This window comes from Benincasa hispida, chromosome 9 (assembly GCF_027475165.1).
Source record: "Benincasa hispida cultivar pf3 chromosome 9, pf3_genome.v1.1, whole genome shotgun sequence".
NCBI classification, from domain to species: domain Eukaryota; kingdom Viridiplantae; phylum Streptophyta; class Magnoliopsida; order Cucurbitales; family Cucurbitaceae; genus Benincasa; species Benincasa hispida.
Genome location: NC_143486.1, coordinates 80,773,574 through 80,845,662, shown reverse-complemented (window position 1 = coordinate 80,845,662; position 72,089 = coordinate 80,773,574). Strand labels below are relative to the sequence as shown.

Genomic DNA, 72,089 nt, shown 5'->3' with positions numbered 1-72,089 from the left:
ATCTGGCCACCTTTCTATCCTGCTGGTTATATCTTTTTGTATTTCCCCAGAAGGGATGTTACCTTTGCCCCGGAGTCTTTATAATGGCTAGTTTGATGGCTCACGGGACTGTTTATAGTCTCGTTGTTCTGGTTTTGGTCAACATCTATCATGGCCTAGGACTGATAGCAGAGGCTTCAAACCCGATCGGGCGTATGAAATTTCACTTCCCCATGCATTATGTCCATAGTTGGTTAGCCCATTACTTCAACACGCATTACCCCATTTCTGTAACTGTCCGAGGTCCCAAGATGGCCTGCTTTTCTAGCGAAGGTGGCTCGATTTACTTCGATGAGTACAAGGCAGGGAATTGATCTATAGCGGCGCTAGTATTCAGTGGCACGCAAGCATTCAGAACAAGAGCAGGCATGAACGCCTAACTGACGGTAGAGACCTGTCTTTTCTGAAGTCCAGTTATTTCTCTAGCATGTGATCAGGCTACTTATCCTCCCAGTGTGGGAATGTCTAAACTATAGAGTTGTATAGTCCTTTTCGCTTCGGCCGACAGTTCGGTTTCCATCAGGACATTCCGAATGATATAGTGGGAATACCTCCCGCTCCTACGCCGAAGAACGTTTTACATTATTGTAGAGTATGCACGAAATGCAAGCCCTCATCTCAGGTATTCCTGCCAGCCTGTACATTGGATCCGCACACTCATGTTACCCCACGATTCAAGGATTAGTGGTTAACAAAGCACGGGAACTACTTCAAAGAGAACCGTCATTTGTTAGTGACCAGTGTTATTCCTCCCTCAGCACCACTAAGACTACCCAAAGCTAGAGGGATCGACCATGGGGGGAAGCAACTTTGCCTGACTGAGGAGGTGGCAACGATCGCACAAAAAGACCCTTCCAAACCGGTTGAGAAGGATAGTCATAGTAGTACCTGTGATCGTTATTGGAAGCGACCCTCCAAAAAGCACAGGGCATCGGATGTCGATTTTCTTGAGAGGGTTCAGAATGATCTGGTGGCTCCAACGCTCTTAACCTATTAGTATGTCGTCCCTTTATATATATATATATATATATATATATAAGTCCTCTCATCTCGTCTCTCTTTTTTTTTTTTAACAGTATGGTTTACATTTAGTCTCCCATTTTGCAGTCACCCCTGAACCTCTCTCTTCAAGGACTTGAAGCCTTACGAAGCGAAGAATCTTTGGTGGGCCCTTTTGCCGTTGACTCAACCGTTAAGGGAATTGGTACCTCCGAAGCACTGTTGGTGGATCCCGTGCCAAGGTCTTGTCTAGTGCGTGCTATCCTCGGTGACATCCCTCGTGTCAAGGAGGTGGTGGTCATCGAGAACATCGAGGCTTCAGATTTCGTAGCCAAGGAAACTAGTTGCCTCTTAGTGTCTACGGCAGGAAGGGTTCTCCAACCCAGAGAAACGCCGAGGGTCTTGGCAAGTCCAAGTAATAGTGAGCTCCCAAGGCAAGTAGATAGGGCACCACCCCCGGTCGTTCCCGAGGTTTCCGAATTCTATGCTGCCACTATGGTTTTTGACGTTCGACGCCATGCAGCCTTGGCCATGTGGGAGACTATGCATAAGAAGATCATGCGTACTCCTTTCGAGAAGGTTCTTAGTCTGGAAAAAGAAACACGTGAGATATTATGAGCCATTTCTGACATTTGTGGTGCCAACTTCCCTCTTCTCAGAAAAATTTTCGATGAGTAATTCTGAAATGTGGAGAAGTATAATCAATTTCAGTTATCCTATTCCTCTCAGTTAACTCAAACAAGTAAGGAGCAACGTCTGGAGGAGGCTAAGTCTGATCTAGAGAGGATATTGTACGATGAGAATAGTGCTTTTGCTAAACGAAAGGCGCTACTTGAATGTGACTCTCGGGCCTTACAAGAATAAGAGATACTGCTAGCCAGGTTGGAGGCCATTAGGGCCGTACAGGCCAAAATATCGTGGCTGATTTCTGAGAATGAAGGCCTTTTGACTCGACATAAGCTTGAGGTCGTGAAGATGCGGGGGGTGATAAACGAGATTGAGACCACCCCAATCTTTTCTGACAAGGACGTCAAGGCTTTGGATGTCCTATGCCATGTGTTGGAAGCCATGCAACATGAGCTGGGGAACTACCACTGGGTACCTTGACTTGATGTTGCTTGTCTTATTGGATTAGGCGTACCTCAGTAGGCAGTGGCCTAGGAGTTTTTTTTAAATTTTTTTTTAGCTACTGGATTCGACTATTGTCATGCTGAAACATCATATATGGAAGTTTTTTTTTTTTTTTTGTCATTTTCTCAATGATGTTCTCTGGCACCTTGTAGCCTCCTTTAAGTTTCTGCTTCTCTTTTTTGTTTATTTATCTATTTTTTTTTACTCATGTACATGCACATATATTTTTTTATCACGTGACTGAACTTACATTTCTTTAAGCTGCCTACGTACCCTTTATAATGACAGGGATCAAGTCGTAACGTAGTTCGTGCAAAGGTTTTTTTTTATGCACGACTGAACTTAAATTTCTTTAAGTTGCCTATGCTGCCTTTATAATGACAGGGATCAAGTCATAACGAAGTTTGTACAAAGGTTTTTTTCTCTCTTTTTTTTATTTTTTTTTTTTTTTGTTAAGCATAAAACTTCTTGAGAAACTTGCCATTGATTGGGCCAATTCTTAGCCCATCTTGATCAACTATTTTGTACGCTCCGTTTGTGTAGACTTCTTTGACGATATAGGGCCTATCCCATTAAGGTGTAAACTTATTCCCCGTATGTCTTGTCAGGATAATTGGTTTCCTTACGGCGAGCACTAGATCACCTACTTGAAAGGACTGAGGCTTTACATGCTTATCGAAGGCTTTAGACATTCGTGCCTAGTAACATTCTAGTGCTTGTTGAGCTTCTAATTGTTTTTCATCTAGTGCTTCAAACTCTTGGAGCCGCAGTTTGGCGTTGTCCTCTGTAGTCAGCCCTTCTTGCACTACCATTCTTAGCAATGGGATTTCTCTTTCCAAAGGAAGGGCAACTTCTATCCCATAAACGAGAGAGTACGGGGTGACTTCTGTAGGGGTACGGTGAGTGGTGCGATAAGCTCACAAAGCCTCACTGATCTTCTCCTGGCAATCTCTCTTCGACTTGGAAACAATTTTCTTTAGCAGGTTGCACAATGTCTTGCTAAATGCCTCAGCCAACCCATTTGTGGCGGCGTTATATATGGATGACTTGTATTGCTTGAATTTGAAATTTTCACATAACCTGTCCATCAAACTGTTGTATAATTGTCTCCGTTATCCATCACGATCCGATGAGGAATACCGTACCGATAAATGATATGAGTGCGGATAAAATCCACCATGTTTTCTTTCTTAGCTTCCCTTAGCGCGATAGCCTCATCCCATCTTGAGAAGTAGTCAGTGGCTGCAAGGATGTAGGAGTGCCTTACTGACGACTTAGGTGTTATAAGGCCGAACAGATCAAGCCCCCATGTTTCGAAAGGCCATGAGGCTATGGTCGGATGTAGAGGCTCGAGCGGTTGATGAATGAAATTCGCGTGATATTGACAGGCTTCACATTCCTTTGCATAATTCATTGAGTCTTGGATCATTCTCGGCCAATAGTAACCCATTCTTTTCAGCTGGAATTGTAGCTTTGGTTCAGCTTGATGCACACTGCATAAGCCTGAGTGTGCTTCCTCTAAAGCCTTCGCTGACTTTTCTTTACTAAGGCATCGAAGGAAAAGTCCTTCAAGGGATCGACGGTATAGGACCCCTTTGTAGTAAATGAAATGCACGACCCTCCTACGAACCTCAATTTTACGGTGGGGGTCATCCGGGAGCCTTCCATGCTCAAGGTAATCTATGATGGGCTATCGTCAATCTTCCTTGTCGGTTAGGTAGACTGATATCGCATTCGTTTCCCCATATACAGTCCCAACTGGAGGTACAACCCATCTCCGCCGAAGCGATATGTTAAAGGGCACATTATCCGGGTCCGTTAAGGCAGTGGCTAGGTTTGCCAAGGCATCCTCTTTCTTGTTCTCTGTCCTCGGGACATGTTCCAATGCCACGCTTTCAAACTTCTCCATCAACTGGCAAGCGTAAGTGAAGTAGGGTTTCAAGCCATCATGCTACACCTTGTACTAGCATAAGAGTTGATTGTTTATCAACTTTGAGTCACCGAAAATTCTATATAAGCTACTCCAATCTCTAAGGCCATTTGAAGACCAATTCTCAAGGCTTGGTATTCAACGATGTTGTTTGAGCATAACTCGGCAAGTGCAAAGTTATAGGGCAAAATGTGCTTTTCTGGCGAAATGAGGATGATACCTACCCTTGCACCACTTTTTCGTGCCGCACCGTCAAAGAACATGACCCACAGCCCTGAGATTTCTGTTAAGAGAACTTAGTCATCGGCAAGTCTTCACTTAACTCCCAACTGATGGAACTGAGTGATCTGCCAGGAAATCGGCCAATGCCTGCCCTTTGTGGTACATAAACAATGTCGTACTATTGAACGTGATTGCCCATTTGGCTAAACGTCCCGAGATGATCGGCTTGGACAAGACGTACTTGATGGAGTCAGCTTTCGCAATTTAGTGACTGTGAAGGCCTGCATGTAGTGCCTCAACTTATCTATGGTGAAGAAGAGCGCAAGCCACGTCTTCTCTAAAGATGAATAATTAATCTCGACTCCATTTAGGGTTCTACTCAAGTAATAAAGAGTGCGTTCTTTTCCCTTTTCTCTTTCTTGTGCCAATAATGCCCCCAGTGATATCTCTTGCGTTGTAATGTATATTATCAACAGCTTGCCCGCTACTGGGGCTCCTAAGATAGGAGGGTTGATCAGGTACCTCTTTATGTTATCGAAAGCATTCTGACAGGCCTCATCCCATTCGAATTTCTCGCCCTTTCTCATCAGTCTTTGAAAGGGTTGACACCGTCCTACCAGGTTAGAAATAAACCTCCAGATGTAGGCTAGACATCCCTGCAAATTTCTTAACTCGTGTAGATTTCTTGCTCTTGATTGGTCTATCTCTATCCCTCGAAACTTTCCTGAAACTTCTTAACTCGTGTAGATGTCTATCCCCCGAAACTTTCCTGAAACTTCTTAACTCGTGTAGATCTCTATCCCTCGAAACTTCTTAACTCGTGTAGATGTCTCACAACGAAGCCAAGAAACTTTCCTGAAGTTACGTCGAATGCGCATTTGAGGGGGTTCATCTTTAATTGGTACTTTCGCAGGCGATCGAACACGGTCCTTAGATCTTTCAAATGGTCCTATCGTCGCTTGGTCTTGACCACAAGGTCATCCATATAACACTCCACGTGTTTGTGTAACATATCGTCAAACACCTTTTGCATGGCACATTGATAAGTAGTGTCAACGTTCTTCAACCCGAAGGGCATTACCTTGTAACAATATATCCCTTTTGGGGTTCAAAATGTCATCATTTCCTCGACTGCGAGGGCCATTCGTATATGGTTATACCCGGAAGATCCGTCCATGAAGGATAGGGCCTCATGTCCCATTTTCGCATTGACCATGATCTCTGTGATGGGCAATGGAAAATCATCTTTCGAGCATGTGCTATTTAGGTCGCGAAAGTCTACGCAAACACGAAGCTGTCCATTCTTTTTTCTAACTGGGACAATGTTGGCTATTCATGTTGGATATTTAACTTCGCGAATGAACCCAGCCTCAATCAGCTTATTGACCTCAACCTCAATCTGGAGGATAAGTTCTGGCCGAAAGCGTCGTTGAGCTTGCTTAACGGGTCGACGCTCTTGTTTGATCGCGAGATGGTGACTGCTACTTTTGGATCTAGTCCTGGCGTCTCTTTGTATGACAAGGCAAAAACTTCCCTGTATTCAGTGAAAAAACTCATGTATTCATCCTCTTCCCCTTCCGAGAGGGATACACTGATGAAAGTCGGATGCGGCTCTTCTACGATGCCCAGATTCACCTCTTTTAGCTCGTCCACCATGGATTGACCACCGTCCTCTAGACCTTGTGGAGCATCCTTCACTTCCTCTTCGGTCATACCCCCTTCGGATTCTTCAGTGATGGTGATGTGTTGGCATAAACTTTCGCCTTCCTCCTGCTCTAAATTTCCAATTCTGAGGATTGGTGAAAACGACGTTGTGCCTCTTTACTTTGAGTGAGCCCTCGCTTGTGTTTAGAGTAACGAAGGTCTTTCTTTTCATGCGTGAGGGGATAGTACTATGGATTTCTCCATCACTTATTACCTCTTTTGATGGTTTCTAGTCTGATGACCCTTTGGTGTTTTTAAGGTTGATTCGTCGCTAGATGGATGCTTGGGGTATCAGCCCCCTCTTTCCTGTAGTCATTTCGAGGGCGTCAGTTGATGACATGCAAAAATGCATGTCATCTTAGGCTTTTTACTTAGAATTATGAAGGTTGTTAAGTAGAATATACGACAATTGTGCTAGGAATTCATGATAAAGTGAGCTTGCGTCGATCAGCATGATAAATCTCGGCTTACCCGTTATTATGCGTTCAATGTTCTATTTTTGTAGCTAATACAGGAAGTGGACGCAAATGCAGAAACCGGACCACCGCATAGACGACCGCATGCGGAGAAACACTCCATCGCAAAGGCAAACGAGTCGATCAACGCATGGATGTTGCGGTAATCAGTCGTATGCGTCCATCGCATAGGAGTTGCACTCGTCAAGCGATTGCGGTCATCGTGTAGAGTTGTGGTATTAAGCGAATGCGGTCATTGAATGATTGCAGCTACACAATAACGCATACTAATGGGATCAATGCAAGGTTGGTGGAATGAACGCATCAACACATCTACCTTGAGAAAATCAAAAGATGATGTTGACATTTCACCTACCATGCCGTTAGTGGCAGAGGTTCAGAAAAGGACTAACGCGTCGAATGTCAGACTCAGAGCAGTCCATTAATGTTGTCGGCGATCCAAGCTCTATAAATAGAAGCCGATGAGCAGAAATTCAAGTTATCCAAGGTTTTCGCCTGAGGTTCGCCTAGGGTGGATCCTTGTGATCCAGAAAAAATGCGTGATAAGACACTTGAGAGTTCTTCACCTCCTTCATCCATTCCAAGTGACGATCGGAGCTAGATCTCGAGAGAGTCAGCTCCACCGCCCATCCATGGTATCACTGGCAGCCTTGACGAACATCCGCTGGAAGCAAATCTTTGCTTCCAGTTAGTCATTTCATTTTCCTTTCTTTTCTTATATTGTATTGTATGACATTTTGTGATTAAAGAATTAATACAATTTGTTTTCAATGTATGTCTCTGTTTCCTTCGACTCCATCTCCATCTTCTTTGCTTAGCACCTTTACTTTCATTGTAACGCTTAGTGAGATTGCTTGGGTATTGCATATTTAGTCATGTGGATTAGGGATATGAAGCATGTAGCAACCTACCGAGAGGTGTGCGTTGCGTGAGTGTGTGAGTAACCTTATTTGCTTAGTGTGAAGCTGCAGCAATGCCTGTCCATGGTCTAACGCATTGCTTGTCTATGAGTAAAGTCAGCAACAACCAACTGCCCGAGAGGGTAAGTGGTTTGTCCCATTAAGCAATGTATGCATTGTTCACTAGAGATAGGAATAACCTTAGGTCAGCCAAGTTCATGCGTTTACCTTGTCCTATGAGCGCATCATTCATCATTTAGGCATACTTGAGAGAGTAGTCTAAAACCCAAATCTAAGAATCGAGAGAGCGGATTGGAACGCATAGGTAAGAATGGGGAACTTAGAGATAAGCTTCATTTGTTATCACACGGCGTATGCGCCCTTCAGATAGGATATTACATGCGTCCAGGAAGTAGGATAAGGTGTTATGCAGCAACCATGTTCATGCGGCGAGAACTAGTGAGCGGGTTATGGAGGTCTAGGTAGGCATAGGCTTCTCAACAATATCGCAGATATACCACATATGTCCTAGAGTTAGGTTCACGTGTGTGTAGCAAGATTGCATGGCTTGCATTGACTAAGGTTGCACTTGGAGTCACTCTTAAGGGTTGCAATGAAAACATCTCCGCATTTTATCTATTTTCCCATTCATTTGTTTCATGTCAAGAGTTGTCGTGTCTCTACCTCCCATGCATATTCTCATTGTGTTGTTTGTTAGATAAGAGTAAGAGTGGGATTAACTTAGCAACCTCTCCAACATTCTTTTATTTAAACCGCTGCATGCACATCACCGCATTCATTTTGTTATAAGTCCCTGAGTTCGACCTCGGATCACCCGAGAAACTTGCGTTCGCGTTATAATTGGCGTGAGTGCAAGAAAACTTATGATAGGATGCATGGTTATCGCATACATTCGTTAACGCTTATCAGTCCAATGCATGACCATTGACGCATGACTATCAATGCATATCTTAGGAACATGCATCGCATATTGCGTCCACAGGATTTTAGTTTTTGAATAATTTGACTTCTAATTTCCCATCACCATCAGCGCAGGCTTTTCCCTTCCCCTTTGTCTTATTAGGGACATATTGGTCGAGGGGATCTTCAACCCTCTCGTGCTTCAAGCGATCAAAAATGGGAGTGCGGTCTTTTCCTTCGCTCTTTTTTGGAACTGCACCTAGTCTTTTGAAGGCCGACAGTCGCACCACCACTGGCGATTGAATGATGATTTTCTCATTTCCTTCATTCAGCGGAGTTAACCTTTGAAAGACCGAGTGTCGAGTAGCTCTGGGAATAGTATATGGGCTTCCTCTTTCTGCTTCTGTCATGCTTAATCTTTCGAAGACTAAGGCACGTGCGGCAGGCGGTCTAATACGATCAAAGGCTAAGGCTCTTTTATCTTTTCCCTCCTTTTCTCCTGTATCATCGACTTCTTCTACAGAGATATGATTGTTGTTGGCCACTTTCCCCTTCGCCTATATGATTATGCGGACTGGCTCTGACGTTTCATATTCGAGTCCTGCCCTCGACGTGGGTATAGCGTGTCCTTCTTGCAAAAGCTTCTTTTGGGTCGGCGAGAGTCGAGGTTGCTCATAAATCTTCAAACTCTTGAACCCAGTGTGAGTTGTGAAATCATAGCCCACCTTTGCCAACAGCTTGTAAGCCTTGAGATCGAATCCGTCTTCAGTTTGCCTCTCGGGCAGCTTTAACCCCGTCACTTCCGCCTCCGACTTGTGGATTTCCTACTTCGTTATCGGCATGAGGGGTGTGACGAAACTCTCCTTTAGAATTTTTATGTCACTGACCTGCAAACCTTTTGAGCATTCCGTAAAAGGTGACTCACCCTTTTTTCGTCTCGACAAAGGGACATAGCGCAAAATCGGTGGTTTTGAGGCTTTTTCGCCCCTCACCAAGGGTATTTCTCCAATGTCGAGGGATGTTTTACTCTCTTTTGAGCTGGAGGCTTGTACCTCGCTACCCGCCCCTTTCTCTGTGTCTATTGGCGACCTCGACAAGGATACACCTGCTTTCTTTGCCAGCAAGTTCTCTGCTGGCATAGTCTCACCAGAATTCTCACTCTTTAGGTAAAACTTTGCATCTGCGAGGTGAAACTCGGCTTCAAAACACGGATTAGAATCTACTTCCACCTTCTTAACCTGTCTTGGTAAAACTTGAAACACTGATGTAGTGTTGATGTGATCACACCATTCCCATAAATCCAAGGGTGTCCCAACAACAGCTTGTAAGTGGTCTTTGAGTCTATCACATGAAACAATGCGTTAGCCCTCAGATCGCCAATGAGGAGCTCCAAACGTATCATGCCTATCGCCCTTTAGTTGCCTTAATTGAAACCCCGAATTACTAATTTGCTGTTTAATAGCTCTTCCATGAGTATGCCTAACTGTTTCATAGTCGTCTTAGGCATTATATTGACAGCAGATCCGTTGTCGATGAGGATTCGACCCACAATCTGTTCTCGAATGTATCCAGAGATGTACAAAGGCCTATTATGCAATTTGGATCCCAGTAGCAGATCTTCGTCTGAGAAGCCTATAGATGTGCAATATAAGACATAAGCACATGTTGTGAAGGTCGATGCAATAGATGTGTTGGATTCTAACAGTGCCTCAATGAGGGTCATCTTAGCTTCTCGCGGGAGTGAGAGCAAGTCGTCTATGTTGAATGGTGACGAACCCTTTGGTTCTTCTTTCGCCTTTAATGGGCCTGGACTGGTATCTTCTTCTTCCATGGTACTGACAGCATGACATGCAGCAGCCTCTGGCATCTTCTTTGGACCACAATTGCAGAAGTTCTTCGGGAGGAAATTTGCAAACGTCATCTGTCGTCTGAGACGAGGAACATCCTCGTCTCTCTCGTCAATAGCTTTGGGCCTCCAAGCCTTCTTTCTACCCTTCCTTTTTTGTGTCTTGTTCTCTCTCTTTAGTTTCTATGAGAGCGTAGTTCTTTTTGGGTAGAGTTTAGTCTTTCCTTCTTACGGCGCACCACAAGGATCCAGCCTTTGTTATCGTCATCGTCGGTGCGCTCTCCTCCGTTTTGAGGATCTGTAGCTTAGACCTCCTGCTGAAACCACACTACCACAGTTTCGAAGGTCCCAAACTGGACTGAGCTCTCCCTTTCTTAATAATATATGATTGGTGTCGCCACGCTTGGAGTTACCCTCACCGCAACATGATTCGTTTGGACCACCTCATCTAGATCCAGCACTATTTTCCTCTCTCGGACTAATTTGAGGATCAATTCCTTCAGTACAAAACATTTTTCAACTAGATGGCTAACGACCCTATGATACTTGCAATAGTTGGGATCATCCATTTTATCGACCTGTTCTGGTCGTTTACATTCTGGTAGCTGGATAAGGTGGTTCTCTAGTAGTTGTTCAAGCATATCCTTAACGTCAGACTCAGGGAACGGGTAGACTTTTTCCTGTCGCTCCTTCAGGGTTAGGCGACGTCTTTCGCCTCCTTTGTCTTTCTTTTCTATCTTGTTCTTTTTCCCTTTTGAGGAGAACTTCAATGGGGTTGTATTAATGACCATTGATTTCTTTGTGGTGCCTTTCACAATTTTCTCGATGCCCTTCACCTTCTTCTTATCTTTCCTCGGTTCGTGGCTTAGGAAGTCCCTCGTTTCTCTGTTGGCGATACTTAGCTCCATGTCATGAGTGCGGGGTCGCCAATTCTCCAAAGGTACGGGGCTTTATTCCCTCCAAGATATAGAGGAGTTCCCAGTGCATACTGCGTGCACATTTCTATAACCAATAATTCGGTGAGTCGATCTTTGCAATCCAGACTCAGAGTTTTCCATCGGTTGATATAGTCAATGGTCAGTCCCTCTTTCCATTATTTGACGTTTGTTAGCTCCATCATGCAGACGGTGCACCTAGTGCTGTAGAAGCGATTCAAGAATTCTCTTTCAAGTTGCTCCTAGCTGTCAATCACCTCAGGCTCCAAGTCTGTGTACCAATCAAAAGCGTTCCATTTGAGGGTTCTGACGAACTGTTTGACTAGTAGGTCTCCCTTTGATCCCGCATTCTCGCATGTTTCTACGAAGTGGGTGATGTGTTGCTTTGGGTTGCCCTTTTCATCAAATTGTTGGAACTTTGGGGATTGATACCGTACAGGCATTCTCAGATTGTCGATCCTTTGGGTGTATGGCTTGGAATACATGAAGGAAGTTTGAGCCAGCTCTCCATATTGAGCTCTTAAGGAAGTCATGATCATGTCTTGCAATTGTTGAACCGACAGAGAGGCCACCGAGGCTGACTGTTGTAGTTGGTTTTCTTGTAGCACAGTCTTCCCCTTGTCAGTTGCTTTGACCATGGGTGCTTAGCTTGATTCAGCAGCCTCTCGAGACTGCATTTGTTCTTTCAGGGCAGCGATCTTATAGTCTCGCTCCTTGACGGCTTTCATCAGAAAGTTAATCTTTCTTTCCATTTCTGCCATGGCCGCTTCCGCCTCACATCCGCCATCATGACAGAAATCACATCTGGCAGTGAATCTCATTTCAGCTTGCTGGAGGCGAAGGTAGAGTTGTCAAACAAGGGGCTTTCCTTGATGCCAACCCCACTTTGTGAGGATTCCATCATTTGCCTCAAGATGTTGTGGGCGATGAGGCAGCTCTGCTCTTGCTCCTATGTGACTTCTCTTGAGCGGCCGCGGGTGACAGGTCCCATGTACGAGCCGTTTGTGGAGGAAGCTTTGGATGTCATCTTCTTAGGTGCCATTTGGCTTGTTTGGATATTGAGAGAGAGATGAGAGGCAGAGAAGTCCCACTAGGCATGCCAATTTGTTCACATGAGGTTTCCGGAGAAACGTGTTTCGTGGAGTTGAACTTGAGTTGGTGTTGGTGTTGAAGTTGATTTGATGCGATGTGGTTCGATCTCTAATACTTGATCCTATGATTCTCTAACAGTTGGGTGAATATGCTTGACTTGAAGAAGAAAAGCACCGAACATTCTTGAAGTAGAAGTCTTGGAAACTTGAAGTAGAAGTCTTGGACGAGTCTTCATGTCTTCAAGGGTCTTCTATCCTATAGGAGTGCAGCTTCAGGAGTCTTAAGAGTCTTCTGCTTTTGATGAATTCTCTCTGGGCTCTCTAAATTTAGAAAATGTTGCCCTTACAAATGAAGAGAAGTTCTCTATTTATACAGTTCTCAGGTGGGCTTCATGGGCTTGGGCTTGGTTGGTCCATGGGCCTGGCCCTTGGGCCCAATTAGTTGGTTTTGGGTTTGATTTTAAATTTGGGTCCAATTTACCCTTTTTTTTTAGCTTGGACTTTAAACCCAAATAATAATATCAAATTGGGCCAATTTAATCTCATTTGATTCAACCGTGTGGCATCATCGAAATTTGTCTTCAATTCAATTCGGGACATACATCAACTTCTAATCAGACCCCAAATTTAATGATTTAGGAATTCGTCATTAATTTAGTAAACGACGTGGCAACTTGTGATTGGTCCAAAATTCCTCATTCAACAATCTCTATTTAGATTTCCTTCATTTCTTGCATGAATTAACCTCCTCCTTGGTGGAATTAGGTGGGTTTTGATGACTAAGATGCTTAGGAACTCTTAGTGGAAATATCCAACATTGTGGGTTTTCCAAATTCCAATGTTCTTTATTTTTGAAACTTTGAAACAAATTTCAAAATTATAATTCAATTTCAGTTTTTATTTTAACAATTAAAAGTGAAATTATATTAATTTTACAAAAATTAATTCAAAATTAATTTTTCTAATAAAATTAATAACTAATAATTAATTAAACATTTTAATTTATTCAATTAATTTACTATCAAATATTAAATTAATTTAACACCAATTCCACCTTCATGAATCCTTATTCATGACTTTAATATTTAAATCATATTTAAATATTAATCAATGCTTCAATTCCGTTTAATCTCAAAATTAAATGTGTAATCATATCACATATAATTACTAATTCCCTTAATTCTAATTTGAACGATTCAAATCAACTTATCACGCTACTCTAAGGCTAATCCGTTTGTGAGCTAATAGAGGGACCTAGTGGACCTACAGATCATGTGCTCCAACGATCTGAGATTAATTGGCTAAACTCTTTACACCGAATTAACCTCTATTCGTTAACTACTGGGTCACTCCACTAAAGCCTAAAGTTGGACTCCCCTCACTGTAGATATATTATGTCCACTCGATATAACCATGATTAGTAAGTTAACCATTCACAGGTTGTTCATAACAACGGTTGGGTCAAACGGTTGTTTTACCCCCAAGATTACCTCTTGTTTCTTAAATCCCACTGATCCTCTAATGAACAATTGGTTTGTGATCTGATCATCAAACTGAGTCCCTCTCGGGCCAATGAGAGGGGTGGGCTCCTTGTTCAAGACTCGGAGTCAACAGTTAAGGGAACAACATTTCTATTATTCCTAAAACGGGTAGGAGTGAATTCCATCTTGCACCTTATGTCCCTAGCTATCTACCCAGTCTTACCCCTGAAATGAGAGGCTTATTGAGTCGGCGTTATTGAGCCAAGCTTCACCCATGTAAATCTAAGGATAATCCCGAATAAACAGGAGTTCATAGTTAGCTCAGGATTCAGGTTAAGTTACCTAGGTCATCACTATGAAATAGTCAGTCTTAAACAGTAAATAGCATTATAAAATAAGATGGATTATTTCATGGTCCGATCTTGTGAAAACTCATTTCACAAGACACCCCAACTCTTCATGTCATCACTTCGTCTGCAACACTTTACAACTCCTTGTAATAACTGCAGAGTGGGCCGCATCCGATAGAAGGCACCCAACCTTATTCATATATTATAGATCATTTAAACTATTTACTCGAACCCGATCCACTATTATGTTTCAAGTTCAAGTACTCATGTAACAGTCATGGATCTTTTAGTTTATTGGATTTATTTCTAAAACAAAATAAGCAATTCATATATTCAATACAACTTTACTGAATCAAACTTCAATAACAACTTTATTGAATTTATCAGAATAAGTTTATTGTTTACAAACCACGAGTTTTAGGACATAAAACCCAACACTCATGAATGTTATGCTCTATGACACCATGTTTTCAGTAAGCCTTTCTATGAAAGTATTTTCTTATAATGTATGAATAGCTCAATACTGAAGTACTAGGAGAAGGTATTTGAGCTTAGTTCTAGTTATGATCCTTGACGTTCGGATCCAGGTTAGCTATACGTGTACGTATGACAAGTGTAAAGGTTTGGGATGGAGGGCTGAGCAAAAGGGTATCTCCCTCAAATGAAGATCAGCATGGAGGGCGGAGCAAAAGGGTATCTACAGAAAATCAAACATGAGAATTTCCATGAGTAGCAGAAGGGATCGTTCCAAATTCCATTTGAATTGAACAAAAAACAATTACAGTCTCAAAATGGAAACTAACAGGTCATGCACAACAAGAAATTACAGCATGTTAAACGATGATACAAGGGATAGAGGATGCATATCTTTGAAGAACCATTCTTCACGAATCCCTTGATCAATCTACAAGCGTCCAAGAATAGCACACTCGAATGCAACGAACACAACAATCAGCCAACAGCTCCTCGAAAACAATCGAATCTAACTTGATCCACGAACTGAGTAAGGACACCACCACAATTGTTACCTTGGTATTCTCGGTGTGAGACTTTAGAAGATGTGGGCTCTGTATGATCTTGGCTTAAGGAAGAGACTGGAAGTCTATGATCAAGTAGACGATCGAGCAAGTGGGAGATAAGATATTGTCTATCGTATAGACAATGTGCTTGATCGTTTAGTAAATGGCAGCCTATCGCATAGACTTGCCACTCAATCTTTTAGCTATGATCAAAAGGTCAACGATCGTATTGTCAACTCTTAAACGATCGTTTAGCTATGATTAGTTGAATGACTATCGTATAGTCAAATGTAAGTGATCGCTTAGCTGATCGTGTAGTCTTTCAAAGTTATCGCTTAGTGAAACTCTTTCACTTGATAGCTTATCCGTGAGTTCTTTCCGAATGAAGTCACTTCTAAATTTAGGAAAACATTTTTCCTTTTATCTCACTGTTACCATAAAACCACCAATAACCCCTCATTCAATCGAATATTAGAGAAAAAGATTTAATTATCATATAATTAATATATTATAAATAAATATGATAACCAACTTACCATATTATATTTATAACCTATAGTCTTTTAATATTTCATCTCATGAAACATATAAACCATAGTTCTTTTCTATTTTATGGTATTTAATGTAAATCATATTTACATTAATTCCTCCAAGTAATGTATCTCATACATCACACCAATTATATCACATATAATTGAAATTCCTCTTGTTAATTTGAACATTTCAAACTAACCCCAAGAACTGATTCTCAACTTGAATCCATTGAGCTACCAAGAGGACCTTATGGACCTGTAGCTTGAAGCTCCAACGATATGTGAATAGCTGACTAAACTCTTTAGTCATGGAATCCACCATCCATTAACTATCAGGCACTCCACTAAAGACCAAAAATTGCACTCTTCTCACTATAGATATATTTCTATGTTCATATCAACCAATCAACAGTGCGATAACCCTTCAAAGATTGCTCGTAAGTACAATTGGGCCAATTTACCGTTTTGCCCTGTAGTTACATCTAATTCCTTAAGTACCACCAATTCCTCTAATGAACAATAAGTCATAGTCCTACTATGACTGGGTCCTCTCAAGAGAGGATGTGACCACTATGTTCAAGACCCGAAATCAGCCCTTAAGGGAGCAATCTATCTACTTACCTCTGCTTCGGAGAAGAAGTGAATTTCGTCTTGTGTAACTGAGTTCCCAGCTTCTCAATCAGACAAATCCCCAAAAAGGTAGGCTTGTTGAGTTGGCAATCTGGCCACTCTCACCCATACTAAGCAAAGGACTGCCCTCATAGGCAGAAGTTCTCAAAACACTCAGGATTAAGGTCATGTCACCTATGGTTATTTTAGTGAGATGTAAGTCTCAATTATCAACAACGTTATATAAAGAGATTAATTATCTCGTGGTCTGGTCTTATATAAACTCTTTATATAGGACACCTCCGCTCACATGTCTTTATATGAATGGTCAGGATCAAACCATCTGTAGTAGTTCACAACACTTGTAAACTTCTACAAAGCGGGTCGTATCCGTAGTCTCACCAAGATTAGGTATCCCTCCTTTATCCTTATACTACAGACCTTTTAGGTTATTACTTAAGGCGTGATCCACTTGTATATCTCATATACATGCTTAAGTTTACATAAAATAACCACGGATCTTTATTTATTGGATATGAGTAAATGAAAATAAAATAACTCTTATTTTATTAATAACAATATGTACAAAAGCTTACAAACTACGGAACTCCAGGAGAATTAGGACACCAATCCCAACAGTATCTCCCTCACATGAAGATCAGTTGTAAGGTGATGGCAAAAGGGTCTATACCTTAGCCTAGGTTATGGTTGGGAGTTGACCAAAAGGGTCTCTCTCTTAATTAAGGATTTGTTTAAATATGTTTTCAGATATGATATGTTTAAAAGCTTTTATGTAAAGCCCAGGTTTACAGTTGGGAATTGAACAAAAAAGGTTCTCTCCCAATTGAAGATCAGATCAGCTATGTTTTAAAAAAAATGTTATGATTTTAAGTTATACATACATGTTTGCTTGGCCAGTATTCAGTTTTTAGTTTGTAGTTACCAGTTTCCAGTTTAAGCATGAGATTTATGCTATGTTTAATTTAGTCACTCACTGGGCTAGTAGCTCACTCTATTTTTAAAATATCCCCCCCTCCCCCCTAATTTAGCGGTCACTCAAGGACTCAAGTTTGAAGAAAGCTTAGGGATTTGATTCTGTGAACACTAGTACACATGGTCTTATCATACAGGGACTAATTTTGCATGTTGGGCTCACTAAGTTTTGTAATGTACATAAGTTGTATAAATGAATAGTTGTATGGAACCCTGTTGATGTGAGATTTGTTGAATTCTGATGAGTATGTTCAGTATGTTTACAAGTATGAATGTATTTCAAGGTTTCTAAGACAGGATTAAGCAAGTTACTATGCATTAAGTGCCAACAAAAGGATTGATGACTACTGTCATCACATTCTTTTCTAGGATAAGAGGGTAATCTGGGAGGGTGTGTGACATAGAGTCTTTATTTTCTGCAGAGTCGATCCTAGAATTTTTTATTTTCTTTTCTTTTTTAAAATTCAAAAATTCAAAATTTGACTTGTCTAGTTCTTTTTAAAAAATGGGAACCCTTATGGCTTTGTCAATCCATATCGACTCATCCAAGAAAGAACCAAAGAAATACGAGAATTTCTTTGTACCTTGATAGAGGACAGGTCGCGTCGAGCAACCGATGTTAAAAATTTATGCTTCTGAAGGCAACCAGGTTTTAAAAACTTTTCCTTTATTTCTTTTTATTTCTATTTATAGGTTAGATATTTTGTTTGTCTTTCTTTCCTTTTCTTTTCTTTAGGATAGATTTTTCCTTTATTAAAAAAAATAGGGCACAACGTCGTGACGCTGCGATTGCAGCGTTGCAACACTGCAAGGTAGAACTTCGCTAAAACGCAGTTCTGCAGCAAGAAGATTTTATATCTTCTTCTTGTTCTTCGATTTTCAGCCCTTCCCTCTCTCAATTTATTCACTTTTCTTCACTTTTCTTCCACCAAAACTTGATTTCCCTACTCAGTTTCTTCACTTGGCCATCCATTGTTCATTTGTTCATATATTTGCTGAATGGTATGAAGTTTCTTGATTTGCATAACTTTCTTGCTTAATATGAATGGGTTTGAAGATTTGTGAATTGTTGATTTTGAATATATGAATAAGATGTTTGGGATTTTCTGCATGCAGGTGGATTTGTGTTTAATTGTTGAGCTTTGGGTTGATTTTGGGTAGGATTTGAGAGGAGTGGTTGAATTTTTCCTAGTAAACCAAATTTTGTAAGCTTTCATTTAGAAAATTTTTTCGATGGGTCCTAGAAGAGTAGGAAGGAGAGATGCTAGCACTAGTGGAAGTGGAAAAAAAACCCCAAACCAATCTTCGAGCACCCTAGGTTTAGCTCGCAAAGGGCCTTAGATCGTTATCATTACATAGTTTCCTCTAGGAAATGTGTCCCCGAGAGAGCCTTATCCTTGAAGGTCGACTTTTACCCACACATCACTGTTGCCATACAACAGAGGGGGTGGGAATCTTTGGCAGCCCATCTTGGCAAGTTGGCAATCCCATTGGTTAGGGAGTTTACACCAACATCGACGAAGGCAGGGACTTTTCGTTGGTGAGGGGTATTAGGGTCCCCTTTTCATCGTCCCGCATCAATGAAGTCTATGGTTTAAGAGACTTCAATGAGGAGTATAGTGGGTTCTGTTCTCATCAGTTCCCCGAAGATGAGGTAATAAAGGCCTTGTGTGGTCTGGGAGTTCAGTGGGTCAGATCTAGAGGGGTAGCTGTGAGGTTCAAAGGGACGGACATGTCCATCTCTCGCCAAATTTGGCATGCTTTTGTATAGATTGATGTTGATCTTATGCCTTACAGATGTCACCAAGGAACGGGTCAAACTCTCGTACTGTCTAGTCCAAGGGATGTCTATCAACATCAGTTAAGTCATTAGGGCTTCGATCCGTTGTTATGGACGGTGTTCCACTACAGGTAGCTTAGGGCAACCTCACTTGATCTCTGAGCTGTGCCATAGGTTTGGGGTGGAGATTCCCGACGACGAAGAGAGGATGGGGCATCGAGCCACCATCTGTAGGTCATCGGTTGCCGTCTTCTATGGGCAAGGTAAAGAGGAGCACATTTTTTACGATGACAGGGAGGATGAGGATATTCCCGCGACTGAGTAGCTTTTTGGTGTTTATCCCCAGGATCAGTACGAGATTTCAGTGGCAGAGGAGTCTTATAGGGAGTAGGCCTTGAGGATATCTACTGAAATGCTCAGGGTGGCCACTGAATCACTACGAGTGAGTCAGGAGACTGCTCGTCGGGTGAGGCAAATGGAAAGGATGTTAAACTTCATTGCTGCAAAGAACTGCCTCTATTATGATAGCATCGGATTTTAAAGGAGGCTAGCTTTCCTTTCCTATTTGTGCCCTTAGTTGTAGTTTTTCTTTTCTTTCCTTTTCTTTTTCATTTTTTGTTATTTTTAGTTTGTAGTTTTTCTTTCTTTTAGTTTTGCTAACTTCTTGTTTTGTTTTGTAGGTTTTTTTGTTTTTCCTTTTATTTTTTTTTTCCTCTTCATAGTCTTATAAGGCGAAGAGGAGATGCCCGACATCACTATCCCATATGCGACATCATTTTTAGGGGAGGTTTTATGTTCCCTTGTCTTTATTTTCATTAAGCTCTACTTGAGATACATTGGGGACAATGTATAACTTTAAGTTGGGGGTAGGGTGTAAACCTTGAATCCTACATTCTCTACATAAGTATGTTTAGCCATGAAGATATTGTGTTAAATAAGTAATAATTGAAATTTATGATTCAATACAGGGAAGTAAGAAGAAAAGAAGAGAAGAATAAGGAAGAAAATAAGAAAGCAGGAACGAAAAAGATAAGTTAAGAAAAGGAAAAAAAAGATTAATTAATTAAAATTAAATTAAGTCTTCTCGGCCAAAATGCACTAAACCCATCAGTGGGCGAGGTGGCGGTCAACAATCTCATGCATGAGAAGGCACCCGGTTGAATAAAAAGGAAGATGAAGTTCAAAGGCTCGGTTTAGACAATTGACTCATGTGATCTAAGTGAAATTGGTGTCATTTGAAAGCTATAAGAGTCTAGATTTTGTGGTAGAGCTTCCGAAGAAAGATCACATAGGAAGAAGGTGTTAACATAATTACTTTATATCTATATTGAATAGATAAACCCTAGGATCATTCATGCCAAATTTTCAAGAATATATATGTACTAGATTCCATTGACGAATTGATAATGACTCCAAATTAACTCTGAGTTGATAATGGCTCTAAATGGCTATTGTCTTCCTCAACTAAAACTCCGAATGTCCTAAGTGGAATCTTTCTCTAGATGGGATTCAAGAAAAATTGGTTGCTTATTGTTTTGGTATATTGGGGACCATAGCCTAAGGTCTCTTTATATACTAGTTCAATTAGGGTTCCCATTAAACCCTAATGGACTAGGAATGGGCTTCTATCCATTAAGTCCATACTCAATTAGGAATCTAGGGCCTTAATTAATTAGATCACATAATATAGTCCAATCTAATAAAACAGCCCAATATGATAAATTATTAATCCACATACATAGCCCATACTTTAATTAAACATATTATTATTTAAATATATCTAACAGAAGGTTGAAAAGTGAAGAAATTGTATAAGGGCCAAGTTCTCGGATTAATCGGGGCCAATGGTAAAGATTGGAAGATCCAAGCCAAACCACAAAAAATTTAGGGCTGAAATTTTAAGGTAAGATAGCTAATTCTAAACAAGTTTGTAGAAGGAAGTTTCTTGAAATGAGTTTTTGATTTCGAGTTATAAATTTTTGAAGTTGAAATAGGAATTTGTTGCATAAGCAGGCAGCTGCTTGGGAAGATCAAGCAAGCAGCTCACCCGAGGGAGCGAGAGCGAGACAAGGATCATGTAGGTCTCGCTGGTCACTTAAGTCTCACTGATTTGCTACCTAGTCTCACTAAAATTTATGCTAAGTCTCGCTAATAATGCTAAGTTTCGCTAAGGATGAAAGTCTCGCTAGTTTTGTGCCTAGTCTCGCTGATTTTCATGCTAAGACTCGCTCATAAGATGGTCTCGTTCATGAGGATGGTCTCAGCTAGATGATGATAGTCTTGCTCATAAGGATAGATAGTAGTCTCGCTACTAGCAATCTCGTTAGTGATGATCTCACTAAAGAAGGTCTAGCTGGTAAGCAAACTATTTGAAACACCTTGATGGGAATCCTAAGGAAACTAACAAAGGAAACTATACTGTTTCAGGCCAAGAGGAGATAGGAGAAGCCTACAAACCATTAAGAGTTGAGACGAGTAATGAGTGACTAAAATAAACTTAGTGTTTTCAATGTTTTGTGCATAAAAGACTATGCGATTTCAATGATGTTTGATGATAAGTTTATATGTTTTCAAGAAACCAAGTTTTATGAATTGCATAGCATTTCTTCTCCAACATGTATATGTTTTATCGAATGCCAAGGTTATATGTTAATTCATTACAAAAGCTGAGTATCTATGATGAAGCATGCATTTTTAAGATAAAAGCTATGTTTCTACCAATGTTATGCTAAAGGCTATTTGAATGATTCTTAATGTATATATTTTTTTAAGCATGATATGTTTAGTAAGTTGGATACTAAAGGTATGGAAGGTATCCAAAAAGTACCTAAGGTGTTGACGATACTTAGAAACTACACGTGCATGTAGGTAGTTCTGAATGAGAGGCCGAAGCATGGGTCTCCTAGTCGATATACTAGTAATCTGAGGTCAAAGTATGGGTCTCTTGGCTGGATACAGACGTTGGGAGCTAGAACGATGTATGCTCATTCTCAACTAAGGTTTAACGAAATCTATTGATGATTTATGAGTTTAACGAAATTTATTGATGATTTATGAGTTTCCTTAAAAAAAAACATGAGATTATGATTATGTTTATGTTTTATCAGAAGTTTCTTGAAACGTTTTTCAGTATGTTTACATGTTTTATAATAATGTGAAGCATGGCATAATCTGATTTCTATAGTCACTCACTGGGCAACTAGCTCACAGTTTGCCTATGTTTTTCTTATTCCAGGTAGTGGTCAGATTCCTCAAGGTTGATCCTACTGCTGCTTGCCACTGAAAGACCCGGCTAGTTAAAAGAATTTAGGTTAATGGTCTATAATGATGTACACATGTTTTGAGAGGAGTCAGGGTTTTGTTAGTAAAGTTTTGGCCTACCTGTAAATATTTTATCTGTAGATATTGTGTTATGGTTTTTTAAGCATGTGATTGTATGGAAGCTAATGTTGAGCCTTCCTGATGTCCACTAATTGTATAAGCTAATAATGTTTATTAGGTCGACACTTTAGGAGTTAAGTAAGTAAGTAAAGGTAGTAAATGCTGGCGATAGGGCTAGTAACTACTACCGTCACATCTTCTTCCAGGTTAAGAGGGTAATCTGGGAAAGGGTGTGACAGGGTACCTGTTGGGTAGTATACTAGCATGGGGTCCTTGAGCGTTGTACTCAGACAATATTTGTGTGTTTTGATTGCCTTGCTAGATTGTTTGCTCTATTGTTATCATGATCATTTATGATGCATTCTTCTTGTAATAAAATTTGCATGAAGGATCGTTAGGAAAGCATGACCATGATTTTAGCCCAATTTTAAAAAAAATTCTTGTCTATCATGCATCTTTAAGTCATTATTTTGCGAAATTAAAGTCTTGCATGCTTAGAATTGGGATATCTGGTTTACACTTCTATTGTCACCTCAAAAGGTCCATGTTGGCTCTTAAAAAGAGCTATTATTCCTAGCTTAATTCGGGCTCTTTAGTGGATTTTACGTGTTTATTTTCTATTTTGTAGGTACCGAGCAACCACGAGGTAGAATTAATCATTTGGTGAAGAACGAGGTTAATTTGAAGCAATTTGGAGTTAATTTGAACATCGGGGCTTCAAAGAGTTGAAAAGACCAAAATGCCATCGAGTTCCACCGAGAATGACCAACCATCAAGTACCATCGAGTAAAAGACTGTTGAATAATCAAGAAAATGCTACTGAGTGAATGAGGATCGAGTATTGAGCTGTCGAGCATCAAGTAGCGAGTATCTGTCAGTGGATGCAGCGTTACAACGCTACTCCAAGCATCGCGATGCTCCAAGTTGCGTCATTGCCAGCGTCTCAACACATCTCAACGCTGAACTCCAACGCTTAAAGGCAGAAGCATCAACGTTGCAATGCTTCTTTAGAGCATTGCAACGCTGTGAAGAAGGAGAGACATAGAGCTGAGCGCGCGTGCAAGTGAGCATTGAACTTCTTATCTGACACTTCCCTCTCACCACATCAGCGTTGCAACGCTATCCAAGCATTGCAACACTGCATTGATCATTATAAATTCCTCTTCTCGGCCCTAGGTCGAAGTATGTTGAATTTTGGTGGGAGTATGCTAAAATTTGGAGCTGAATGCATGGAGGTCGAAGTCAAACTTCCTTCTTCTTCTATTCCCTTTAATTTTTAGTATCTTTAGGTTAGTTTTTATTTTATTTTCGGATTATGAATTTGTATTGAAACGTATCCCATCGGTTTGTATATGAATCGATGAGGTAATCTTTCGTTTAGTTCTTGGATCGAACGTTCTTTGTATTTTTATGAGTTTTCTGTATAATCCTATGTTTTAATTTAGAATTATGTTTTTCTTGAATATGTTTAATTTAGACGTGTTTTTATGTGTTGGATTGACGCCCTTATCATGATTGCATGTTTTCGCTAGTTAAATTCAAGCTCACACGCATCCTTGTAATCGTCCATGCTTTAAATTTACCCTTGTAGCACATATTAGATAAGCATGCTTAGGTTTTTAGGCTGTCCATGAATCTTTGCATCACGCGTTTAATCTAGATTTAAAGAATAAGTTGATCATTTGAACACGGCTGTCCTGACACTTAATCAACATAGTTGAATCCTGAATCTTAATGCATGTGTTTCTAGTTCTTTATGGTCATTGAGGACCCAATTACATCTAGGAATATGTAGGTTAGTTAGGGCACAACTTTCCAACATTAAATTACGAATTAGGACGCTCGATCGATTCAGATTAATTGATTTTTGGGCTTATAGAAATTAGTCAATTCGCATCGATTGGGTAGCTATGCATACATAATTCAAATATATGATATGTTGCCTGAAAACAATAATTTAATTTACAATGAATGGCTACTTGATCCAAGAACTAAATGAATCCATTATCGTTTCATATATCCATTGCACTTTTATTTCAATTTCATGCATGTTATCTCTTCCACACCAACCTCCCCCCCCCCCCCCCAACCCCAATTTATCGCTCTAGTTAGAAAATTAACTTAACGAAACTAATCGTGCTTCTCTGCGGATCAACTCGGACTTACCACTATTACTACGTCTTTGTAGTAATAGGAGTAGTTTTTTATTTCGGTTTGGAGTCGAATTAACGACATCTATTCCTAATCCGAACAATCCACCTTTCACTTAAGAGTAACCTTACTTGTTTTAGATAAAAACTAGATAAAGTGGATAAAATAGGGCCTACTATGAATTTATTTTTTTAAAAAAAAAAAAGTAAAGTAAATTAGTTACAATTCTGGAAGAAAAAATAATAAAAAAAGGCATAAAAAAATAAGGCATAAGTTAGCGTGTCTGCAAAAAAAAATAGTGTGTGTGCATGGATAGAGGTGAAAAGAGCTACCTTCGTCGTGTCTAGAGATCAGTGATACTTAAGGAGTTAGATGTAACTACAGGGGCAAAACAGTAATTTAGCTGTACTTACAAGCAATTTGTGAATGGTCATTGTACTGTTATTGGTTATATCTAATGGACACAGAAATATGTCTATAGTGCAAATGGTGCAGCTGTCGCTCTTTAGTGGAGTGCCCGACAATTAACGGATGGTGAATAATTTGATTAAAGAGTTTAATTAATTATTCACGTACCATTGGAGCTTCAAGCTACAGGTCCATGAGGTCCCCTCGATAGTTCTTTAATGAGAATCAGTTTTTGGATTAATTTGAATTATTCAAATTAATTAAAGGAATTAATTATATATGATATAATTAAATTAATTTTAATTTTATATGATATAATTACTATAATGTATTTGATACATTATAATATTAAGTATTTCTGAGAGGAAATAAATATTTGAATATGATTCAAACATTAATTATATGAATTGGATTCATATAGTTGAATTTAATGTAAATGTGATTTATATTAAAAATCATTTATGAGAGAGAATTGAAACTATAGGTTATATTGTATTTGATACAATATAAAAACTATAAGTTATATATTATATATGATATAATATATAGTTATGTATATATGTATAATAAATTAGTTATTATATATATATATATAGAATTAAATTATTTTATTTTATTTTAAATTAAATTAAAGGGAGGGAAATAACTTCCCTCCCCTTAATTCTCTCCACATCAGGTTAGTGGGTGGTTGCCAAAGCTAGGGGATTCATCTTCTACCTCTGGTGGATTATTTACATTATCTTAGAACAGGAAAAGTTCTGTGTTTATAGAAATTTCCCTATTCCTCCACCTCCTCTCTTTATTCTCTCCCTCTCAATCCAAAATCACCAGAGCACCACACCTCCGGGATTCTCACCCAGAGAATACCGAGGTCACCAATTGGTACTGCCCTTTTTTGGAGTGTTTGTGATTTTCACATAGAAGAGAGGTCGTGAAGATTTGGTCTTCAAAGGTAAAGGGTTTTTTTAAACCCTAATTTATTCTTTTGTGTTTTTTTAAGCATGTTGTAAATTTATAATTAAATACATGATCTGTATGTTTGTTGTAAAATCCTTTGTTCTATAAAATTATGAGAATTTGGGACAATCTCGCTTCCGCTCAAGGATCCCTTCATCAAGGTTCCTTTAATTGGTATCAGAGCCACAAGGTTTTGATCCCAAATTTCCATCTTTATGAATTAATTTTACAGTCAATGGTGGGTATTTGCATTCTGTAAATTCATGTGATGAATTTTATGTTAAATGGTTTGCATCAATAGATGTTTACGGGATTGGGCATTTAGATTTATGGCTTTCTATTGTGAATTTGGTTCTATAAAGGCCTATGTTTTAGGGCATAATTTTGTTAATTCATATGTTGAGTCATTCGTGGTTGTTCCCGACTGGTTTCTGGAGAATTTAAGGCGAAAAACGACGAAGTTTTGAAGCAGTTGGCCCAAAAGGGATTCGGTTTAGTGATTGGATCACAAACCAATTGTTCATTAGAGGATCAGTAAGACTTAAAGAACAAGATGTAATCTCAGGAGTAAAACAACTTTTTTACCCAGTCGTTATTATGAAAAACCTGTGAAAGGTTGACTTACTAATTATGGTTATATCGAGTGGATACAATTATATCTACAGTGAAGGGAGTGTAACTACTGGGCTTTAATGCAATGACCCGATAATTAATGAATGTTGGTTAATTAGGTTAAAGAGTTTAGCCGGTTAATCTCGGATCCTTGGAGCCCATGATCTGTAGGTCCATTAGGTTCCCTCTAGCTCGCAAATGGATTAAACCTTAGAATAGCGTGATGAGAGAATTTAAAACGTTCAAATTCGAATTGAGGGAATAATTAATTATATATGACATAATTAAATGTTTAATCATCGAATTAAATGAATTGGATAATATTTAAGTATGATTTAAATATTAAAATTACATGAATGAGTATTCATGTCTGTGGAAATAGTGGTGTAAATAATTTAATATTGGTTATTAAATTATTTATTAATTATTTAAATTAATTTTATTAAAAAATAATTATTTGAATTAATTTTATCTAAAATTAGAATTTTGAATTAATTTTATCTAAAATTAGAAATTTGAATTTTTGAAAAATTCAAATATTAAATTCAATTTTAGTTTTAATTTAGCTTTTTGAAAATTTAATTAAAGAAAAATGGATTTAAATTTTTCTAAAAGAAAAAACCTAATTTAGTGGGGGTTTCCTACTTTAGACACTCAATTCCCACTCAAATTCGACTTGTTTTGGTGTCAAGTGGAGAAGTAATCTGATTGCATGGAATTTTTTTTAATAAAATTCAGTTCAATTGACTGAGATATTCATTCGTGCAATTCCATAAATTTGAGAGAGAAGGGTTCTCTCTCTAAGTCTTGACATTCAGTTTGAAATTTCCTAAAAAATCCCTCAAATTTCAGCTCATTTTGGGTTTCACCACCAAATTTAAGATCTTAGAGAATAATAGAGAAGATTAAGTGGTGGTTTATGATGATACGTAGAAATGCATGTCATCTTAGGTCTTTTACTTAGAACTATGAAGGTTGTTAGGCAGAATATGTGTCGATCATGATAGGAATTCATAAGAATATGAGCTTGCGTCGATCAGCATAACGAATCTCAGTTAACCCATTATTTTGCATTAGTTCTGCGTTCAATGTTCTATCTTTGTAGCTAATGCAGGAAATGAACGCAAACGCAGAAACTAGACCACCGCATAGACGACCGCATGCGGAGAAACACTTCATCACAAAGGCAAATGCATGGATGTTGCGATAATCAATCGTATGCGTCCATTGCATGGGAGTTGTGCTCGTCAAGCGAATGCAATCATCGTGTAGAGTTGCAGTATTAAACGAATGCGGTCATTGAATGATTGCAGTTGCGCGACAACGCAACTAATGGGATCAACGCAAAGTAGGTGGAATGAACGCATCAACGCATCTACCTCGAGAAAATCCAAAAATGATGTTGACATTTCACCTACCACGCCATTAGTGGCAGAGGTTCAGAAAGGACGAACGCGTCGAATGTCTGACTCAGACCAGTCCAATTAATGTTGTCGACAACCCAAGCTCTATAAATAGAAGCCGATGAGCTAAAATTCATTTTATCCAAGGTTTTCGCCTGAGGTTCGCCTATGGCGGATCCTTGCGATCAGACAAACTGCGTGAGAAGATGGCTGAGAGTTCTTCACCTCTTTCATCCATTCCGAGTGACGACCGGAGCCTTCGATCAGAGCTAGATCTCAAGAGAGTCAGCTCCTCCACCCATCCATGGCACCACCGGTAGCCTTGACGCACATCTGCTGGAAGCAAAGTTTTGTTTCCAACCGGTCATTTCTTTTTCCTTTCTTTTTCTATATTGTATTGTATGACATTTTGAATTAAGAAATTAATACAATGTGTTTTCAATGCATTTCTCTATTCCTTCGACTTCATCTTCATCTTCTTACTTAGCATCTTTACTTTCATTGCAACACTTAGTGGGATTGCTTGGGTATTGCATACTTAGTCATGTGGATTAGGGATATGAAGCATGTAGCAACCCACCGAGAGGTGTGCGTTGTGCGAGTATGTAAGTAATCTTAATTGCTTAGTGTGAAGCTGCTGTAACGCCTGTCTATAGGCTAACACATTGTTTGTCTATGAGTAAAGTCAGCAACCAACTGCCCCGGGAGGGTAAATGGTTGGACGCATTAAGCAATGTATGCGTTGTTCACTAGGGATAGTAACAACCTTGCGTCAACCACGTTCATGCGATTGTCTTGTAGTATGTATGCTTCATTCGTCCATTAGGGATACTCGGGAGGATAGTCTAAGAACAGAATCTAGGCTTGGGAAGGTCAGGTCAGAATCTAAGCTCGGGAGAGTCAAATTAGAACACATAATACAAAAGATAGAAGCTTAGAAATAAGCATTGTTTGCTATTAGCCCATCGCATGCATCCTAGAGATAGGATACGATTGAGTGCGGTTACCGCAGCGTTGTATGCATTTTGCATCATCGCATAGGAAAAAAGTAGAGACTTAGGAATAAGCTCTATGGACACTTTGCATTACACATGCGTTCTAGACTTAGGAGCATCACATTTCCATTGGAAAATGATTTGCCGTGCATGAGTGTAGCATGAGCGCATTGGCTTGCGTTGACTAGGGTTGCCCTTACAGTCACTCTTAAGTTTTGCAATGAAAACATCTCCGCATTTTATCTATTTTCCCACACATTTATTTCATGTCAAGGTTTGTCGTATCTCTATCTTTCATGCATATTCTCATTGCGTTGTCTGTTAGATAGAAGTAGGAGTAGGATTAACGTAGCAATATCCCCTCCATTCTTTTATTCAACTGCCGCATGCACATCACCGCAAACATATAGCTACAAGTCCCTGTGTTCGACCTTGGATTACTCAAGAAACTTACGTCCATGTTATACTTGGCGTGAACGCAAGAAAACTATGGCAAGACGCATGGTCATCGCATACATTCGTTAACGCATTTTTCATTCTAACACATGACCATCAATGCATGACTATCAACGCATATCTTAGGAACATGCATCACATACCGCATCCAAGGGAAGTTGGTTGTCGAGTAAAATTGACTTCCAATTTCCCACCATCAGTTTACAAGCTTTTGGAGTCAATAATCAAGCTGAATTCGAAGTTGAAGAGGAGTTCTTCAAAGATATATAATCAAACCCTACTTTCTGTTATGGATATGCCTTCTTAGTAGCTAAAATCAATTAATTAGAGTGGTTAATAACTTGGCTTGCTTTTGCTAAATGCATGTTAACTCCAAACAACTTTCTAACTGTAGAGCTTTCTTTAATGACAATTCCACCTTGCGGTTGTTTTGAAATTTGTTCCCATACATTCTTCGTGATCTCAAAGGGTGGAAACTCTTCAGATTGTTGAATCCCCTTAGAGCAGCTGCAAGTAATCGGTCTGTTGTGGACATTGCTTGAAGTTTTAGGAGAGTTGTTTTTGGATGCCATGACTTATTTAGGTAGATTGTGTTGTAGAGAAAGAGATAAAAGGTAGAGACTATCCCACTGGGTGTGCCAAATTATTCGACTAGATTTTTAGAGTAATTTAATTCGCTGAATTCGAACTTTGTATTCGTACTTATTTGTGGTATATAAAGGTACAATCTCTAATATATATTCCTCTGATTCTTTCTCTCAAATGTTACAATAAGTTTAAGTTAGATAATTACAAATAACCACGTGATATGAAAACCTTGGGATTGAAAATTAGGAATCCAATTGTCGTACCCCAATATCAAATTCTAAAATCCCTAAGGAATTGATGTCAATTTAAAGAGAAAAGCTATAATTTGATTACCTTTTGATCCTCTACTCGAGGTTTGAATACTTCACAAACAATAAAACCAAACTTACCCAAGCACCTACCTAAATGCTCAAGCATGAACCCTAAATTAAGAATTCAATCTATGTCATCAATATAGAGGAAAATTTCACTCCCAAGTTCAAAAGAGGAAAAAAAATCTCTCTTGTACAACCTAATTGCCATACTTTATATAGCCCAGAAAACCCTAATACATGTCACATTGTATTTTTAATAAAATGACAAAATCGCCTTTATTTAACATACTTAGAAAAGATAAAGTTGGAAACAATAAAACTATATTTAAATCAATAAAAGAAATATCAATAATAACTTTCAGTCCTAGGCAATTAATATCATCCTTTCCTCATTTGGTTTGTCCTCGAATCTAAATTGTCAACTTATAAAGCAAACTTATAGTCATGAGATGTTGAGGATCTAACTTCTTTTTAGAACTTTCGACCATTGGTGAGTTCATAAAAAAGTTTGGAGCAATATTTTATAAGTAACGTCTTTGTTTTGTACCTCACATATGGGAACTATTGCTCATTCATTGATGATTTAAAGTCTTACAAAAAATAAAATAAGTAGTACTAGATAACACTCTAAAATTAACTCCACATAGGTGATAACAAGCTCGCTCGATTCAAAGATGAGTGATTTTGAGGAGATAATTTCATCCTCACTTTCTCTCAAAATTAGACTCACTCCCTCAATCTCTCGTTCATTTTCATTACTTTTCACATTCTTTCCCACTAGTATATATGTCTCCTCATTATCTTTGTTTAATTTTGATTTAGAATTGTTGATCTCTTTACTCTTAATGGCTCTCCTTTCTTCATTGTCAGAAATCTCTCTATTTAATTACTCTTCTTGTGCTCTTGAAAAATTTACATCTTCTTAGAGCGATTGATCGTGTTTCAGTTTGCATATTCCTTCCTCGAGACTTGGTACATCGAACTCCATTATAATTAGATTATTTCGTAACATATTTTCTCATAGAACTATGAAGTTCTATGAAATATTCTTGTATAGCCTCTCTAAGTTTTGCATATCTACTTCGAATTTCAACACGCCTTCTTCTTTGATGGAACATTGTTACAAAGTTACAAATTAAAAAAAGTAAAAGAAAAATGGACCCCACCAATTATTTTTATTTAATTAATGACGAGTATGAAAATTTAAACCTTAATTTAACTTTAATAAAAATATAATGTCAATTATCGCTAAACTATATTCACTTTAGCTTTTGTCGACATATTTTTCTTCTATATACGTTACTCTCGTTATATTCAATATTCATAAGTTTTTTATATACAAACTACTCTAAGTCTAAATTGAATGTGCTAATTTTACAAATGATTATATTTTGAAAACAATTTTCAAATATTTTGATTTTTAACTTTTAAGACGAGGCCATTTAACCCCAACTCGAAAATAAGCTGCGGTGCGGCGCCATTGTGATTTTTGGCGACAAAACAATGGCGACTGGTTTTCGCGGCAATGGTAGTAGCAGTTGCAAGTACAAGTGCGACACTGCTGCTAATACTCTGCAATGGATAAAGGCCATCGCTGATTTTATCAAACCTTACTCGTTCTTGATCAATGCTCCCGTCGTCAATTTCTTTAAGGTTTGTTGATTTAATTCTTCATTCGCAGAGTTTTGGAATCTTCTTGGAGTGTGGCTTGTAATTTGATTTTGATTTTTCCGTTTCATTTGTGGATGTTCTTTTATGATCTCTTTTATGCTACTGCTTGAATTCGATTATGTTTTCCAGGATAGACTATGGGAAGCTGTTGATGAGGAATGGATGGAGTGCTTGCGCAAAGAGCCTGTGGGAAATCTGCTCCTAATTCCTTCTGGAGTTGTCCAGGTGCGTCTGTAATTGAAGAATATTGTTATACTTGGACTTCATTTCAATTAGCTCGTGTTTTTTGGACATTTTGGAAGTTTGTTTAGACGATAGGCTTGAGCTCAACGGCAAGATTTTTATCCCCACAAAAGTATGCTGGAATGTTTAGCTGAATTGATTATGACGTCTTCTCATTGATCCATTATAAGTCTTTTTGGGATATTTTTATATGTGTAATCCTCTGTATATGTCAAATTTGGCATAATTGTCCGATCATCTGGATCGAAGTGTAACATGTATCAAAATATTGATTTCTGCTTATAGAGTATTTTAATGGAACTGAAATTGATAATTAATAGTAGTATTAATTTTGCAATAAATTATTTATTCTCTGTGCTAGTACGTGGTTGGATGGCTAATTCTGCGGAAGAATGCTGAAACTGTACAATGACAGATTGCTTTATATAAATTCAGTTTCAATTTCTTGGAAAATTGATGTGTAATGGATTGAATTTTATTATTATTATTTTGGAAACAGATGCCATAAAGATTTCGGTCTAACCTCGTGTTTGCCTGGTGAGCATATAAATTCGGTCATCAACATGTGTTATTGATTAATTGGATTCAAAATAAGGATGCTGACCATTTTCATCCACTAACTCCATATTTGACGTTTTTTAAATAGGCTTAAAATTTAAATTTTGAATGAATTTTGTCATACCGTAAGTAGATTTCTTGTTAAATATTGGTGCATCCTTTAGGTGCATATATGACTTCTTCGACTAATTAGATTAAATAGAATTGAAGTTATGAAATGGCAAGAGTTCAGAAATGAAATATGGGTGACGAAATATGGCTAGCGTGAAAATGTTGATGATAGCTATCTATGTGTTACTGCACGTCATGATGTGTTTTTAAAATGTATCATAGACTCTACTCTGGATTAGTTATTGAGAAATACCAGAGTTGATGAATGTCATCGGCATTGATCACAAGGGAGTATTTTTCTGGAATTATTCATTTAAGGAATATATGAAACTATGTGTTAGAGCCTTTAATTGTGTTTCTTATTATGCGTGCACTTAGTTTAATGTAGTGAAAATAGAAAACTTTCTGATTTGGCAAAATCATTCAGGAAAACTGGCCAGATTCACTAAAGAAATTTATCCGTACTTCGGGATCTCTTGCCTTCCAACGCGAACAAGCGGACTTGCAGATGGTAGTGCTTTTATGTTAAATAAACGCCATTTATGTTTAGTTGTTGGTTTTTGCTTGATTGGACAGATTTTCTGCCTATAACAAGAATAAGAAACATAAACTTGAAAATCTCATAATATACATCATCCACTACGACTTATATGTTACAAAATTGAATTCTTGGGAGGATGACATCTTTTATAACAGACCTAAAAACTTCCCTAATTTGTGCTAAAAAGTATAGATCCTTTCTAGGAACAGGAGAAGAAGGAGCACATCATTTAGATGTCTTCTAAACCTGAGATTCCAGCCGTTATGAACCAAATTCCGGCATTCTTGAAACATTAAAGACTCAGGTTCAGTAATATGAGTAAATGTGAGAAATATCTGATATCGGTCTCATCCAAGGATAAAACTGAAATATCTCTTGAACAAGGCATTTTAAAATGTGTCCATGAATTTATCCTACAAAAGATTTTTATAGATTTGCACCTTTTCCTTTTTCTTGTTTGATAAAAACTGGGAAGCATCTTCTTCTTCTTCACCCCTCAGCTTTAGGCATCTAGTTCCATTTGTATTATTTTGTTGTGATTAGAATTATTTCTCACCAAGGAAAAGGATGGAGAAGTATTGACATTTAACCACCCTTTCTTTATGATGGACCCCCTGTTATTAGTGTGTATCGTTGGAAGAGAATCAAAGAGGGGGCCATGGTTGGAGTATTGTTAAGCTGGTTTGGGGCCCATTTGTAACTAACAGTAACTAGGATCATGGCAGGGGGAAGCCTTATTTTTGTGTGTGTGTGTGTACGCGGCGTGTGTGTGTAATTTGATATAAGAGGGAAGTATTCTTTTGGGTATAGTTCTAGGGGCTGGGTGATAGACCATCGATCGTTTTTCAGTATCAAAGAAGGAAAAGTAAGGGTAATATGAGAAAAGATGAAAGTACTTTGATTGGGGAGGTGGGGACCACAACTATCCGTGACTCTTAGTTAATTAGGAAAAAATGTTTTGTTAAAAGGGGAGGGGAGAGGACAGGAGAGTTGGGAAATATTTTGGTTAGTGGCTTGGGAACTGAAGCTTTGCTCTCGTCTATGAGAGGAAGCAGGGCAGTTGTTTCTTTTCTCTGTTCTTGTAATCACTCCATACGACGTGAATATAATAAAAATCTTCAATCCTAGTTTGAAATTCTATCACTGGGAGAAAGAACACTCGAATCTTTTCCAGATGTGTTTGTCCATTTCTTAGTCCTACATTTGTGTATATTATTGCAGGTTCTTCCTGGTTGGTGCATGGCTTCACTTAACACTGTTCTTTCTCAAGGCATGAATCAGAAGAAAAAACATGAAGTAAGTTATTGGTTGATACATTCAAATGGAATGTTTTATGCCTTTAACAATTTACTAACAGAGAGAAATCCTCGAGTGCGTGTATTAGCAAATCATGTAAATTTAAAATCAGAGAGCAACATAACCATCAGACTAAACAAGTTAAAATCTTAATCAGCAATAAATTACTCTTATTTATAAAATCAAGTCCAAATATTCTCATTTTAATATGAAACCGTCTCTTTTCTAAGCTTGACTATGATTTCTAAATTGAGATTCTAATGCTTATGATTTTGTTTTCCTATTGTAGGAAAAATTGACAATATTAGCCAATTGTATGCTTATTTACTAAATTATCATACTTTAAGTTGAATAGGATGTATTTTGTTTTTAACTTTGCATCTCGATATGATTTATGCTTGGTAAATTGTGTATGACATAATCTGTGGGTTTCATGGCTTGTCAAGCACGGTGATTCGATCTGCCAAATTGTGTTGTGATATTTATAAACAAAACAGTTTCTATATGATTCATTAGGAAAATTTTTAATGTATCAACAGGTTGAAGTCCTTTCCGCCATTATTAGTTTGATTGCAAGTGACCTGAAAAGTCGTGCAATTGTTGATGTTGGTGCTGGTCAGGTAACTCTTACTTCCATTACTATGTGCAAGATGGGTAAGTTTGATACTGCATCGGAGCTTCCTTATATTAGCGCTTACTAAAAAAATCATTCCACAGTAATAGGTTTAAGCATCCTAGACATTCACAGGAGCTTTGAAATTAGTAGAATGTAAAATTAAAATCAAGGGCAAATATTTAATATGTTCTTATGACTTGGATACTTATGCCAATGATATTAATGTTGGAACACTCCTCAATTTAAACTGAATATGTTAATCAAACCTATTTTGTTATAAACATTATATATTCTTGCCCCGTTTAGTGTGTTTGTGAAGACATATCCCGATTCTCAATTGTTTTCACTGTTTGTACATCAAATGGATATTAAACCTTGTTGTATTTTCTCACAAGCAAATTAGCATTGTACTTGAATACATTTAGTTTGATCACGACACTTAGGACACAATATGAGAGGCAAATTAATTGTTGTCATCGCAATTTGGTTGGAATTGTGATGCCAAAATCTAATACACTAAGATATATATTGTTTTTTTAAAAAAAAAATTATAAATACATTTAAATTTAGGGGGATTTTCAAAAATAGAAAAATAAGGAAAAATATTTACACAAATAGTAATATTTAATTATCTTCTCCTTCTCCATCTTCCGACTTCTCCATCTTCTTCTCCTTCTTTCTCTTCTCCTTCCTCTTCTTCTTCTTCTTTACCAAAAACTACTATCACTTGGTCTATAATTTGGTCTTCCATTGTCTATCATTATTGTTCTAATTAACATTTTTGAACTAGCAACAAAACTATACACTAGATGTTGTTTTTGAATATGAAAATTTTGTTACTTTTAAATAGTTGTGATAGACATTATTATCACTATCTATCACAGATAGATACTAGACAAGGATAGACTACTATCAATTGCCTATCAATAGATAATCATTTTGTTGTTGCTAGTTGTTGGTAGTTTTTTTTTTTTTGCTTTTAGATAGTTTATGATACGTACAGTAGGCATTGTCATTGAAAATTTTGTTGCTTTAAGATAGTTATGATAGACATTGTTATCAATGTCGATCACAAATATGATAGAAACCAAAAATTTGTTCTACGTCAACTTAATTATGATTTATAGATGAGGACATGTACCACAACACTTATTGGATGAGGTATGTTTGGAAAGGTCATTGAAGTTGGTTGAACTTTTTTACCGATCTTGTTAAAAAACCATTATTTTTTCTCTTATTAATCTTAGGAGGAAAGGATTTCTTAAATAGAAGAAATACCCAATTACAAATAAGTAAAGAATAAAATAATTACAAATAAGGAAAGAATAAAATACAGCAAATATAATACAATAAGTACAATATAAAATTTCACAATAAAGGAAATAATCAACACTCCCCCTTAAGCTGGTTTGAAGACATCATTCATAGCCAGCTTGTCAATCAACTTGTTGAATTGCCACTTTGGAAGACCTTTGGTTAATACATTTGCAATTTGCTCTGTTGTCAAGAGAAAAGAAATGCATATTATTCCTGCATTAATCTTTTCCTTTATGAAGTGTTTATCAACTTCAATATGTTTGGTCCTATCATGAAGGACTGGATTGTGGGCAATGGAAATTGTTGACTTGTTATCACAATAGATGCTTATAAGCATTGTCTGAGAGATTCAATTCTTCCAATAGTCTTCTTATCCATATGCCCTCACAAATACCATGGGCTAATGCCCTAAATTCTGCTTCAGCACTACTTCTTACAACCACACTTTGTTTTTTACTTCGCCAAGTAACCAGATTTCCTCCAACAAAAGAGCAATACCCCGAAGTAGATCTTCTATCAATCGTGTTTCCTGCCCAATCAGCATCAGTGTAAACCTCAATGTTTAGATGGTCATGCTTCGTGAATAATATTCCTTTTCCTGGAGTACCTTTCAAATATCTCAAAATTCTATAAACTGCTTCAAAGTGAACTGACCCGGGAGCATGCATGAACTGACTTACTACACTAACTGCGAAAGCAATGTCAGGACGTGTGTGAGAGGTATATGAGTCTCCCTACAAACCTCTGGTACTTTTCCTTTTCTTTTACTTCTTTTTCAGTAGCAGCAACCAATTTTTAATTTTGCTCAATAGGAGTTTCTGCTATCTTGCATCCAAGTAAACTTGTCTCATTCAGTAGGTCAAGAATATACTTCCTCTGGTTGATAAGAATGCCATTTTTAGATCTGGCAAACTCCATTCCTAGGAAATACTTTAAGGTTCCCAGGTCCTTGATTTGAAAATCATTAGCAAGGTTTTTCTTCAAGATATTCAGTCCTTCTCATCATTACCTGTAAGAATGATATCATCATCATACACTATCAAAATGACCAACTTACCACTTCCAGTATGTTTATAAAACATAGTATGATCAGCTTGACTTTGATTGAATCCATAGCTTGTGACTGTCTTTCCAAACCGTTCAAACCATGCTCTAGGAGATTGTTTAAGCCCATATAATGATTTCATTAACTTGCACACTTTGTTAATCCCGAGATCCACCTCAAAACCAGGTGGTAAGTCCATAAAAACCTCTTCTTCAAGATCCCCATTGAGAAAGGCATTCTTCACATGAAGTTGATAAAAAGGCCAATCAAAATTAACTGCCACAGACAACAAGATTTTAATAGAATTAATTTTTGCTACTGGAGCAAATGTTTCTTGATAATCAATGCCATAGGTCTGAGTGAACCCCTTGGCAACCAATCTGGCCTTGTACCTTTCAATACTACCATCAACTTTACATTTCACAGTGAACACCCATTTGCATCCCATCGTCTTCTTATCTTTTGGTAGTTCGACTATGTCCCATGTGCAATTTTGTTTCAGTGCATTGAACTCTTCCATCACTGCTAATTTCCAATTCAAATCATTTAGGGCTTCCTGTATATTCCTTGGAACAAATAGGTTGGTTATTTTGGATGTGAAGGCTTTATGACAGTTGGACAATCTATGATAAGAAAGATAGTTTTCCATGGGATATTTTGTGCATTTACGAGTACCTTTCCTATGGCCAATTGGAATATCAAGATCAGAGACATCAGGTAAAGGATTAGAAGGAGATGAAGAACTAAGAGAAATAGGAGTAGAGTGTCTAATACATGGATCTTCAGGATTATTCATTGGAGTATTTGATTGGTCTTGTGATAAGTCAATTGTCTGATCTTGGACTCTTTGAGTCAAGTTTCTTCTAGTATAAACCTGAAGTTCAGGATTTCGACTTGTAGAGTCATTTTGTAGCGTTTCTCTCCCTGAAGAAGAACTCTCCATACTTGGTGTCGAAGGACTAAAACTCATAATTGCAGGACCACTGATGTTTGGGAGAGATAAAGTATCCCAAAAATTATCTTCAAGGTTAGATATCTCCCTCTGAAGAAAATTTAGGCCAAAAAAAGGTTGATTTTCCAAAAAAGACACATCCATACTCTCAAAATACTTGTGGGTCAAAGGATCAAAACATTTGTAAGCTTTCTTATGAGAAACATAGCCTACAAAAATGCATTTAGTGGCTTGAAGATCAAGCTTAGTTCGAGAAAGAGGAGAAGTATGGACATAAGCAGTACACCCAAACAATTTAATTGGTAAATCAGAAGATAGCTGATTATTAGGAAAAAAACTCATTAAAGTGATTAAAGGGGGTTTTAAAATTCAAAACATTAGACGGCATTCGATTGATCAGATATGCAGCTGTAAGAATGGCATCACCCCACAAATATTTTGGAACATTCATAGAGAACATAAGGGCACGAGCAACTTCAAGTAAGTGTCTATTCTTTTGCTCAGCAATGTCATTCTGCTGAGGCGTGTCACGACACGTAGCTTGATGAAAAATGCCCTTTTCTTGCAAAAAATTGGTTAATTGTTCATTGAAATATTTAGTGTCGTTATTAGAGTGAAGAATTCGAATTTTAGTTTGAAATTGAGTCTCTATCATCTTGTAAAACCGAATAAAAACCTCTTTTACCTCTGACTTTTTTGTTAACAAATAAAGCCAAGTTAAACGAGTGTGGTCATCTATAAAGGTAACAAACCAACGCTTATCACTATGAGTTAAGACTTTAGGCGGACCCCAAACATCAGTATGAATTAAGGAAAAAGGTGATGAAGCCTTGTACGGTTTAGGCAAATAGGTGGATCGATGATGTTTGGCAAAAATGCAACTTTCACATTGAAAAACTGAACAATCAAATCCTTTAAATAAATCGGGAAACAAATACTTTAAATAAAAGAAATTTGGATGCCCTAATCTACAATGCCAAAGCATGATAGTTTCTTTTACAGAAGGAGAAAGCGGTGTGCTTTAAGAGTCAAAAAAGAATTCATCTCAAAATTTTCCTTCTCATCAAAAATAGAGAAGGGAGAAGTCAGTCTTCGAGTTGCAATAGACTGATCTTTCAACCTTTTTCCAACCCGGAGTGAGTCTGTCCTATTGATCTCAAGCTCTGGTAAGCCTTAGGGAAGCCAGAACTTCACTACTCAAGCCTTGAACTTTTTTATGACTAGCAGAAACTTCATCAAAGTAATAGAGACCATCAATCATCCTAGCACGTCCAATCGTCCCCCCCGATTCCTGATCCTGAAAGATACAACGAGTTTCACAAAAGATAACACGACAATTAGCATCCTTAGAGAGTTTACTAATAGACAACAAGTTGCAAGCTAATTTTGGAACATGAAGGACAGAATGTAATATAAGTTTTGTAGTCAAAGGAATAGTTCCTTTTCCTGCAATAGAGGTGAAGCTGTCATCGGCAATGCGAGTTTTTTCATTGCAATACACAGGAGAATATGATTCAAATAAACAAGAGGAACTGGTCATATGATCAGAAGCTCCAGAGTCTATAATCCATGGAGATGAATTAAGGCAAGAGAGAGCTTGAGGACAAGTACCTGATTATGCCAAGGAAACACTAGGATTACAAGATGATGAATTGGTCTGTAGCAGCTTTAGAATTTGATCAATTTGCTCTTTATTAAACGGGTTGGAGTCAACAACATTAGCATTAGAGGCATGTTGCTTAGAACTTTTCCAATTCGCAGGTTTTCCATGAAGTTTCCAACAAGTTTCACGTGTATGTCAAGGTTTATTGCAATGGTCGCACCAGACACGAGGCTTTTCATGTGGCTTATTGGATTGATTAGAAGCCTTCATTGCAGTATTTTCAGTCACCAACGCAGAGCATTCAACTGAGTCAATAGGTTTTTTGCAAATCATAACATTCTTGCGGCTTTTTTCCCTGCGAACTTCAGAAAAAACATCATTAATAGTTGGAAGAGTAGTTTTTCCAAGTATTCTACCTCTAACTTCATCGAACTCAACATTGAGGCCGACAAGGAATTTGTAAATACAACCATCTTCAACAGTTTTCCTATAGTGCTTTTGGTCTTCTGTAGACTTCCACTCATATGTATCAAAGAGGTTAAGGTCTTGCCAAATCCTTTTTAATGAGTGAAAGTATTGTGTAACGGAGCTAGTTCCTTGTCGTATATCACCTAATTTTAAGTTCAATTTAAATACTTGTGACTGGTTGCCCAAATCAGAATACATTTGAGTTACACTATCCCATAATTCCTTGGCAGTAGAGTAACACATGTAGTTACAACCAATGTCTTCGACCATGGAATTGACAAGCTAGATCATAACCATGGAGTTTTCAGCGTCCCATCCGGCGAATGCAGAGTCATCTGGACTAGGAATGGTTTGTTCTCCTGTGATGTAACCAATCTTCCCTTGTCCACGAATATACATCCGAACACTTTGGGACCAACAAAGAACATTATCCCCATTGAGTCGAATGGTAGTTATTTGGACAGTGGGACCGGTTGAATGGTCACAATTGTCGCAAACTCGAGTGATGGGTACCTTAGTGTTCGACATATCATTGAAAAAAAGGAAACCCAAAATACAAAATCAGTAGATCCGGAAAAAAAGAAAAAAAGAAAAAAAAGCAGATGTTTAAACGAACCAGCAACTAGGAAAATTATAGCTGACGGATAGCGGAAACGGCGATCGATGACGCAGACACTGGCAGACTGTGAAATTGTGACAACAAAAGGTTGGATTTTTTTCTAGGGTTTCAAAAAGAAAAAAAAAAAATAGGAGTTTTTTTTGGGTTTTTAGGGTTTCAAAAATTTTGTTGCTCTGATACCATGCTAAAAAAACATTATTTTTTCTCTTATTAATCTTAGGAGGAAAGAGTTTCTTAAATAGAAGAAATACCCAATTACAAATAAGAAAAGAATAAAATAATTACAAATAAGGAAAGAATAAAATACAGCAAATATAATACAATAAGTACAATATAAAATTTCACAATAGAGGAAATAATCAACCGATCTTCTATAATTCTAAAATAAAGTTGAATAATTTTCATCTTTTGAGTTCCAAATTAGGCATAACTATTAACTAAATGGCTTATCCCCCAAGTTTTCAACCAAATAGCAAGTCAAGCACTAGTATCCTTTCCTGCTTCTATCACCTTAATGCCCACAAAGTATTTTAACGTTCCCATCAAGTTTTTGTATAAAATTGGCTATGGAGAAGGGTTATGAGGATACAATGTCGATGCATCTTTCTTACTACAACATATACAACTAATAGAATAATACCTTTCTCACATGTATGTAGAAGTCAAAACAGTTGTACTCACTATTTCATTCCAAAATTCTCGGTAGTTAGAGTTGGACTAAAATTTTTATACCATAGTAGATTCTACTTTAATCCATATAAGGACTTATGATGGTGACGGGCTTTCTCATTCTTTGAGCAACTAAGCTAGTTCTATGTAAACTTGTTCCTGAAGATCATTGTGATGAAAGACCTTAATGGAACTTCAACTAATACAAAGGCCAATAAGGGGTAGTATCATTGAAATAAATGGCTTGATAGATGTGAATTTAGAAATTGGAGAAAATATATGTACTTGAAGTTTTTCGTTTGTATTATCTCTTTTTGCGTGAGGGATGCTCATAATTGCTCCTCGACATTCTATTTCTATTTCCTAGAATAATGATTTAGGGTTTGTTGGTGACTCCAGTCGGTTAAAAAAATCCATGATTCTGGTTCTGATAAAAGAGTTATACATTTTATGCGGTACTCACTATTATTAGTGTTAATATTATTATCATTTATGAGAAATAAGAGAAATATATCCCAAAGAGAACAAGAACAACTGTAATGTTCTCTCTAGGCCTCTAATTAGCATTTTCTGATGAATGTTTCTTTTCTATATTTGGATTGAATCTCACTCATATTTTTTGAATGATATCTTCCACCGTAATGTTCTTACTTTGTCCATCTGTTTTCTCTTTTTCCATTAATGTTATGGTATCTTCCTAAAAGAGTTTATTGTCCATATAAATTTCTCCTATAACAGAAGTTATATTTAATTGTATACATTGTATAACGTTTTGCTATTGCTTCATGGAAAATATGTAGATGATTTCACACTTATGATCTTTTCTTGTTAGGGTTATTTAGCTCAAGTGCTCTCCTTCCACTACAAGCATTCTGTTCTTGCAATTGATGCTTGTTCCCATCATGGAAATGTGACAAGCGCACGTTCAGCACGGATTAAGAAGTATTACTTAGCTCAGATTCGTAAATCTGGGTAAGGGTCTAGAAAACATGTTTAGCCAAGTAAACATTTCATATTGATATTCTTCATTTCTCCTATTTTTTAAATCACTTGAAATCTACTTCTCTTGTTTTTGTTCTTTTGAACTCGGTTCCATCTTCTATTGGTTGCCTTAAGAACTTCTTGTTTCAATGGAGTGATAATGAGATCAGCGAGCACATCTACCATACCACCCATATTGCAATTTCTGAGTCCGAGCTAAGCTCAAGTGTATTGTATTTAGTCTCATCAAAGATCCACATAAGAAATAGAAATAGGTTTCATCTCTTTTCTTCGTCAACCTCAAAGATCCACATTATTGAACATTCTAGTCCACTCAAAACAACAGAGAAATCGCTTTAGGACTTTGATGAAACTCAAATAATCTTGTATTGAGAACTCATTCTCGCCTATGACCATCCCAAAGAAACCAGTCATTGATTTTGTATTGTGGTTTAAGTCATTGTAACTTAGGGAGAAGTAGAACAATAAGGCTTCTGAATACTCAGATGGATCTTAGAGCACTAGACGCAAATGTGTGTGCGTGTGTGTGTTTTCCCTCCTTGTCTTGCTTAAATGATCTTAGTTTCTTACTAGATGAAAATATCATTTTGGTTTCACTTATTGTTTTCTAAACTTAATATCTCAAGAATTGTTACTCTTTTTCTAATTTCCCTTGACAGGTTGGAAGCCAAAAATTTGAGACTGCCGAAGGCAATGACATTTCATGTGTTGTCCGTTGATGCATTAAAATCCCTTGCTAACATGTCGCTACAAGACGATCATGTTGAGAAGACAAGTATGACCGGTGATGATCAAGAGAAAGCCAATCGGCAGGAGTCAAAGTGTTTGGCTTTGTGCAATTCAGACAAAGAGCCTTCATTAGTTCTTGCTGGTCTTCATGCTTGTGGTGATCTTTCAGTGATAATGCTTAGGTTAGAATAGCACGATATTGAATTACTCTTTTTATTAAGATGTGACAAATATACACTTCTTGAAAATGCAAAGTAGGTATGAGTGAATATTTCCGTGATTTTTGGAGCCATTTGATTTAGGTTTTTATAGTCAAAAGAAACTAAAATTTCATTCATAAGGATAAAAAGGGATCAGCTAAAGGAAAAACGTGAATATTTTTTCATAAATTTGGATGAACTAACTGGTAAGGAACTTTGATTTCCAGTAATACAAAAAGTAACATGTTTTGTATTTGGTTGTTCCACGTATACTTCAAATTTCATGACATAAGTTTTACTGCATTTTAAGTTGAATATATGGTATGTATAATCAAGTATATGGGTTTTAAATTATTGCATTTTTTCCTGGAAATAATTTTTTTAGAAGAAAAAAGTGCAAATGTGATGGACAATATTGGTGGTATTATCTCTCTCCTTCCATTACAGGATTTAACAAATTTACAATATTTCACCATATAAACCAGGACTTTTGTAGAGTGCAAGGACGTAAAAGCAGTCATTAATATTGGTTGCTGTTACAACCTTCTCACGGAGAATGGATCTGACAATGAAGGTGTCCAAAATGGATTTCCAATGAGCTTCGGTGTCAAATCTTCTGGCTTGTCTCTTGGGAAAAGTGGCAGAGACCTTGCATGTCAGGTCAGCTTTTGACCTTCTTGACCATTATATTAAAAATAATTTCATTTTGTTTGTTTATCTTTTTCTCAAGGTAAGTTGGGTTATCGATTGCGTTTTCCTTAAAAGATTAGTCAAGGTGCGTATAAGCTAGCCTTGACATTCACGGATACCCAAAAAATAATTGAGTTTTCCTTGAACCACCTGCATGTTAAAATTAAAATTAGATGGAGCTATAGTGGACATTTACTTGGAAAGAAAAGGAGAGAAATAAAAGTAGTTTCATGCTCAAAGTATTTTTAGAATGAAACAGTATGCAAGGTGTGCATAGTTGTTTCATGATTGAAGCATTTTGTCTCCAGTTGATTAAAAGACTCTTGTTGTATTGCTCAAGTTGTTTACAGTTGATTAGAAGATCCTTGTTGTATTGTTCAAGTTATGATCGAGGAGTTTCTCCTCAATCCGCCTCATAGGGATAAGGTTTGCTTTTTATGGCTTGTTGGGATGTATGCGATCTTATGGGCTTTGTGGGGTGAGCGGAATGTTAGGATTTTTAGAGGGGTTGAAAGGGACTTCAGTGAGATTTGGTCTCTTGTTCGCTTTCATGTTTTTTTATGGGATTTAGTTTCGAAAACCTTTTGTAACTATTCTATATGCGTTATTTTGCATTGTTAGAGTCTCTTCCCATAGAGGGAGGTTCATTTTCTGTGAACTTGGTTTTTTGTATACGGATGAAAAAAAAGAGTAGGGAAAGAAAAATAGTACACCAAGATTTTACGTGGAAAACCCTAATTAGGGAAACCACGGGATAAGGGAATTCTTATTAGAAAACTGATACAAAGAAATACAATAGACCACCAGCTTAAATAGAGAAAAGGGAAACATTAGGGTACAATGAAAAAGACAAAAATGCCCCTAGAGTACAAAACCCTAATTTCAACACTCCCCCTCAAGTTGGGGCGTAGATGTCAATAAGACCCAACTTGCTCACACATTCGTCAGACAACTGTCTGGGTAGTCCCTTTGTTAGGACATCTGCAATCTGTTGATTGGAAGGAATATAAGGAACACAAATGTTACTACTATCAAGTCTTTCCTTGATAAAATGCTGATCAATCTTCACATACTTTGTTCTGTCATGTTGAATAGGGTTATTTGCTATGCTTATGGCTGCTTTATTATCACAGTAGAGTTGCATTGGACTTGTATGCTCTTGATCAAGGTCTTTCAAAACTTTTTCAAGCCAAAGCTCTTCACAGATTCCCAGACCCATGGCCCTATATTCTGCCTTAGTACTACTTTTGGCAACGACACCTTGCTTTTTGCTTCTCCATGTACCTCACACAAAGGTACAATACCTTGATGTTGATTTTTTATCTACTACAGATCCTGCCCAATCAGCATCGATGTAAGCTTCGATGCATTGCCTTTCAGTTTTCCTGGAGAGGTTTTCAGATATCTCAAAATGCGCTCTACTGCCCTCATGTGTTCTTCGTATGGAGACTGCATGAACTGACTTACCATACTTACTGCATAAGAGATGTTAGGTCTAGTATGAGAGAGAGATATTAATTTCCCAACAAGTTGCTGATATCTTTCTTTGCTCACTGGAACACCTTTACTCATATTACTTAACTTTGCATTTGCTTCTATAGGGGTATCAACTGGTTTGCAACCCGTCATACCTGTTTCCTTAAGCAAGTCTAGAGTATACTTCCGTTGGGAAACTAAAATTCCTTTTTTCGATCGAGTTACTTCCATTCCAAGGAAGTATCTTAGTTTTCCAAGGTCCTTGATTTCGAATTTCTCAGCCATCTTTGCCTTCAATCGGTCAATCTCTGAGATATCATCGCCTGAAATAACAATGCCATCAACATAAACAATCAAAACTGTAATTTTTCCAGATACTGACCTTTTATTAAACAGAGTATGATCAGAATAACCATGTTTATATCCTTGCGACTTTACAAACATAGTAAATCTGCCAAATCAAGCCCTTGGTGACTGTTTTAGCCCATATAAGGACTTTCTTAATCTGCAAACTCGGTGATTAAACTGTTTCTCGAATCCTGGGGAAGGACTCATATAGACTTCTTCCTCCAGTTCTCCGTTAAGAAAGGCATTCTTCACATCAAGCTGGTGAAGGGGCCAATCCTTATTAACTGCAACAGAAAAGAGGACCGGAATTGTGTTTAGCTTTGCAACTGGCGACTCCATTTTGTTGAGGAGTGTACGCACAGGAACTTTGATGGACAACACCTTTGGAGACTAGGACTTCGCGTAAGGCGTTACTAAGGTACACTCAACCATTATCACTCTGGAGAATAGCGATTTTGGCATTGAACTGGGTTTCTATAAAATTGTAAAATTGTTGGAAAACTGAAGTAACTTCTGATTTATCTGTCAGAAGGAAAACCCAGGTTAGTTGAGTATGATCGTCAATAAAGGTTACAAACCAACGCTTCCCAGTTATGGTAGTGACTGGTGACGGACCCCAGACATCGCTATGGAACAGAGTAAACGGTTTAGAGGGCTTATAAGGCTGAGAAGAGAAAGAAACACGAGGCTGTTTGGCCTAGACACACACATCGCATTTCAATTTAGAAATATTAACGTTGCAAAAAAAATGAGGAAACAAATAATTCATATACTGGAAATTAGAATGGCCTAGGCGATAATGCCATAACATATAATCAGTTTCAGAAACAGAAAAATGGGAAGAAAACAAACTAGTCCTATCACATATCCTAAAGGAAGCTTCTTCAGTGAGGAAATAGAGTCCCCTGTCATGTCGGGCAGTGCCAATCGTCATCCCCGAGCTTAGATTCTGAAAAACAACATCATCAGGTGAGAAGATAACACGACACTTCAAATCTCTTGTAAGTTTACTAATAGATAACAGATTGTAAGACACTTTTGGTACATGCAACACATCTTGGAGGATTAAGCCGGTAAAGGATGACACCCGTCCTTTTCCAGCAACGGGAGCAAAGGACCCATCTGCAATTCTGATCCTTTCATTTCTAGCACAAGGTTGATAAGACAAAAATTGATCAGAGGAACCAGTTAAGTGATCTGTGGCTCCTGAGTCTAATATCTACGGTTTATTACCAGTTATACTCACAAGGCCAAAGGAGTGGAAAGTACCTGAATGGGCGATTGCACTTACACCCACTGTAGTAGTAGTGCTCTGAGTGGTTTCCTGATTCTGGGTCTGAGTATCTCTAGTAACAGATTCACCTACAAGGGCCTGGCTTGGCTGTCGTTTCTTACCATTTGGCGGTCGGCCGTGAAGTTTCCAGTACTGATCTTTCGTGTGCCAGGGTTTTTTGCAATGTTCACACGTTGGGGGTGGCTTACTGTTCTGTTTATCTTGGACAGGGCTTAATGTTTTGAAAGCAGCGGAATCTGTTGGTGTTATAGGTGTACTGTTCATGGCCCTCGACCTGTTCGTGAGTGGGAACAAATGCCGCACAATTGCTAAGAAAAGCTCCCGAAAGAGCGATTGTGACACTGGGCATCACAGATCTGTACCGGTCGGCGCTAGGCATCGCAGATCAGGGCTGGTCGGAGTCGTTCGGCAGTGTCTGAGAGCGGTCGGACAGATCTCAACTTTGTTTAGTTGGTCGTTGGTCGTCTTCGTCTGTGCGCGACCGAACCAGATGGGTACCTGCGAGCTGGCCGTCTTCGTCTGCACGCGACCGGACCAGATGGGTAGCTGCTGGTTTGCTGGCGGCTGGTCATTCCGTCTGCGAAGGAGTCAGCTGGCGGTGGGTATGGCGGCCGGCTGGTTTTCACGAAAGTGGGGAAGAAGAGATTGGAAGTACCTGTCAATGGCTTTTTGGATAATACTGGTTATATCTGGGTTATTGGTTTGGGATTCTTCTGTTGAATTTTCCTCAATGGTGACCAGGGTTTCGTCTCCATGCTCTGATACCATGATGGAAAAAAAATAGTAGGGAAAGAAAAATAGCACACCAAGATTTTACGTGGAAAACCCTAATTAGGGAGAAAAACCACAGGATAAGGGAATTCTTATTAGAAAACTGATACAAAGAAATACAACAGACCACCAGCTTAAATAGAGAAAAGGGAAACCCTAGGGTACAGTGAAAAAGACAAAAATGCCCCTAGAGTGCAAAACCCTAATTTCAACATATACCCTTACATTCTTTTATTTTTTCCCAATGAAAGTTGTTTCCATTAAAAAAAAGAAGAAGAAAGAAAAGTTGTTTACAATGAATTTTAAATGAAGTATAATATAGGAAACTACATTTGGCTTTGATGCTAATTGTTGGACGAGGGAGAGCTTGGGGTTGTCATTGTTTAGCTTATACACTAGTACAATAAATGCCTTAAACAGATAAAATCTAACAAGTCAAGAAATAAGTGCATTTAGAAAGTTACTAGATCTATATTTCTCAATGCTCGATTAAAATTTATAACTTGTTTCTCTCATTAGAGTGCAGAAAGATGGAGGAGTTTGGAAAATGAAGGTGGTCTCCATAATTTTGAGTTGCATGCTTTCCGTGCTGCTTTCCAAATGGTAAGAGTTGCAACCAGTTGTCACTTATCATGTATAACTTAGTTCAATTATAATTTGCATTTAGCTTCAAGCATATTTTGAAAAAAATTCTATTGAATTGGTTTGAAATTTGATCTTGTCTCCTAACATATTGATTCTCTCCCTCAAAATTCAAATCAATCTAATAACTCTTTGTTGGAGGTCTTTCAGGCAAGTTACTTCATTAGAAAAATGTTGTTTTTGTCGTAAAAACTTTAGTTATGGGACTGGAAATTGACCTATGTGTTCTGGTTAGAGTGTAGGGCCCTTTACCACAAAAGATCCAACTGAAGTTGCAATAAAGATTTTACTATTAAATTTGGCCAACCATAAGTTACACAAAATATCTTTGAAATAGTACGTAATCTGCAGATCTGTCTGCAGAAACTTTATTACTTTAAATGTTCCTTTATTTCATTTTTCTTCTGTTAAGGTACTCTATAAATATTATCCAGAAGTGGTTGCAACTTGTCCATCTGTTGGGCGTCAAGGCAAGGCATTGCGTCGTCTCAAGAAAAGGGAGGGTACAGTATCGTCACGGTGTCAGGAAGATAAGCTTGAGGCATCACAATCAGGTATGAGATGGTAAATACTAGAGTATCCTAGCTTTCTGTTAATCATTGGCGTTCTATCTATTTGATAGTATGAGTTTCCATCTCAAAACCAATTGACAATGAGAGGAGTAACCCATCTATCTTATAAGAAGGGTGAGTTCCCTGGGTTTTTCCAATGTGGGATTCTCAACATACCCCCTCAAGATGGTGCCTCTTTTGGATTCATCATTCTTGATCGGATCTCAATTTCATTTTATTGGACTAAATACCCGTTTGGGCTTAATGGGCTCTAATACCATCTTAAATCACCAATTGACCCAAAAGTTTAAGCTAGTGGGTGAAGGTAAATTTAATATTATATCATCTAACACTATCGCACCCTAGTAGACTGTGTTGAAATGGAAGATGTTAAGAGGGGTTAGGGGCTGTGCACTTGTGCAGCATAGCGTCAATGCATCCGTTCGTTTATCCAGTTGATTGAATACTACTAATGCAAAGTTAACTGTTTCCTTGACCAGTAAAATATTCAAAGTAACAATTTCCATTTACTTTGTTACCCTGAAAATATGTTGCAGATCTTATTGGGGGGTTGCCAGTCAACAACAATGCTTTTTCTCATACCATTCCGGACCATGGGAGTACACCATGTGAACAGTCCAAATCTGTTGACAGATATCCTCTTTTTGAAAATTTCTGTCAATCTGGATTAAATCGCCTTGGACTTCAATCTTTGCAGGATATGGATTACTATGGAATATGGATGGACACTGAGCCTTATACAGTATGTATACTTACTAAGTTATTATACCTGTTATATAGATAAGACTGAGTCATATACAAATTACTAGTTACAATACATAAGCTTTAGTCTGAATCAATTTAGCTGCTCCAAAATTTTGATTGTTGTTAATTTGAATCTCTACTTCTTAGATGCTAATTTATTAGTTGGTTTGCTTCGGAATTATGAATGTGGAATCGAGTGTGTGTGGCATCTAATTTGATCAACTGAATGGTGGATGCTCGAAGAATAGGACAGTTGTCTTAGAATTTAAGGGTTAATCATCCAATTAGAAGTTAGAATCCAAGGGACCATTTAATGACGTTACTTGTTGGATTCCGTTAATTTGATTGAAGCACATGAGTTTAGTTGGAGAATGTTGCACTATGGTCTCAAATATTACCAGGTTAGATGATCTGACGGTAGTTGCTTTGATGAGGGTGTGGGTGATTATGGGTTTGCATTCCAATGGATCTTTGTATCATACAAAGGCTTTGTTTATCTCGTGCACTTTGCTATTAGGAATACTATTAGAGTATCAATGCTATAGTAATTAGATAGAGGGAATGTTATGATATTTGGTTATAAATAGGGGAGTGGAAAAATGAGGAAGTTAGGCATTTTGTTAGATGGATTAGGGTTGAATGATCTCAAGAGATGAAGGGTCCAAGTCTCTCTCTCTCTCTCTCTCTCTCTCTCCCTCTTTTTTATTGATGAGATGAAAGGAGATTAATGCTCAATGGATACAAACTCCACAAGGGAGTCAAATGTCAAAAACAAAAATAAGAAAAACGAAAATAAAACAAACCTAAACATAAAATGACAGAAGATTTGACAAAACCCTATTAAACAACAACAAAGGCAGCCCAATTAAGTTGAAATATTAAAGAGAGTAGCCCTCAAAAGATTTGGATAAAGGGCACCAAAGTGAGGTATTGATTGAGGCGAGCTGAATCAAGGACGTCCATACAAGAGCTAAATTATCTTCAAAAATGGGTCGAAGTTCCTCATATTTCTTGATTTGTCTTGTAATTTATTTATCTTTTATATTAGAATACATTTTACTAAAATTGTGGGTCCTATCACATACTTGGCTTCCAGAAAAGGTTGATGTCTGGCTTCTGGAAGGTCTTGACAGCCATGCTTTTAGTGGTAGAGGGAAGATTCTTTAGAGATGTGCCACTCGGGCTCTTCTTTGGTATCTTTGGAATGAAAGTAGTAGAATTTTTTAAGATAAGTTTTATTCTTTTGATTCTTTTTGGGCTTGTGTTCAACATACAGCCTCTTGGTGGTGCACTAATTACACCAAATTCTTTTGTTATTACAGCCTTTTGATGATTTTTAATAATTGGAAGGCCCTCTTGTATTAGTCTTCCAGGGAGGGGTTCCCTCTACCCCTTGCCCTTAGGCTGTCTTTTCCTTTTCTGATGAATATACTTGTTTGTTTAAATATATATATATAGATATATGCATAGTTACACGATATAATCATATATTCATATACGGTTTAGCTAAAAGTTCTTCCTAAGCCTTCTATTTAGTAGTGGATGAATGGATGTATTGGATATTCAAATATTGATATAATTCCTAGAAAGGCAGGAAAAAATTGGGTGGGAATAAGAATGTGTAAATAGAAAGGTATCTTGGATATCCTTGTATCAACTTCTGAAAAATCCTTCATAATACTGTAGCTTGGAACTGAGATAAAAATGACCAAGCAATCGACTGTGTATCTAATTCTTTAGAACAAAATGTTAGAGGCCTAGAAAAAACTCCAGATTTTCCCTGCCCCTCCCCTCACCGCTAACCTCTGGCAATTGATGGCAAGGCTACGTAGTCCAAATTAAGTTAATGGCTCTTAAATATTTCCAAATGTAACTAATAAATCGTATGCAGGAACTCATTGGGCCTTACTGGTCTCTTCGAGCTGCTCTAGGCCCAGTATTGGAAACATGTATTCTGCTTGACAGATTACAATTTCTCCAGGAGCAAGGTGGATCCCTTGAAGCCATATTGCTACCTATTTTTGACCCGGATTTATCTCCGAGGAATGTGGCTATAATCGCTAGGAAAGTCGGTGCAACGTAAGTTTATTAGGAGAAAGGTAATACTAGTGAATTTGGCGTTTTCCCAAATTTTGTTACATGAATAATTTGCAAAGTGAGTAAATTATGCTCCAATAGAGTTTTATAGTTCTGTTGATGAAAGTGATAATAAAATGTCTACGATATTTATCGTTAACATTATTTGAATGTTGCTATCATTCTAGGAATTAGAGAGTAGAAAAATTTTCCATGCTTTAATTTAAACTCTTAAGAAGCACAGACATGAGACACTAACACGTGAAATTCTAGAAATATAAGACACAGGGTCGTTGGGGATACGATTCTTAAGAAAATATAAGTGTATTTGCCAACAAATATGGTACTTCAAAATAGGCAAGACAAATAAGTTTGGTCGGGTTAAATTTTTGAGAGTTGATGATGATAAGATAAGTAATGAGTTGGACAATGGGCATGTAGTAATGGTAAAACATTTTTTTTTCTTTTTTTTTTTAAATATAAAATGAAAAGAAAAACATTCAATTTTTTAGGTTGATGTGTCCCCTACGTGATTGGATGTTACCGAAATTGAAAGAAATTAAAATAAAAGTGGATACCTTTTTTCACATGTAGGACATCTACACGTGTTTAAAGTGTGTTTGAATGTACATGTGTCTGACACTGACACTTTGTTAAAATGCGCTTTCTAGGCTATACATATTCACCTAGAATTAGAGAGAAAAGATACCATTTGATCTCTTTCTTACTTTTTGTACTTCCAATAGAAAATAATTAAAAAGTTTTGGAAATACGCGGGATTTAGAAGTTTCAAGAGAAATGGATATCAAAAATGAGAGATAGAGTTGAATTTAAAAGCTTTAAATTTTTTTAATGGGTTTGCTTGTTACATCCTTTGTCTTTTTCTGATATGAATGTTTTAGGAGGTTAGTATACATGGTACTTTTTTCCCCTTTTGCTTTTGGCATTTAAATAGTTTTTAATTAATTTTAAATTATTTCGATCTTGATTTACAATATAGTTCATTAGATTTCTTAACTTGTTTGATTTTGATAACCAAGTTGACATCTTTTATTCACTATCTAAACTGTGGGGTTTATATACTCATTGGGTTTACTATTAAGCAGGCTTGGTTTTGAATTGGTCATAGTGCTTGTATGTCTAGATCTTCATATTTCTATAATGTTTTCATTAGTCAAAGGCTTTTACAAAGTTGTTAGTTGGATATGGGTTGAAGACTACCAATAAAATTAACCAGTCACATCTGTCCAAAGGTTGAGACTTACAGATTTGGGAACTATAGTTTGGTCCAGTTAAGTGTAACTTATCCATTTCTTTTCTTTCTTTTTTTTTTGGGGTGGGGGGGAATAAATTGGCTACTAGGTTATATTTTGCACGATCTTTTTACAGTCAATGCTTTATGTCTCCTCAGCTGACCCATAAAGTATTAATTTGTTTAATGATGATGATACTAATTGAAATTTACCAGTCACGCAAAAAAATAGTAATAATCAATAAATAAATAAATAAAATAAAGTATGGGAACTAATACTAAGCAATGTAATAATCTATTGAGTACTGGTGTAGCAGGATTTAATGGTTATGGATTAATGCAAAATTCAAGTGCTGAGGATGAAATATTTGAATTCTGCCGAACTCATGGATTCCCTTTGCCCATAGTTTGTATTTCATTTCAGATTATTCATTTTAACCTTTTCATTTGTGTCGTTTCTGATATGTCTTTTGTAACTGTTATTTACAGCTTACATGTGTAATTTATATTGCCCAATTATATTATTAAACTCATTTTTTCTTTTTTTTTTTGGATTAGACTTCGAGAGATTGGATAAGAAGATCAATCAGAAAGAAGAGTTTTTGTATCTTCTCCCCCCCCCAAAAAAAAAAAAAGTCAAATAGTTTACCAGTGGCAAAATCGTACTTTCACTTGAGACATCTTGAAAAATTCTGAAAAAAGGAAGGAATATCCCAAATTTAACAAATTGCGACTTTTGCAGGACCTTGAACAACCTCTATTTTTAGTGATTAGTATTGACCTAACCATTATAATATGAGTTGCCCTTGAGAATAATGAAGGGTGGTAGAGAAAATGAGTTCAACTTTTGACCACGTGTAACTTATATTTAATATTTTACGAGTTTTCTTGAGAACCAAATGTAGTATTATTTTATGAGATTAATCGAGGTCCATGCAAGTTGATTTGTTAAGGTTAAATAACGGATATCATAAAAAAGTGATTAATGTTGACCTAAAGATTTTTGTGTGGTTAGTGTGCCAAACAGGAACGAACGGCGATAAGGAGCAGAGAAACTCAAAACGTCTGAATGAAGTTGACACCACCATGAACTGCAATTCAGGTACGGCTTCTCTAGTTAAACAGATGGCAGCTCCTCATTGTGGGGGGGGAATACATATCTTTATTTTGAATACAAATTTGTCTTGTCATCGTACAACACTGGATTCTTCTTGTTCTTTCCATTAAATATGTGGATTGTGGACATTTCAGAAACTGCTGCTCTCTGTCTTTTTATGGAATCAAAGAAAAGGTTGCTATCAGTAAAAAGGTACGTCTTCTTTGAGTAGAACAGAAAGATGGTACACTTTGAAATGGTTAGTGAACTACATATGAACTTGTCAAAATGGTTGTGTTGGTTTATTAGTTGGGAAGAATCTTTTAGCTTTTGGGAAAGTTGAGCATATCTATAAGGAATAAAAATGTATTCAAAGGTTTGAATACATTTGGATAATGGATGGGATAGATGATGATGTCTCCGTCATAATCGAAATTATTAAACTTTGGATTGGGAAAGGGCTGCAATGTTGATCGAGTTTTAGATAGGGTTGGGATTTTTTAAAAAAATAATAATAATAATAATTGATTTAAAGAATACGACTTATTTTGTTAGGATTAATATTTATTTTGTAAAAATTTTCAATTTTCTAGGATGGTGTTTGTTTGATCAGTCATGTCTTTCATCTAATGAAAAATTTGTCCAATCTATTGACCGAATTATTATGGTTGAGCCTTGCTCGATCAATTACTTATTATTGAATTTTTTCACCCTTTCAAAACAAAAGGAATAGGAGGTAAATTTTTTGTGTTTATCTTATCAGTTATATATTCTATAACTATATAATTATGGGCAAATGACGGGAATTGAACCCGTGCATGGTGGAATCACAATCCACTGCCTTGGTTCACTTGGCTACATCTATCCCCTACCCTAATTAAGTAGAAATTAGAAATGGAAAAAAAAAAAAGTTATGTAAAATTTCTTAATAATAGTCTTTAACTTATAGGTTTAAGTAATGGTAACCACCTACTTAAAATTCAATTACCTTCTAGCCTACAAAACAAGTAAAGCTAGTAACGTTTAGCTGTGCACAAATTGGTCTAGACACATATGATGCACACCTATGTATATTTGACCATAACAAGAGATTTGAACCTATAGCCTACGAAAGTAGCTATCATTAGCTTAATTTGTTGAGTAGTATTTGAGTTTTGTTGAGTTATATTAGAGTTAGTTGAAATTTTTTTAAAAAATATATATTTTACCAAAACATTTGATAGTTAAAAGAAGAACAAATTTTTTAATCCTTCTCACATAAGTTCAAGTAAATTTTAAAAATATGGAATTGGATGGGCTTTGACAGTGATTTAAATCTATTGTTTTTATTGTTTTTATTGTATAGCCAATTAGTAAATCCTAAGGCTTGTTTTAATATTATTTTGAAACGGGCCTCTTGCCCAGTTTCTTTTCCTCATTTCCTTTTTCTTCTTTGGTCCAATAACACAATAGGTAAGGCATAAGAGTGCAACAAAAGACCGAAAAATCGAAAATCAAACCAATCCAAATTAATCTATTAGTTTAGTTTGGTTTGGTTTGGTTTTTGTTTTTGTTTTTAAGTATAAATTGGACATTGGTTTGTATTTGAAGAAAACCAAAACGTATTGGTTTAGATCGAATTTTGGTTGGAAAAATCAATCAAAACCAAATCGAATCGAACCAAGGATATATATATACTCTTGAAAATAAACTCTAACATTAGGTATCTCTTAGTGTTTCAATTATTATGGTGCATATATATTTATTGTTTAGAAAAAAAGATCAATTATTGTGGAGTTATTTATTTATTTATTTATTTATTTAGAAACTACCCAAAAAAATGAAAACTTTCAATTTCAATCTATAAAAAAAGAAATAAACCCAATTTTGATTTAATATTAGCAAAAATGACCAATTGAAAAAAATGGACGTAAAAATTAATATTTGAAAAAAAATGTCAAAATTTGAGAATCAAACTAATAATAAACCGAACCAAATAAAAATCAATCTATTGATTTTGTTCTTTATTGGACAAAAGCTTGGATCTCTTCTTTATAAAACCGATTGGTTTGGTTTGGTTTTGTTTTTGGTTGACTCTAAAATTTGACAAAACTGAATCGACTATCCTCCAAGTAAGGTACATTACTTAATTCGAGGAGAAGTATTACGTATTATCCAGTCAGGTGACCAAAAAGCAATGAACATCGAGAAAGCCTTCTCAGCGAAAGCCTCTTTATCAAAGCAATGAACAACTTTAAAAAATCTTTTAAGTAGTTGCAAATATAGCAATCAGGTCCAAAGTATTAATAGTATATCATAATACAAACAAAACTTAGATTAAGCTTTCAGAGTCTATTAGTAATAGATCATGTCGTTGGTAGGAGTCTATCACTTGTAGACTCTATTATATTTGTAATTATTTAAAAATATTGTTATACACCTAATTATTATCCTTAAAAGTATTGTCCAATGTAATTACTCAAATCATTTTAAGTCACAAATGCTACATGTGCACGAGTGGAACTTCTCAAATTACAAGTTCAGAAAATATCTTCTTTCTTCTAAAGCAAGCATTTAGCTACCAATGAGGGGGAAGGGGAAAAAAAGTCATATATTACAAAATTCTAGGTAAAAAATCATATATTAGAAGATTCTAGGAAGATTATAGAAAAATTAGATATAGAGGTCAAGTTAGGGTTGGCAACGAGGTGGAGGGTTGGGGATGTACCCTCTGTTCCCGTTCCTGTTTCCGTGGGGATTTGTAGTCTCTGTCCTCACCTCATTCCTCGTTTTGAGGAGTTGGGGTCGGGATTATGGAATCCCCATTCGAGGATCGTCCTTGCGAAGAAAAAATTCTTGTTTATATGTTTATTTTTAATTATTTATTTATGTAAAACCGATTAAGATTTGGTTTTATAAAGAAATTGTAAATATTTTAGATAATAAATTAACATTATTATTGTTTTATTTGTTTAAATTAATTATTAAAGAATATATTTTTTTATTGTAAATTTAATGTAAAGTTAGAAGTTGATTATATTTTTAAATAAAATTTATTTTTAAAAAACTATTGTTATAGGTCGGGATTTTTGTCAACCCTAAGGGTTAAGGGTGCCTTTCGAGAGTTCACAAGTTCGAGTTGGAGTGCAATTGGATTGACTACTTTAAATGAGGACTTTACCCTTAGTAATAGGTTGTTAGATTGAGACGATGTGATAAACAGTCATCCACGGAGACCTTAAACCTTCATATAGTCTTGACATTGGTGTTGGAAAAGGAATAGGATGTCGTCAACAAGCAAAAGGTCGAAGTTAGTATCAACAACAGATTTTCTTATGGGATAGCTCATGATGTTCATATCGATATATTATGTCGTTATGTTGTGCTCACCGAAGTAGGTATTGTCATCTGATCATTCATTGGTTTATTGGGACAAATGAAGGGCAATGACACAAAATGTATGACACAACGTAAATATTTCTTCATATTCAGGTAAAACTTATCAAATGCTTACTCTTGATTAAATATAGAAACAAACTCTTCATTTAAGGTACACAACCTAATCATTGTTTAACTGTGACACCATTTCATTCTCGATATCAACATAAACGTTTGAGTTTGTTGACAAAGTCACCGCATCAATGAAAGATCTCTCTTGTAGGTTGACTTGGATCGAGACTCTTCAACTCAACCTCAATTCCAACTTGTTCACTCGATAAATTAAGATGGGTATTATTTTCTCATTCTGTGTCCATTTTATTCATTCATGACACCATCAAATAATTTGTTTCTAACTAGAGCTTCTTTGATAAGCCTTAGTTGACAACCAATAAACATGCCATTCTCAAAAACATTTTCAAGCTCAAATACAAAGATATTTTGGCATCTCTTCTCAAGCATAGACTTCATATTTAAGTCATTGCCAAAGACTCTCAAATGCCAATGCCCACTCTTACAACGTTTTATGTTTTCCTATAAATTTTTTTTCCATCCTTGTTGAACGAATAAGAAAATAAGATGAAAAGTATAAAAGCTTGAAATTTAAAGCACATGACATTTCTAAAAGGTCGGCAAGAAAATTAGGTTTCTTATAATATTTTTTATTTTATTCCTTTCAATATTCTAAAAATATTTTTATCTAATTAAAAATTCAATCGTTTTTTCCCCTAAATGTATTGGTATTTTCCCCTTTTTTTTAAATAATTGGTTCTTACAGATGAACTAATTATTTATTACATCATGGCTAATTCAACGCACAATTTAGTGATTAAAGACACTAATTATTCATCCTATCCTACTATTGTTGAATTTATAAAGTTTATTTATTACAAGTGAATTGATAATGATGCATACAAAATCAATTAAATTAATTTAAATAATGGATGGATAATTATGAATTCTTCTCAACTTGGTTTTTTTTCTTTCCTTTTCCTATTAAATTAGTACATATTGAAATTTTACAAAATAGGCAAGAGAGAGATTATAAGGGCAGCCATGAAGAGTTAGCAGCCAGAAATTGAGGTTAGAATATTGAACAATTTGAATATAAAGATTGGTTAGATTCAGGTGCCAACTCTTACATAATCCAAAAGTTTAATATTAATAATGTTGACATGGCAATCAATGCCAAATAGATAGATACAGATTTCCAAACACACCCTTCCATAATTCATCAAACCAAACCACATTCTCTCTCATTTATTTTCAATTAATCAATTAAAATGTGTATAAAAAAAATTGTATAAAATTAAAATATATGGCCCATAGAATTAATTAATTATTAAATAATAAGATATTGCACCTCAATAAGAGAAAAATGTCCTTAAATTTTGAATCTAGTTTTTATTTGATTCTTAGGTTTAAAATGTTATATTTCTAATCGTTAAGTTGTGAATTTGGTTTTCATTTTAGTCTTTTAACTTTTAAAATGCTTTTTTGATATCTGTTAGTGTACAAATTAGTTCACACCTCGACTAATCTCACAGATAATGATATTAAATGATAAGTAGATGACCACTATGGATAGAATCCTTGACCTTCTAACCTTTCATCTAAGTCATGTCTTTTATTAATCACTAGGTCAATCTACATGATGGTCCAGGTTTCATGAATTTTATTTCAATTTGGATCAATTTTACACTTTTAATCTCATTTTTCATATTTAGTGATAATGACTAATAGTTAATTTAAAAGAATTATAATTAATTAATTAAGTTTTATTCATTATCATTTTTAGTGATAAGATTTTTTAAAAAATAAATAAATAAACCTCTCTTTCTTATAATATTTTTTTGGTTAATATTGCGGGTTAATGATTCTCCCTTTGTTGCTTTCACGTTTTTGTCTTGATTAAATAAAATAATTTGTATATGAAATTTCTATTTGAATGGTTACTCTATTTATATCTATACTTACTATATTATAAGGGGTAAAATAGAAAGAATCTTTGGCTTCCTATTTGTTCTTACTTCTTTTCAAAATTTCTTTTTTGCCCTTTTGCCCTTATTTTCATTTTTCCGCTTCACTCACAATTTTTTTAAACCCTCACTTTTTGCTTTTTAAAAGTCTCTTGCCCTTCCATTCTAAACCTTTAAACCTCTTCCATTTGAAAACATTTCAGGATAACTAATTCTTTATAACATGATGAAAAATTTGTATGAATGAAGACTTTCATAAAATTAGTTTGTTGAACGGTGATTTTTCTTAAAAATTATCGGATACTAATAATGATGTTCAAGATTTTTAAAAGATTAGTGGTCGTTTTATTCAATTTCATAATTTTGATTTTTTTTTTTTTTTTTATGATTGGCATGGATGAATGGTTGACCGAGGATTCGATGGATTCACGTATGATTCATCCATTACCATGATTAATTCAAATTTTATTACTCTACCAATACATCTCAGATTTTTGCGGGTTTTAGAATTTGTGTGAATTGAAAATTTTCGTGGAGTTAATTTTTTTGCAAAATAAATCGATAACAAATCATCGAAATTTGTGATCGAGTTACGAAGATTAGGTTGGGATTTGATTTGATTGAGTTATATTTATTGAAATGTAGATTTTTAATAAGAATTTTTTTTTTAGATTAAACTTTTATATTTTTGCTTAAATCTTTGATGCATTTATAAGTAGTTATGTTTGAGAATATTTTGCTTTTTCCCTTTTATACCATGACATTTTTCTATCCGTTTATAATAATAATATGTAGATTTCTATTTTGTATCTTGGTTATAAATATATGTTACTCCTCATTGATATTTATGCAATCCCCGAAGTTCTCGTTCTAATGCTTAAAAAGTTACAATTATTTTTTCTTTTTATGATATTTTGATATACAATTTTGTGAATTCTTTATTCCGATTTTGAGTTTTTGTGACATATGTTTGTTCATCCTCATTTGTAGTTTTTGGTATATTATTAAGCAAAGGCGCTATTGTTATTGATACGTTTTGTTGCTTTTTAATTACAATATGAAATAAATTTATTTTCAATTGATATTCATATTATAAAGGGAAAAAAAAAAAAGAAAAAAATTGGTACAGATGATGGAGAAAATCATTGGGATGAAGAAGAAATAAAGAGAATGGGAGTGTTAGCTCTCAAAAAAAAATTATTATTCCTAGCTTAATTTGGGCTCGTTATCGAATTTTACGTGTTTATTTCCCTATTTTGTAGGTACCGAGCGATCAAGAGGTAGAATTAATTATTTGGTGAAGAACAAGGTTAATTTGAAGCAATTTGGAGTTGATTTGAACATCCGGACTTCAAAGAAGTTGAAATTACCAATATGCCATCGAGTTCTACCGAGTATGACAACCATTGAGTATCATTGAGTGTCATCGAGTAAAAGGCTGTCGAGTAATCATGAAAATGCTACCGAATAAATGAGCGTGAGTTTCTGACAGAATGCTCAACGTTGCAACACTGTTCCAAGCGTCACGACGCTTCAATTATTCAATGTCGTCACCGTTGCAACGTTTCCCTGACGCTCGTGACCTTTCCTGTCAAGCGTTGCAACGTTGTTTCTAGCTTGCAACGTTGCAATGATTTCTATAAATACTCCTCTTCGGTCCTAGGTCAAAACAAGCTGAACTTTGGAGGCCGAAGTAAGACCTCAATCTTCTTCCTTTCCCTTTAGATTTTAGTATCATTAGGTTAGTTTTTATTTTATTTTTCAGATTATGGACGTGTTTTGGATTGTATCCCATCGATTTGTCTATGAATCAATGAGGTAATCTTTCGTTTAGTTCTTGGATCAAACATTCTTGTATTTTGATGAGTTTTCTATTCAATTTTGTGCTTTAGATTAGAATTATGTTTTTCTTTGAATCTCGCATGATTTAGATTTGCTTTTGTGTGTTGGATTGACGTCCCTATCACGAACGCATATCTTAGCTAGTTAAATTCAAGCTCACACCTATCTTTGAAATCGTCCATGGTTTGAATTTACGTTTGTAGCATTGATTAGATGAGCATACTTAGGTGTATAGGCTGACCTTGAATCTTTGCATCACACATTTAATCTATATTTAAAGAATAAACTGATTACTTGAACATGACTTTCCTGACACTTAATCAACATAGTTGAATCATTGTTCTTAATGCATGTGTTTCTAATTCTTTATGCTGAGAACCCAATTGCATCTTGAGAGCATGTAGGTTAGTTGAGGCACGATTTTTCCAGTCTTAATTACGAATTGGGACGTTCGATTAGTTCGGATTAATTGATTGTCGACCTTTGTAGAGTTTAGTTAATTTGCATCGATTGGGTAGTTATGCATGCATAATTTGAATACATGGTATTTTAACAGAAAATTATATTGAATGGCTACTTGATTCGAGAACTAGATGAGTCCATTATCGTTTCATATATCCCTTGCAAATTCCTTTTCTTGCATGTTTTCAATTTTGAAACCAAAATCCAAAAATTCATTTTTACTGGTTTACCACGGTCAAATCTAATCTCAAAACAAATTAATTCTTCGTTTCTCTGTGGTTCGACCCCGTACTTACCACTGTTGCTACGTTTTAGTAGTAATAGGAGTAGTTCAATGATTTTATAAATTTTCTTTTACTTTGGTTTGGAGTCGAATTAATGACATCGATTCTCGGATGGAACAGTATAAAAGAGATATTGGAGAAAATAGGGAATAGTGAAGAATGAATGAGGAATGGATAGAAATAGAGAGTTTAAAAATTCATTTTATTTCATTCTTAATTTTAAAAATATAATCATATATTGGTTCTTCATTCTCATAATCTCATGATTTTTGGGTATTTATTAACAAAATTAAATATTATTATTCAATCATGAACAAAATCCATCATAATATTTTAACGTATCTGTAAATTTGGTAATCATCTATTGGTATATTGTATAGTTAAATCAAAATTAAATATTATTATTCATTCATGAACAAGTTCATATTTATTAATATATTATTATTCAAAATTAAATATTATTTTTTAATCTTAATCATTTTTAGATTCCAAGCCATTGAAATTAAAAAAAATAGATTTTAATTATATGAAGATTTATTTGATTACGAAAATTCAATCGTTGAACTTGAAAATTCATTAATTCATTAATTAATTTATTTTAGATTTCTAGCCATTGAAGTTAAAGTGTTTTTTTTTTCAATAGTCATCCTTGAGAATTATTAATTTATTTAATGTTATTATTTTGACCCAAAATCTTTCATTTGTATCGGGTTTTTTTTTTTTTTTAAAGATTTCTAACCACAAAGATTATTATTATTTTGTTATATTTTAATTAGATGGAGATTTATTTGATTATGAAAAGTCAACAAACAACTAAATTCATTAATTTATTTTACTCCATGTTTTAGTAATGTTGTTATTTCAATTCTGAATATTTTTTAATTTTGTTCAATTTTTTGTATTTCATTTTTTATTTTTCAAATTTTCATTGTGTTCTAATAATTGTTTTAATTTCTTATCTATTTTTTTATTCGATAATATGAGTTTTCTTATATTTGTTTTCACAACATAAATTTAAATATAAATTTATAAATATGTTAAAATATTTTTAAATTTTATTAAATTAATAAAATAGAACAACCTTATAATTTTATTCATTTAGGGATTATATTATTTGTATAATTTAGAATTTTGGACACATATATCAAATGGTTATAGTAGACAATTTAAATAAAATACAATGGAAAAAGAAAGATTTTGATGGGAGCTCAAGGTTTTATAAAAATAACTAAATAACCGACAAATATTTTTCCCCTTTTGATTTAAAAATTTTCCTTAAACAAAAATGTTCATTTAAAAAATTATATAAAAATTTAGCTTTTATGTGTTTTTCTTTCCCTTAAAGTCACTATCTTCTTACAACTATAAAATAATTACTTCATGAAATAATAATTAAGATAGGTTATTATGTCATTTTTATATCAATTTTATTTCACAAACTTTATTTGCATCATATTTTAATTTTAATCATCTATACACACGTATATATATTTCTTTTATGATTTTAAATTTCATATAAACTATTTAAATTTTAAGTTCAACTATAAATATAATCATTCAAAAAATTTATTTGCCTTAAAAAATTGTCTAAAAAAAATCAACAACATTAAAAATATCTCATCAATTATCAATAACATAAAAACAAGAAATATATAATTTTATACGTTAATTTAAAATTACTTCTTTTCATATCAAATATTTACTAATTAAACTCATGGAATATTGGATCACAATTTGATATTAAAAAAACTATTAAATTACAAATTGAAATTTATTCTAAACATTTAAGTGAAAAGAATTTTAAGCCACGTGTCTCCGAAATAATTCTTAAAAAAAAAATGGCCATTTAAGGAAAATTTTATTGAATTTTCTAATCAAACAAAATAAAAAAATCCATGAAAGTTCAAATTTAAGTTTATTATTATATACATGTATTTTAAAAATTAAATATCTGTGTATATATACGTATTTGGGCAGTAGAGCCACAGTTTTGTTTAAATGGTTAAATAATTCCCAAAGATTAACATGTTGATCATATAACTTTGTACCCATTATTTTCATTCTTCATTATTCAGTTTTCTATTCTCTTCTCTCTCTCTCTCTCTCTCTCCTCTTCATAGTTTTGCAGAAGATATAACTGTTTTTCTAGAGAGAGAAAGAGAGCCCAAAAAAATGGAGAATAATATAAGCATGGTGGAGGCAAAACTTCCTCCTGGTTTTAGGTTTCATCCCAGAGATGAAGAATTGGTTTGTGATTATTTGATGAAGAAAATTGGTTCTGTTTCTGATTCTTCTTCTCTCTTGATTGAAGTTGACCTCAATAAGTGTGAGCCTTGGGATATTCCAAGTAAGTTTTTTGTTTTTTGTTTTTTTTTTTTCCCTTCTTCTTCTTGGAGTTTCTGAAACCCATAAACTATAATTTAGAGAGAGCGTTTATTAAATTAAAAACAAGGTTTTAATTTAATTTAAGGGTAGCTTGATTCATCTACTTGTGATTTTATTATGTTTGAATTTGAATTTTGAAATCGTTGTTGATAAAACTAAAGTTGTATAGTTTGGAAGATTGGTGATTCGTTTTGATTACGAATATGAATATAGTACTCTCGATTTCAAGGGTAGAGGTTGTTCGATTTTTCCATGCTAGAAAAAAAGTGATATGTTTTAACGGTTAGTTTTGAGTTTTTGAAAGCTTTCTATTGGTTCAATTTCATACCGAGTTTTTTTATGAACATAAGCTCAATTATGTTATGTTTTTTCAATTGAGAGACGATAGATTTGAATCTTTTAATTCCTCACGTTGTCGTAACTTGTCTTAAAGGATGAAAGTAAAAATGGTTTTTTATTACAGTAATTTTGTTGTTTTTCAAGTGATGTTTGTTTTTTTTTTACTTGTGTGCTGGTTGATGTTGGGCTGCTTATAAATGGGCTAAAATAGTAATTTGCCAATTTCTTTATAAATAATATCACTAGAAATTGAGATATTTCCATTTTGAAAAGTATTAAAAAAAAATGAACAAATTGAAAAGTATTTATCCGGGAAATGCCATTACGTCAACCTCTTACTCATAAGTCTCTCCTAAATAACTCTTTTTTCCCTTTTCAAAATATAAGGACCACGTATATATATCCTATTTTCAAATATAGCAAAATGAACCATAATTTTTATAAATATAGTAAAATTTTACTGGTGTTAGATAATGATAAACTACTGTTTGTATTTATGGTCTATCCTAGATATACGGTGATATTTTGCTATTATTTATAAATATTTTCAATAGTTTTGTCATTCAAAATAATTTTTCTATATAATAATAATAATAATAGTAATAATATTTCCAATCTCTCGAAATTTGAAAAATATAAATGGTAGGTTTTATTATCAGTATTAGTTAATTTCATTGAATAAAATATCTGTCTTATTTATATGAAAATAAAATTTTATATTTCCACATCAATGTACTTAAAGTGATGAAATATATATTATGTATGTGCTAAAAAAATCTCATAACTTTCAATTTTTTTTTAATAGAAAAATTACAATATCTATTTTCTTATGATTGAATTATTTAAGAGTATGACGACATAGTCGATATAATAATATTAAGCACTAAAATACTCTTTAATTTGCGTACGTATGTATCTACATCTAATAATAAATATGTATATATACTACAAATTAAATATACAAACATATCTCTATTTCTCTATATATTTATATCTCATATAAACAATATGCTGAATAATTCAAAACTTACCAAATTCACAAGTTCTTGTAGCTGAAATAGACTTTTTTGGCAGATTCTCATCCCATAATAATAATAATAATAAGTTTTTTTTAAAAAAAAAAAAGTGAGAGTGACTGCTAGCTACAAGCCAACAAATTCCAACCCCTAAATATCAAGTTGTTCTTTGTTCCCACCCAATAGCAGCCCTCAAAATATGTACACAATTTAAAGCATATTTAAAAAAACTATTTATAATTTAGAAAAACCCATAATTTTCTTTTCTTTATTTTTTTTTCTCTCTCTTTTATTTCTCCCACTAATTTAATCTTGTATCCTTACCAAATCCAATAAGGGTTGTCATTTTCATGCCTTTCTACCTTTGAAGATTGTTGAATAGGAATCTTTTAACTTGGTTTTCACCTTGAATTTGTAATTTTCAATAATTATTTTAATGGTGATTGATATTGACACTTGAACTACACACAATTAAGATATGGTTCAACCATGATGACTCATCACCCGAAAATTCTTTCTATGGCTAACTATCTATATGTCTTTTTCATCCATATTTAACCAATCAAAATATATATCTATAGAAAAAATACTTTAATGCGTATTTCATACTGTATTTATCTTTATACAACTCACCTAATAATCCAATCTCAGCTTGCTACGTGACAAGTTCTGTTTATATATATATATATATATATATATATTTTGTTGATATAAGTTTTTATAAAATGGTAACGAAGCAGGATTATTTATTTATTTATTTTTAACAAGTAGAAAAGGATAGGAGATTTAAGTTTTTAGGTGATATATATATATTCAAGTATTTTTTTTAATAAAAAAAATTAATTATTTTACTATAAATTTTGTATCGGATTAGATGTATTTTTCCTTTGACTTATTGCATTTTCTAAAAAATAGTTATTCCAAGACTTTAAAATGGAATTATCGTTTAGGTCAAAAAATTTTAGGTAGTAGATAGGAAATTTAATACTTGATTTTTTTTTAAAGCCAAATTGAATCCAACCCTATTGAAATTAATTTAATAATTTATCTCTCACGATTATAGTTATGTTTCAATTTATAGGGTAATTTATCAGTATTGTTTTTTAAACAAGTCTAGAAAACCCTATTTTCTAGTGTTGGTTAGATATGATAAGGGTATAAATAAACATTTACGTCATGTTGGTAACTATTTAGTTTTCAAAATTAAACATAGTTCCTCTCCATTCTTATAATTATTTTTATATTTATTAAATAAAAAGGTTGAATTCGTAGTCAAATTCAAAAAATAAAAACAAGTTTTTTAAAACTTATTTTTGAAAATAATGGTAGAAAGTAAATAACAAAGCAAGAGATTTAGAGTTGGAAATAATGTTTTTAAAAGTGTTTCTAAAAAACAACCCAAAATTTCAAAAAAGAAAAAAAAAGTAGGCCTTGTTTCATAGTCATTTGTTGTTGTTTCTTGTTTTCCTAATTTAAATTTTAGCCTATAAACACTCATCTCACCTTTAAAAAGTTTTACTTTATTATCTACATTTTGTCATTTAAAAAAAAAATCGAGCCAAATTTGAAAAACAAGGAAAAAAATAACAGTATTAATTATATATATATATGTGTGTGTGTGTGTGTGTGTATATATATATAGATACACACATATAATTGGCTAAGAATTCAATTCTTACCTTCAAGAAAATGCAAATCAAACTAAGAGAAAATATGCTAAGTTTTCAAAAATAAAAAACAAAAAACAAAATTATTATCTGGCGAAATCGTAATTTTTAAAAATTTGTTTGTGTTTTGAAATTTTGCTAAGAATTGGATCTTATATTTGAGAAAGATGATAATCATTACGAGAAACTAAAAGGTCGATATAGACTTAATTTTTAAACTCCTTAAACAAAAAAAAACATCAATTAAAACTGAGCTCAAATCATAATAGATTAAAACTTGTATATAATAATAAATAAAAAGTTAAAGTGAGTTTAACTCAACGATTTTCATTTGAGAGGTAGAAGATTCGATTTATTTTTCCACCGTTGTTCCTACTAAAAAAGGTTTGACCTAGATGTTTAATTATTTATTTGGTATGTGAAATTTGTATAGGAGAAGCATGCGTGGGGGGAAAAGAGTGGTACTTCTTCAGCCAGCGGGACCGTAAGTACGCGACTGGGCTTAGAACAAACCGCGCCACGGCCTCAGGGTATTGGAAGGCCACTGGCAAGGACCGGCCCGTCTTTCACAAGGCCAATCAACTCGTTGGGATGAGGAAAACCCTTGTTTTCTACCAAGGAAGGGCCCCTAAAGGCCGAAAGACTGAGTGGGTTATGCATGAATTTCGTCTTGAGGGTCCATTTTCTCCTCTCAAAGATCCATCTCCAAAGGTATCAACAACAACTCTCTCTCTCTCTCTCTCGTTCTATTTATATACGATCTTGCCGGGCAAGTGTTTGTGGAAATACCTCTGTGAATTTGTTGAAGTTGTTTGTGTTATTGTTTTGATTAATATATTTACCTTGCTTAATCAACTCACTAGTGATGGGTTGGCTTTAAATGTTGTTCTGTAATAAATAACAAATTAATTGGACTTTGTATTTCCTTTTTTCTACCTTGCCCTCCAGATGTTTGTTAAAATGCCTGTGTGTGGGAATTTGTTGAGATTTTTTTTGTTTTGTTGAGTATATTACCCTCATCAATCAACTCCTTAGGATGGGTTAGCTTGAAATGCTGTTTTCCCCCCATAATAACAACAATAATAATTGTGGTCTATATTTCACTTTTTCTACCCTGCCCTCCCTGGGTTTGTTAAAATGCCCGTGTGTGAATTTGTCGAGGTTTTTCGTGTTATTGTTTTGTTGAGTATATTATCTTGGTTGATCAGCTCATTATGATGGGTTAACTTGAAATGTTTTTTTTTTTCTTTTTTCAAGAAAATAATATTAATAAATTAATTGTATTCTATACTTCGTTTTTCTACTTTGCCCATGCTTGTTAAAATGATTGTGCGTGTGAATTTGTCGAGATTTTTTGTATTGTTGTTTTGTTGAGTATATTACCTTTCTCAATCAACTTACTAATAACGATGGTTTAGCAACTTGAAATTTCTTGTTGATGATTCCAGATGTTTATCTACCTTACCGATTTTTCTGACCATTTAGCCATGTTTTGATTGTGATATTGGTAAAACTAGTGTGGGGTTGAATCTCTCTAATTTGGGTTTGAATTTTCTTCCTACAGTGTTTTAATCAGAAAGAGACTAATGCCAGTTTAATGGACGGAGAATACGGGTGTTAGATAAAATCTTTGTTCATCAGAAACTACCCTTCAAACATCTGGCTCTTAGTTTCCTAACAGTAACTTATTTTGTTTAATTTTTCTCTGCACGGTTTCAAAATCTACTGGCTTGACTTATAAATATGCATAAAATAGGGTGCAACCTGTATTTTGAAAATTTCCATATTAGTTGGTTTGTTTATCTTGCTCTGAAATCTTTGACTTTATAAATTCTCCATCACCATATAAGCCGATTTTGTCTTATTTGCCATGGGATGACTTTCTTTAGATATTTTAAAATAATGTTAGTAGCTGATGGAGAAAGATTTTCCTGTTCATGATAAAGCATTGCATCGAAAAGCCAATTAGTTTAAGTTTTAATAAACTGAATATATGACAGCAAATTCTCCAAGACTTTGAATCAAACACATTTTTCACTGTTCTTGTTTGTGCATGTGTCCATAGGAGGACTGGGTTCTGTGCAGATTGTTCTGTAAACACAAAGAAGTTACTGTCCAACCGAGCACAGGAAGCAGCAGTTGCTACAACGACATCGTTGCCTCATCGTCTCTCCCAGCTTTAATGGATTCATACATCAGTTTTGACCAAAATCCAAGTAGCCATTTAAATGAGTATGAGCAAGTGCCCTGCTTCTCCATTTTCTCTCAAAACCAAACCATCCCATCTCTCACAAACCTCATACAAATGGAGCCAAACACAGCCAATAACATCAAGAACTTTGGCTCCATGTTTGGAGGAATGCCAAATCCAAATTCAGGCACTTTTTCTTCAAATGTTGACCCTTTTGCTTGTGACTCAAAAGTACTTAAGGTTGTTCTAAATAACATTACTAAGATGGAAACAAATGGAAACTCCTTCATAGGGCAACCTAGCTTGGGAGAAGGCAGCTCTGACAGCTACTTATCTGAGGTTGGAGATGATATGGCCAGCTTATGGAACAGATGACCCAGAAGAAAAATGGAGAAATATTTAAAAAAAAAAAAATCAGAAGATTGTTGTAAAGAAAAATGATGATTGAGATTAAGAAGGATTATAGTTTTTTTTTTTTTTTTTTTTAAATCCCAATTGTAAATTTTATTGCATACTTGGGGAACTTTTCAAAGCCTAATTCATGGTTGATGAAGTGTAACACTGATCAGTTGAGTACTCATGGACTCGATGTTTTATTTTTTATTTTTCTTAACTATACCAACAATCTATATCCTCCGCACTTAATCAGCATTTGATAGATTATCCAATGTTATTGTTTAGAAACCTAAAAAGAATTTTTTTTAATGGTAATTTGATTTATGGATTTTTTTTTTTTTTTTTTTTTTTTTTTGAAGATGTTTGTTTGTTTGTAATGTTTTTTTGTTTTTTGTTTTCTGTTTTCACATATTTTATATTGTGGGTTACAGAGATTCGAGTAAATCCCTTTGTTTACGAGTACGAGTTTGTGATTTTAAAATCAAAGAATAATTAAGAGAACCATTTGATGAAGAACTTCTTCAACTGAGTAGGCTCATTTTGGCTTAATTGGAAGATTTTTATTTTAATGGAGGCAAGTGAGACAATGTTCGTGCATTCACCCATGGACTCATGATTCAAAGCCATGTTTATCAATCTATAATAATAATTGGTGTAGTCGAATTATGATTCCATTGCAAATTAATTGGATTGTTTTTTTTTTTTATTATTATTTATTTATCATATTTACTTAAAATTATAAATATGTCACATTTGTTGGTATCGTTTGACTTCAATGGTAACAGTAGTGGTAAAAATAACAGTAAATGTAACAGATTCACTGTAATTGTAATGATAATAATAACAGTAAAGGTAATGGGTCTCACTTAATTTTCAAACACAATTCGATTGAGCACCTTTTGTTCCTCGATCAAATTGCATGTATATTACAAATTTGGAGGCAGGACCTACGGTTCATTGTGATTACGAAACACATGTAAATAACAAAAAAACGTAGTCTAACGAGCCCACATTTTAGATTACCATTGGTGACTTATGTTTAATCTGGAATAAACATAGCCTAGATATATTCTGTCGATAAAGAATAAGCTACATTTTTTTAAGTACAAAATATTAAGTTAAGTTACAAATATAATTCTTGAACTTTGAGATGCGTGTCTATATTTAGTTTCTAAAAGTTTAATTATAAATACAACCAATTAGGCCGATATTTTTTAAAAATACGCAAACCACTTAGATACGAAATTAAAAGTTCACAGTTTCATTTAGACACAAAATTGAAAGTCT

The 72,089-nt window shown here is 35.3% G+C and overlaps 4 protein-coding genes across 20 annotated transcripts; 2 read left to right on the top strand and 2 right to left on the bottom strand.

The window, feature by feature from the left end:
* Positions 1–3,256: 3,256 nt before the first annotated feature.
* LOC150034098 (uncharacterized) lies at positions 3,257–3,583 on the bottom strand. The gene has a single exon (XM_090317222.1). It carries the CDS (start codon positions 3,581–3,583, stop codon positions 3,257–3,259), a length of 327 nt encoding a protein of 108 aa, XP_090173348.1.
* Positions 3,584–3,865: 282 nt separating this feature from the next.
* Positions 3,866–4,908, bottom strand: LOC150034097 (uncharacterized). The gene is made up of 3 exons (XM_090317221.1): positions 4,563–4,908; positions 4,171–4,382; positions 3,866–4,081 (listed from the first exon to the last, which is right to left on the bottom strand). The coding sequence occupies exons 1-3, from the start codon at positions 4,906–4,908 to the stop codon at positions 3,866–3,868; spliced, it is 774 nt and encodes a 257-aa protein (XP_090173347.1).
* A 26,749-nt stretch (positions 4,909–31,657) lies between these two features.
* On the top strand, positions 31,658–62,053 carry LOC120087081 (S-adenosyl-L-methionine-dependent methyltransferases superfamily protein). 17 transcript variants are annotated; one of them, XR_016532092.1, is made up of 17 exons: positions 31,658–31,876; positions 32,024–32,119; positions 33,234–33,317; positions 34,569–34,643; positions 35,183–35,263; positions 42,765–42,904; positions 43,594–43,845; positions 44,349–44,523; positions 48,969–49,045; positions 49,497–49,638; positions 50,193–50,264; positions 50,354–50,398; positions 52,292–52,479; positions 54,744–54,830; positions 54,980–55,037; positions 57,883–58,295; positions 58,465–58,699. XR_016532092.1 is itself a non-coding variant. In XM_090317756.1 (13 exons), exons 1-13 carry the CDS (start codon positions 31,727–31,729, stop codon positions 54,303–54,305), a joined length of 1,692 nt encoding a protein of 563 aa, XP_090173882.1. In that variant the 5' UTR covers positions 31,658–31,726; the 3' UTR covers positions 54,306–54,455. The 17 variants fall into 17 exon arrangements, 4 of the variants coding, with proteins under 4 accessions (XP_090173882.1, XP_090173885.1, XP_090173886.1 ...); XR_016532093.1 differs by having other exon boundaries at positions 48,962–49,045; positions 49,519–49,638; XR_016532096.1 differs by adding an exon at positions 32,637–32,674 and having other exon boundaries at positions 31,687–31,876; positions 48,962–49,045; positions 50,193–50,398.
* A 2,741-nt stretch (positions 62,054–64,794) lies between these two features.
* NAC1 (NAC domain containing protein 1) lies at positions 64,795–71,009 on the top strand. Its single transcript, XM_039042493.2, has 3 exons — positions 64,795–65,155; positions 68,649–68,926; positions 70,281–71,009. The coding sequence occupies exons 1-3, from the start codon at positions 64,981–64,983 to the stop codon at positions 70,779–70,781; spliced, it is 954 nt and encodes a 317-aa protein (XP_038898421.1). The 5' UTR covers positions 64,795–64,980; the 3' UTR covers positions 70,782–71,009.
* The last annotated feature ends 1,080 nt before the right edge of the window (positions 71,010–72,089 follow it).

What these genes read in the sequence shown, in the direction of transcription:
- LOC150034098 (XM_090317222.1), bottom strand. Translation starts at nt 3,583, where the DNA reads ATGAATTATGCAAAGGAATGTGAAGCCTGTCAATATCACGCGAATTTC.
- LOC150034097 (XM_090317221.1), bottom strand. Translation starts at nt 4,908, where the DNA reads ATGAGAAAGGGCGAGAAATTCGAATGGGATGAGGCCTGTCAGAATGCT. An exon ending in GCGAAAGCTGACTCCATCAA is followed by an intron (nt 4,383 to 4,562) that starts GTACGTCTTGTC and finishes TTCTCTTAACAG; the next exon opens with AAATCTCAGGGCTGTGGGTC. An exon ending in TAGCTTATATAGAATTTTCG is followed by an intron (nt 4,082 to 4,170) that starts GTGACTCAAAGT and finishes TACGCTTGCCAG; the next exon opens with TTGATGGAGAAGTTTGAAAG.
- LOC120087081 (XM_090317756.1), top strand. Translation starts at nt 31,727, where the DNA reads ATGGCGACTGGTTTTCGCGGCAATGGTAGTAGCAGTTGCAAGTACAAG. An exon ending in GCTCAGATTCGTAAATCTGG is followed by an intron (nt 42,905 to 43,593) that starts GTAAGGGTCTAG and finishes TTCCCTTGACAG; the next exon opens with GTTGGAAGCCAAAAATTTGA. An exon ending in GCTTGAGGCATCACAATCAG is followed by an intron (nt 49,639 to 50,192) that starts GTATGAGATGGT and finishes AATATGTTGCAG; the next exon opens with ATCTTATTGGGGGGTTGCCA.
- NAC1 (XM_039042493.2), top strand. Translation starts at nt 64,981, where the DNA reads ATGGAGAATAATATAAGCATGGTGGAGGCAAAACTTCCTCCTGGTTTT. An exon ending in TGAGCCTTGGGATATTCCAA is followed by an intron (nt 65,156 to 68,648) that starts GTAAGTTTTTTG and finishes AAATTTGTATAG; the next exon opens with GAGAAGCATGCGTGGGGGGA. An exon ending in TCAAAGATCCATCTCCAAAG is followed by an intron (nt 68,927 to 70,280) that starts GTATCAACAACA and finishes ATGTGTCCATAG; the next exon opens with GAGGACTGGGTTCTGTGCAG.